Here is a 66,149-nt window from a genome sequence, read left to right on the forward strand (position 1 = left end):
AGATGATGATTCTTCTGATGATTCTGCTGATCTGTGGCATAAAAGGAGGAGCAGGAAAACATATTCAGACTCTGATTATGACGTCATTGTTTCAGATGATTCGCGAGTGGGTAGGGACAAGAAGCGGTATGAGAAGAAGAGAATGAAACATCGCCATGAATAGGACTAGCTTCTACAGTGGGGGATATGCCTTGTACTTTTAAGGTACCTCTAAACTGCTGCTAAGTGTGCCCTATTCAATCTTTAATCTGGTAGTTGATGAGCTTCTTGATGAAACCACTTTTGCTTAGTGGACAATGCATTAGTTTGGTGCAGGTGTTTTTTTTTCAGTTTGATGTAGTGTATGATTTTAATTATTTTGTTCTGATATTTACTGGTATACTATGTGTGATTTCGACTTGTGATCGATCCTGTTAGTAGAAATATTGCAGTATTGCTTTGGAATTTTTATTGAGAATAAAGTTGTTTTATTTGTTGGTTGCTATTCGATGCTTTAGGGAAACCTGCTTGTGGGATTCAAGAAGAGCTTAACTATTTCTGCTCTTTTAAACCCAGTTCCATTTTTGCAGCAAAGAAAGTTGCAACATTTCCCAGTGTGTTTTATATATGTAATTGTACTAGGGCAATCATTTAGTGATTAATATTATCCAATTTTTGGGTCAACATCTCTAAAAATCATGATCTGGTGTAGTAGGTTTCTGTTGAGATCATGATGTAAATGAATATATTTTTATATTTTCTAATGAGCTACTTCATTTTTTTTTCAATTTTATCGAAGATAAATTTGAGAAGTTTTGCTGAATGATAGCCGTATCCTTATTCCGGCATTTCCATTTCCTTGTCTGTGTATTTTTTTTGTGTGCATGTGTGTGTGTGTGAGTAGGGTGTGTATGTTTGTGTGTGCGCGCTTGTGGGGTGTGTGTGTGTGGTGTGTGTGTGTGTGTGTGTGAGGGGTGTGTAGGTGTGGAGTGTGTGTCAGTGTGGAGTGTGTGGGTGTGAGTGTGTGTGTGTGTGTGTGTGTGTATGCTTGTGGAGTGTGTGTGTGTGTGCATGTGAGTATATGTGTGTGTGTGTGTGTGAGTGGGGTGTGTGTGTGTGTGTGTGTGCGCGCGCGCTTGTGGTGTGTGTGTGTGGGTGTGTGTGGGGTTTGTGTGGGTGTGTGGGTGCGAGTGTGTGTCAGTGTGGGGTGTGTGGGTGTGGGGTGTGTGTGTGTGTGAGTGTGTGTGAGTGTGTGTGTGTGTTCGTGTGAGTATATATGTGTGTGTGTGTGTGAGTGGGGTGTGTGTGTGTGTGTGTGCACACTTGTGGGGTGTGTGTGTGTGTGTGTGTGGTGTGTGGGTGTGGTGTGTGTGTGTGTGAGTGTGTGTGGGGTTTGTGTGGGTGTGGGGTGTGTGTGTGTGAGTCAGTGTGGGGTGTGTGTGTGTGAGTGTGTGTGGGGTGTGTGTGTAGTGTGTGTGTGTGAGTGTGTGTGGGGTGTGTGTTTGTGTGGGGAGTGTATGTGTGTCAGGGTAGAACATATTTTACTTGTATTTTGAACATAAAACAAGTGAGATGTTGCTTTTATCTTCTGCGCCAACGAATGCCACCTGCATCTTTTTACATTTGTCGTTGTGCTTCAATTTCTAAGTCTTTAACTTTTTGGAAGAAAGGTAAGTTTATGAAGTAATCAAAATCCATTACAAGTTTTTATGCTAACTTTGTTAAAGGTTGAGGCGTCTTGTGTGATTTATGTTTCTTGTTGCTTTGGCTTTCGCTGAAATGCCTTAGTAAATACAAAGCTAACCTAGTGCTAATTGCTTTCTGTTAACCATCCCATTTATTCATACCATTTTGGATTTTGGTTTATTTTTTGATCTCATGTTGGTTTTTAGCAGTATGGGTAGTTGGATAATCTTGAAGGTAATTTTCTATTTCCTTTTTGTTTTTCTTTTTGAGCAATTGAAGACACTTTTGTGAATTGAAGGAATTAAAGCGCATGAGAAGAAAGAGGAAGAGTAGGAAGGAGAAGAGGAGGAGGAGGAGTCACCATCATTTAGATGATGATTCTTTTGATGATTCTGCTGACCTGTGGCATAAAAGGAGGAGCAGGAAGGCATATTCAGACTCTGATTATGACGTCATTGTTTCAGATGATTCGCGAGTGGGTAGGGACAAGAAGCGGTATGAGAAGAAGAGAATGAAGCATCGCCATGAATAGGACTAGCTTCTACAGTGGGGGATATGCCTTGTACTTTTAAGGTACCTCTAAACTGCTGCTAAGTGTGCCCTATTCAATCTTTAATCTGGTAGTTGATGAGCTTCTTGATGAAACCACTTTTGCTTAGTGGACAATGCATTAGTTTGGTGCAGTTGTTTTTTTTTTTTCAGTTTGATGTAGTGTATGATTTTAATTATTTTGTTATGATATTTACTGGTATACTATGTGTGATTTCGACTTGTGATCGATCCTGTTAGTTGAAATATTGCAGTATTGCTTTGGAATTTTTATTGAGAATAAAGTTGTTTTATTTGTTGGTTGCTATTCGATGCTTTAGGGAAACCTGCTTGTGGGATTCAAGAAGAGCTTAACTATTTCTGCTCTTTTAAACCCAGTTCCATTTTTGCAGCAAAGAAAGTTGCAACATTTCCTAGTGTGTTTTATATATGTAATTGTACTAGGGCAATCATTTAGTGATTAATATTATCCAGTTTTTGGGTCAACATCTCTAAAAATCATGATCTGGTGTAGTAGGTTTCTGTTGAGATCATGATGTAAATGAATACATTTTTATATTTTCTAATGAGCTACTTTATTTTTTTTTCAATTTTATCGAAGATAAATTTGAGAAGTTTTGCTGAATGATAGCCGTATCCTTATTCCGGCATTTCCATTTCCTTGTCTGTGTATTTTTTTTGTGTGCATGTGTGTGTGTGGTGTGTGGGTGTGTATGTGTGTGTGTGCGTGTGCGTGTGTGTGAGTTGGGGGTGTGTGTGTTTGTGGAGTGTGTGTGAGTGTGTGTGTGTGTGTGTGAGTAGGGTGTGTATGTTTGTGTGTGCGCGCTTGTGGGGTGTGTGTGTGTATGTGTGTGTGGTGTGTGTGTGTGTGTGTGTGAGGGGTGTGTAGGTGTGAGTGTGTGTCAGTGTGGAGTGTGTGGGTGTGAGTGTGTGTGTGTGTGTGTGTGTATGCTTGTGGAGTGTGTGTGTGTGTGCATGTGAGTATATGTGTGTGTGTGTGTGTGAGTGGGGTGTGTGTGTGTGTGTGTGTGCGCGCGCGCTTGTGGTGTGTGTGTGTGGGGTTTGTGTGGGTGTGTGGGTGCGAGTGTGTGTCAGTGTGGGGTGTGTGGGTGTGGGGTGTGTGTGTGTGTGAGTGTGTGTGAGTGTGTGTGTGTGTTCGTGTGAGTATATATGTGTGTGTGTGTGTGAGTGGGGGGTGTGTGTGTGTGTGTGCACACTTGTGGGGTGTGTGTGTGTGTGTGTGTGGTGTGTGGGTGTGGTGTGTGTGTGTGTGAGTGTGTGTGAGGTTTGTGTGGGTGTGGGGTGTGTGTGTGTGAGTCAGTGTGGGGTGTGTGTGTGTGTGAGTGTGTGTGGGGTGTGTGTGTAGTGTGTGTGTGTGAGTGTGTGTGGGGTTTGTGTTTGTGTGGGGAGTGTATGTGTGTCAGGGTAGAACATATTTTACTTGTATTTTGAACATAAAAGAAGTGAGATGTTGCTTTTATCTTCTGCGCCAACGAATGCCACCTGCATCTTTTTACATTTGTCGTTGTGCTTCAATTTCTAAGTCTTTAACTTTTTGGAAGAAAGGTAAGTTTATGAAGTAATCAAAATCCATTACAAGTTTTTATGCTAACTTTGTTAAAGGTTGAGGCGTCTTGTGTGATTTATGTTTCTTGTCGCTTTGGCTTTCGCTGAAATGCCTTAGTAAATACAAAGCTAACCTAGTGCTAATTGCTTTCTGTTAACCATCCCATATATTCATACCATTTTGGATTTTGGTTTATTTTTTGATCTCATGTTGGTTTTTAGCAGTATGGGTAGTTGGATAATCTTGAAGGTAATTTTCTATTTCCTTTTTGTTTTTCTTTTTGAGCAATTGAAGACACTTTTGTGAATTGAGGGAATTGAAGCGCATGAGAAGAAAGAGGAAGAGTAGGAAGGAGAAGAGGAGGAGGAGGAGTCACCATCATTTAGATGATGATTCTTCTGATGATTCTGCTGATCTGTGGCATAAAAGGAGGAGCAGGAAGGCATATTCAGACTCTGATTATGACGTCATTGTTTCAGATGATTCGCGAGTGGGTAGGGACAAGAAGCGGTATGAGAAGAAGAGAATGAAGCATCGCCATGAATAGGACTAGCTTCTACAGTGGGGGATATGCCTTGTACTTTTAAGGTACTTCTAAACTGCTGCTAAGTGTGCCCTATTCAATCTTTAATCTGGTAGTTGACGAGCTTCTTGATGAAACCACTTTTGCTTAGTGGACAATGCATTAGTTTGGTGCAGTTGTTTTTTTTTTCAGTTTGATGTAGTGTATGATTTTAATTATTTTGTTCTGATATTTACTGGTATACTATGTGTGATTTCGACTTGTGATCGATCCTGTTAGTTGAAATATTGCAGTATTGCTTTGGAATTTTTATTGAGAATAAAGTTGTTTTATTTGTTGGTTGCTATTCGATGCTTTAGGGAAACCTGCTTGTGGGATTCAAGAAGAACTTAACTATTTCTGCTCTTTTAAACCCAGTTCCATTTTTGCAGCAAAGAAAGTTGCAACATTTCCTAGTGTGTTTTATATATGTAATTGTACTAGGGCAATCATTTAGTGATTAATATTATCCAGTTTTTGGGTCAACATCTCTAAAAATCATGATCTGGTGTAGTAGGTTTCTGTTGAGATCATGATGTATATGAATATATTTTTATATTTTCTAATGAGCTACTTCATTTTTTTTTCAATTTTATCGAAGATAAATTTGAGAAGTTTTGCTGAATGATAGCCGCATCCTTATTCCGGCATTTCCATTTCCTTGTCTGTGTATTTTTTTTGTGTGCGTGTGTGTGTGTGGTGTGTGGGTGTGTATGTGTGTGTGTGCGTGTGCGTGTGTGTGAGTTGGGGGTGTGTGTGTTTGTGGAGTGTGTGTGAGTGTGTGTGTGTGTGTGAGTAGGGTGTGTATGTTTGTGTGTGCGCGCTTGTGGGGTGTGTGTGTGTGTGTGTGTGGTGTGTGTGTGTGTGTGTGTGTGAGGGGTGTGTACGTGTGAGTGTGTGTCAGTGTGGAGTGTGTGGGTGTGAGTGTGTGTGTGTGTGTGTGTGTATGCTTGTGGAGTGTGTGTGTGTGTGCATGTGAGTATATGTGTGTGTGTGTGTGTGAGTGGGGTGTGTGTGTGTGTGTGTGTGTGCGCGCGCGCTTGTGGTGTGTGTGTGTGAGTGTGTGTGGGGTTTGTGTGGGTGTGTGGGTGCGAGTGTGTGTCAGTGTGGGGTGTGTGGGTGTGGGGTGTGTGTGTGTGTGAGTGTGTGTGAGTGTGTGTGTGTGTTCGTGTGAGTATATATGTGTGTGTGTGTGTGAGTGGGGTGTGTGTGTGTGTGTGTGCACACTTGTGGGGTGTGTGTGTGTGAGTGTGTGTGGGGTGTGTGTTTGTGTGGGGAGTGTATGTGTGTCAGGGTAGAACATATTTAACTTGTATTTTGAACATAAAAGAAGTGAGATGTTGCTTTTATCTTCTGCGCCAACGAATGCCATCTGCATCATTTTACATTTGTCGTTGCGCTTCAATTTCTAAGTCTTTAACTTTTTGGAAGAAAGGTAAGTTTCATGAAGTAATCAAAATCCATTACAAGTTTTTATGCTAACTTTGTTAAAGGTTGAGGCGTCTTGTGTGATTTATGTTTCTTGTCGCTTTGGCTTTCGCTGAAATGCCTTAGTAAATACAAAGCTAACCTAGTGCTAATTGCTTTCTGTTAACCATCCCATATATTCATACCATTTTGGATTTTGGTTTATTTTTTGATCTCATGTTGGTTTTTAGCAGTATGGGTAGTTGGATAATCTTGAAGGTACTTTTCTATTCCTTTTTTGTTTTTCTTTTGAGCAATTGAAGACACTTTTGTGAATTAAAGGAATTGAAGCGCAGGCGAAGAAAGAGGAAGAGTAGGAAGGAGAAGAGGAGGAGGAGGAGTCACCATCATTTAGATGATGATTCTTCTGATGATTTTATTGATCTGTGGCATAAAAGGAGGAGCAGGAAGGCATATTCAGACTCTGATTTTGACGTCAATGTTTCAGATCATTCGCGAGTGGGTAGGGGCAAGAAGAGGTATGAGAAGAAGAGCATGAAGCATCACCATGAAGAGGACTAGCTTCTACAGTGGGGGATATGCCTTGTACATTTAAGGTTCCTCTAAACTGCTGCTAAGTGTGCCCTATTCAATCTTTAATCTGGTAGTTGATGAGCTTCTTGATGAAAACCACTTTTGCTTAGTGGACAATGCATTAGTTTGGTACAGTTGTTGTTTTTTCAGTTTGATGTAGTGTATGATTTTAATTATTTTGTTATGATATTTACTGGTATACTATGTGTGATTCCGACTTGTGATCGATCCTGTTAGTTGAAATATTGCAGTATTGCTTTGGAATTTTTATTGAGAATAAAGTTATTTTACTTGTTGGTTGCTATTCGATGCTTTAGGAAAAACCTGCTTGTGGAAATCAAGAAGAGCTTAACTATTTCTGCTCTTTTGAACCCAGTGCCATTTTTGCAGCAAAGAAAGTTGCAATATTTCCCAGTGTGTTTTATATATGTAATTGTACTAGGGCAATCATTTAGTGATTAATATTATCCAGTTTTTGGGTCAACATCTCTAAAAATCATGATCTGGTGTAGTAGGTTTCTGTTGAGATCATGATGTAAATGAATATATTTTTATATTTTCTAATGAGCTACTTCATTTCTTTTTCAATTTTATCGACGATAAATTTGAGAAGTTTTGCTGAATGATAGCCCCATCCTTATTCCGGCATTTCCATTTCCTTGTCTGTGTATTTTTTTTGTGTGCGTCTGTGTGTGTGGTGTGTGGGTGTGTATGTGTGTGTGTGCATGTGCGTGTGTGTGAGTTGGGGGTGTGTGTGTTTGTGGAGTGTGTGTGAGTGTGTGTGTGTGCGTGTGGGTATATGTGTGTGTGTGTGTGTGTGTGTGTGGGGTGTGTGTGGGTGTGTGGGTGTGAGTGTGTGTCAGTGTGAGTGTGTGTGTGTGTGTATGCTTGTGGAGTGTGTGTGTGTGCGTGTGAGTATATGTGTGTGTGTGTGTGTGAGTGGGGTGTGTGTGTGTGTGCGCTTGTGGGGTGTGTGTGTGTGTGCGCGCGCGCGCTTGTGGGGGGTGTGTGGGTGTGGGTGTGGTGTGTGTGTGTGAGTGTGTGTGGGGTTTGTGTGGGTGTGTGGGTGTGAGGGTGTGTCAGTGTGGGGTGTGTGGGTGTGGGGTGTGTGTGTGTGAGTGTGTGTGTGTGTTCGTGTGAGTATATGTGTGTGTGTGTGTGTGAGTGGGGTGTGTGTGTGTGTGTCCGCGCTTGTGGGGTGTGTGTGTGTGTGTGTTGTGTGTGGGTGTGGTGTGTGTGTGTGTGAGTGTGTGTGGGGTTTGTGTGGGTGTGGGGTGTGTGTGTGTGAGTCAGTGTGGGGTGTGTGTGTGGTGTGTGTGTGTGAGGGTGTGTGGGGTGTGTGTTTGTGTGGGGAGTGTATGTGTGTCAGGGTAGAACATATTTTACTTGTATTTTGAACATAGAAGAAGTGCGATGCTGCTTTTATCTTCTGTGCCAACGAATGCCATCTTCATATTTTTACATTTGTCGTTGTGCTTCAATTTCTAAGTCTTTAACTTTTTGGAAGAAAGGTAAGTTTAATGAAGTAATCAAAATCCATTACTAGTTTTTATGCTAACTTTGTTAAAGGTTGAGGCGTCTTGTGTGATTTATGTTTCTTGTCGCTTTGGCTTTCGCTGAAATGCCTTAGTAAATACAAAGCTAACCTAGTGCTAATTGCTTTCTGTTAACCATCCCATATATTCATACAATTTTGGATTTTGGTTTATTTTTTGATCTCATGTTGCTTTTTAGCAGTATGGGTAGTTGGATAATTTTGAAGGTACTTTTCTATTCCTTTTTTGTTTTTCTTTTTGAGCAATTGAAGACACTTTTGTGAATTAAAGGAATTGAAGCGCAGTCGAAGAAAGAGGAAGAGTAGGAAGGAGAAGAGGAGGAGGAGGAGTCACCATCATTTAGATGATGATTCTTCTGATGATTCTGTTGATCTGTGGCATAAAAGGAGGAACAGGAAGGCATATTCAGACTCTGATTTCGACGTCAGTGTTTCAGATGATTCGCGAGTGGGTAGGGGCAAGAAGAGGTATGAGAAGAAGAGCATGAAGCATCGCCATGTAGAGGACTAGCTTCTACAGTGGGGGATATGCCTTGTATATTTAAGGTTCCTCTAAACTGCTGCTAAGTGTGCCCTATTCAATTTTTAATCTGGTAGTTGATGAGCTTCTTGATGAAACCACTTTTGCTTAGTGGACAATGCATTAGTTTGGTGCAGTTGCTGTTTTTTCAGTTTGATGTAGTGTATGATTTTAATTATTTTGTTCTGATATTTACTGGTATACTATGTGTGATTCCGACCTGTGATCGATCCTGTTAGTTGAAATATTGCAGTAATGCTTTGGAATTTTTATTGATATTAAAGTTGTTTTACTTGTTGTTTGTTATTCGATGCTTTAGGGGAAACCTGTTTGTGGGTATCAAGAAGAGCTTAACTATTTCTGCTCTTTTGAACCCAGTGCTATTGTTGCAGCAAAGAAAGTTGCAACATTTCCCAGTGTGTTTTATATATGTAATTGTACTAGGGCAATGATTTTGTGATTAATATTATCCAGTTTTTGGATCAACATCTCTAAAAATCATGATCTGGTGTAACAGGTTTCTGTTGAGATTATGATGTAAATGAATATATTTTTATATTTTTTAATGAGCTACTGCATTTCTTTTTCATTTTATCGACAACAAACTTGAGAAATTTTGCTGAATGATGCCCGCTCATTGTTCTGGCTTTTTCATTTCCTTGTCTGTGCATTTTTATTTATGTGTGTGTGTGTGTGTGTGTGAGTGGGGTGTGTGTGTGTTTGTGTGTGTGTGGTGTGTGTGGGTGTGTGTGTGTGTGTGTGCGTGTGTGTGAGTGTGTGTGGGTGTGTGTTTGTGTGGGGAGTGTATATGTGTCATGATAGAACATGTTTTACTTTTATTTTGAACATAGAAGAATTGAGGTGTTGCTTTTATCTTCTGCGCCAATGAATGCCATCTGCGTCTTTTTACATTTGTCGTGCTTCAATTTCTAAGTCTTTAACTTTTGGAATAAAGGTATGTTTCATGAAACAATCAAAATCCATTACAAGTTTTTATGCTAACTTTGCTAAAGGTTGAGGCGTCTTGTGTGATTTGTGTTTCTTGTCGCTTGGGTTTTTGCTGAAATGACTTAGTAAATACAAAGCTAACCCAGTGCTAATTGCTTTCTGTTAACCAACCAATGTATTCATACCATTTTGGATTTTGGTTTACTTTCTGATCTCATGTTGCTTTTTAGCAGTATGGATAGTTGGATTACCTTGAAGGTACTTTTCCATTTCTTTTTTGTTTTTCTTTTTAAGCAATTGAAGACACTTTTGTGAATCAGGTAAATTGCAGGAATTGAATCACAGGCGAAGAAAGAGTAAGAGTAGGAAGGAGAAGAGGAGAAGGAGGAGTCACTATCATTCAGATGTTGATTCTTCTAATGATTCTGGTGATCTGCGGCACAGAAGGAGGATCAGGAAGGCATATTAAGACTCGGATTCCGACGTCAGTGTTTCAGATGATTCGCGAGTGGGTGGGGGCAAGAACCGGTCTAAGAAGAAGAGTAGGAAGCATCGCCATGAAGAGGACTTGCTTCTACAGTGGGTGATATGTCTTGTGCTTTTAAGGTTCATCTAAACTGCTGCAAAGTGTGCCCTATTCAATCTTTAATCTGGTGGTTGATGAGCTTTTTGATGAAAACTGCTTTTGCTTAGTGGAAATGCATTGGTTTAGTGCATATGTTGTTTTTCAGTTTTATGTAATGTATCATTTTAATTGTTTTGCTATGATATTTACTAAGTATGTTATGTGTGATTTTGACATGTGATCGGTTCTGTTAGTTGAAATATTGTCGTAATGCTTTGTAATTTTATTGAGTTTAAAGTTGTTTTACTTGTTGTTTGCTATTCGATGCTTTGGGGGAGACCTGCTTTTGGGCATCAAAAAGAGCTGAACTATTTATGCTCTTTTGAACCCAATACTATTATTGGAGCAAAGAAGGTTGCAGCATTTCCCTGTGTATTTTATAGATGTAGTTGTATTAGAGCAATGATTTTGTGTTTAATATTATCCAGTTTGTGGATCAACCTCTCTGAAAATCATGAATTGGTGTAGCAGGTTTCTCTTGAGATCATGATGTAAATGAATATATTTTATATTAGAACACTGTATTTTTTTTCAATTTTATCGACCACAAACTTGAGAAGTTTTGTTGATTGATCCCCTTTCCTTTTTCTGGCTTTTCCATTTCTTTGTCTGTGAGTTTTTTTTTTTGTGTGTGTGTGTGTGTGGTGTCCGTGTGTGTGTGTGTGATTGTGGGTGTGTGTGTGTTTGTGTAGTGTGTGTGGGGGGGGGGGGGCGAGGCTGTGTGTGTGTGTGGGGTTGTGTGTGTGTGTGTGTGTATGTGAGACTGTGTGTGGGGTGTGTGTGTGTGTGTGTGTCGTGTAGAACATGTTTTACATTAATTTTGAACATAGAAGAAGTGAGGTGTTGCTTTTATCTTCTGCGCCAATGAATGCCATCTGCGTCTTGTTAGATCTGCCGTTGTGCTTCAATTTCTAAGTCTTTAACTTTTTAGAAGAAAGGTAAGTTTAATGAAGTAATCAAAATCCAATACAAGTTTTTATCCTAACTTTGTTAAAGGTTGAGGCGTCTTGTTTGATTTATGTTTCTTGTCGCTTGGGCTTTTGCTGAAATGCCTTAGCAAATACAAAGCTAACCCAGTGCTAATAGCTTTCTGTTAATCATCCCATTTATTCATAACATGTTGGATTTTGGTTTACTTTCTGCTCTTATGTTGCTTTTTAGCAGTATGGGTAGTTGGATTACCTTGAAGGTACTTTTCTATTTCTTTTTTGTTTTTCTTTTAAAGCAATTGAAGGCACTTTTCTGAATCAGATAAATTGCAGGTATAAATTACAGGAATTGAAGCGCAGGCGAAGAAAGAGGAAGAGTAGGAAGGAGAAGAGGAGGAGGAGCAGGTTTTTTTGTGTGCGTGTGTGTGTGTGTGGTGTGTGGGTGTGTATGTGTGTGTGTGTGCGTGTAGGGTGCAGCGTATTGAATATATCGAATGTCTGGGAACTCCAAGGGTACACCCCCTGAAATCATGTCTTATTAAATTCGATTTTTTTAATTTATGAATTTTAATTATCATTTTCGATTCTGCATTCTCAGGCTGATCCAGTCGCTCGCTCCCTTCACGGGCTTGGGCCTTCATCTCCTTGAAAGCTTATATTAATTCAAAATAAATAAAACCTCACTTTTCTAACTACACTCATTACAATTAAAATTAGAATCCGCAATCAAAAGTTGGGGGGAGTATATAGAAAGGGAGAAACCAACCCTTATTATTTAAAAACTAAGAACGAAAGAAGGAATTAAAATAAAAAGGCATGCAGACCTTACTCAACATAAAACTAAACTATACATTCGGTCAATGGGTTTTGTGATCACCGCCATTGTTTATTGAATAAACAACAATGAACACATTTATATCAAATGCAAACATGCTAAGCAAATAAATATAATCTATGTATTTAACAATTGATATCCAATATCAGACTTGGTGAATATTGACATGAGCATTTAGGATCATGAATACTGTATAGGTATAGTCCTTCCATCATCCGTCTCCTGATCAAAGTCTAGGGGTCGGTTTCCATCCTAGACAAGAGATTATGCTTAATAACTCAAGATGTGTTTACTCTATTGGTTGACAGAGAAAACTATTGCCTACTCAACCAATCGTTCTGCAAATGCTTCTGTTTTGGATGGGTATTGAGAAGGAGCGGAAGGGTGGCCACAAACTGTAAGAGCTTGAACCATTTCAAAGGGAATAGGAGACTCGACTGTCATATACTGAAAGGTGATGGATTCTATTTTAGAATCCATCGTCCTTATTACATATTCTGACTGCACGGACAAGATTTATAATGACCACTCCAAGATATGGTCATCTTTCACCAATCTAAGATATAGCCATGATACGCATATGATTGCATTGTTCCTCAATTGCGAGGACTAATGCCATACTACAAGAGCCGAAAAGTTCAAGTATACCGTCCAAGCCTCCTAGGCTTCTATATAACGACTTTCCGCGAGTCAGTTTAGTTGGCTTGACAATCTTGCCAGCCACCCACTAAAATTTTATAGACGTCCAATGTTTGTTACCGATGAAACACGACACTCATCCAATAAATGCAATATGTAGTACAAGTCTCAATAAGACTCTTGATATCCAGTCACGAGGTCGTCGACTTGGAATGTTTCAAATCCAACCCTTAAAAGTTGGTCTTATAATAGCCATCAAATGCGTATCCCAACTACATAGGTTGTAAAATTTGGTTTGTGGGCTTTGTTGTGATATTAAGAATATAAATATAATTAGTAAGCACAATAAATACAATTGCCAAATAATAAATACTCACTTTATTCATAAATAATATTACAATTACATCAAAATTATCAAAATAGATTACAAAAAAGATCAATTCCAATTGACTTTTTGATCACCTATTCTACTACACTTGTGATTAGATAAAATCTCAAGGGAGGGATAACGTAATCATCCACTTTCATTTATTCCTTTGTTCTTTCAAATGTTCTTATACATAAGAGGAAATTAGCCTGGAAATAAGACCAATTCCTCAGTCCCAAGAACAAAACCAAAGACCAACAAATACAATGACCTGATGAGAGTGAATAAGAAATAAGACAATTCTGGTGCACAATAATTTTTAAAAGTTACTTTGATTTACCAAAGCTGGTGGCAATGGGGATGATAACAGTGACAATGAGCACAAGGAGAAGAATAATCCCAAAACACAAACACCTTCAACTGCTCTTCTGGTTGTCCTTAGCAATCTCAAGGTTTATGGTCCATCATTAGTGTATTAGGCCGCAGCTCAATTTAAAGATTAAATTAAGGAATGCAAGATATCACAATATCCTAATAGCCTAGCATAAAATATTTTCATGTAATGCTTTATTGATTAAACTACCACAATATTCTAACATTATCGAATCAAAACATAGTGATAGAACTACACAATAGCCCAGGTTGAATATAATAAACAAAAAGTGTATCAATACAATATTTGGAAAGCTAAACGACAAAATTACTGTAGAATAGCAGAAACAATTTCAATAACTCTTCCATCTATCTCTTTATCTATCTATCTATCTGTATATTTCTATATATACAATTACATGATTAGACAATCTCCCAACAGTAATGTACATGAAGCCAAGTTCTCAATTAACTATCATAAGTAATATATACATTTTATACAAAAAATCTAGAATACGATCCTCACAGTCCATTCTAAAGCAGTTGATTGGTCATCCAGGGCACAAATCTAGAACACCCATAATAAGTTGTTGGATTACGTGTGAATCGACATGAAACCTTACAACAAGAGAAGCTCTTCAATATATGTACAAATATGTATATTACACTGTCAACTTTGAGAAGTATTATACTTATGATTTTTCAAGAACTGGCTATGTGAGGACCCCTTGGGCGGCCACCCTCCTAATTGTATATCCTCAAAGGCTTGTTATGTGAGGTGCAATACTGAAAAGAAGAGGTTATTCCAGATCATAGTTAGAACTATTCTTACAGAAAACACAAACATATCGCTGCAACTGCAGATATAAAACAAATATATATCATGAATTCATAAACTCAGTACGCTGTATGCGTTATTTTTTTTTTTGGAGCAACTAAGGTATGTCTTGTGTTCTACAGCATGCCATATTAAGTTTTCTTTTTGCACGTAAAGGTCAGGGCTCATAATATAGCAATCAACTTATTTGCGCAGTAGATAATTAAAAGGACATGTAGCATGAGATGAAATTTTTAGGCTTTCTGCAAAACTTTCAGCAAGATTATCAACATCGAGCAACATAATCAAATTTATTAAACCAAAATGAAAATAGAATAATGTATAGAGTACCTGATTGGCTGCAGGAGGCCTTCTAGGGGTATTGTTACTGTGTTCCAGTCCAAGATATTGCTCCGAAGAAACACAAATACCGCTTCCCTGTAGAGTCAAAACATATTATGAAATTTAAGCGCATCTGTATATAAATATTCTCACAGTGTGTCTGTGTGAATAGAGTGAGTGAGACCTGGAAATGGTCGAACAAAATATCTGAATCCTCCAAGTATTTTGCTTGACTATGTGACACAAAAGCCAATCTCCACTGCATAAAATCGAGAAGATTTAAGCAGAAAGTAGAAGTTGTAGCATGCCTAACCACATAAGCATCATACCATCATTTTTATTTAAAGTGATTGTAACAATTAGGCTTGGGCTGTAATACCTTCAAAAATTCCTCATCTTGTACTTGCAACTTGTTTTGCACACGGACCTTGATACGAGACAAAGTTTCACCATCATTGATTACCAATAAAAATGGCTCGTCAAAGTTTTTAATTCGCTGCCAGAAGCAAAATGAATATATAATATTAAAAGTAAGAAAATGAAAGAGATGCACTTGCATGCTTATTATCTCAATTGAATTAGAGAGGTAGAACGAGTACAAATATCTAAGAAAAACTATGAAGTGATGAACTGAAAATACTACCGTCTGGTTTTGAGCGTCCTCATGCATGAAGTGACACACATGAATCAAACATTTACTTGAGCTAAGAAATTTCTCTTCCTCTGGAATCTGCAACGAGAAATTATAAAAATAGAGAAATTGTTGATATTAAAGATGAACATATGTGGAAGCCAATTTTAAAGAAAAAAGTGTCGTAGCCTATCAAAGGCACAGTACTAACATGGAAAGCAATTAGCAAGATATTTTTTGTTATGTGTATCACCTGAAAAAATGCAAGCATTTATATACATGCGTGCACCCACCCACCCCTAGAAGGGAAAGAAACATAGACACACATATATATAGAGATAGAAACAGACCTCTTCTGCTCGTAACGTCCAGCGGTTGTCATTTATTGCTGCGATCTTCTCACTATTAGGATATATCTGTAGGAACTTCGAGTTTCAGCAATTTACAAAAATAAGCATATAAGGCTAGATATAAGGAATTTCTAACATCCATTTGGAAACACATTATACAATTTACTAAGTCAGAGTGCATATCTCCGACGATTACGCAGGCATGCAGAGAGACGATCACAACATATTGTGTTATTTTCTAAGTTACGTACATATTATGATCACACAGCATGAGCTCTCACTGTATCTAAATTAGTAACAGAGAAGCACTTAGGTTAAGTGGAGGTACAAACAGGAGAACCACTTTAAGAGTGAAAAAATGACTAATTATCTCAAATGCCCCTCGAATTATGCCTCATTGTTCAACCATATCTAGTTAGTTGGTTTGATCATACTCTGTTTCGTCTTAACCCCGGTGGTTTGCCTACTTGTAAGCGTAAAATAAATTGAGTTTAACTATTTAAGTTGGATTATTTAGTAAAAATTTAGAAGAATATTCACCTATTATTTTGATATTAATGTTACAAAACTAATGAATGAACCAAAAAGAAGAATCAATAATTCAGGACCTTATAGATCTTGTGAGAGAATACTTGCAGCAACCTGAGTTCTGCATTTGGATGAGAAAGTTTCACCTGTTTAACATAAACATTGCAATAGTTAAAAATCATATTGTTATGCGACAAATTTTAGAATTTTAGAAACACACACAAGCACACTCCCCATAATAACTTGTCAGCTATATTACCTTCTCCTTGAGATGCTCAAGCACATCACCAACAGTGCTTTCTTTTGGCAGCCTGATACTATGAGTTTCCAGCTATATATGGAAAACAAATAAGATATTTAGTGTTTGCTAAATATATAATAAATTTGTAAGTCTGTGCATATGTATGCACTTGTATAGGAGCATAAAGTCCAATTATGAATGAATTCTCACTTTAGATCTTGCCGCATAGCTGAAAGCTAGTTTGAGGATTCTCAACTCTTGCAATTCTGGCAAAGGTATATCCAATACTTCGAAGTACAGAATATCAGAAAGCTGAACAAGAAAGTAATGGTTTGTTAGTTTCACACCCTCTCGAATGAACCCCGACCTAGAGTTGTATGAATGCATACTTCATCGTGATGCAACAGGATCTCCAACAAGTTTTCTACTCCTCGATATCTTATAGGATGAGCTTTTGGTCGCTGAGAGTAGATATTGTGTGATGTAAGCCGTAGTTTGGACGGATCATCGACTCTGAGTTGGTTCGCTACTCTCTTAACAACTTCATCATATGAATCAAACTTTGACCTTCACAATTAGTTAAATTTGAATAGCAGCGTTAAGTAGATCAATGTTACCAATCATAACATATGAAATTACACTATAGAATTAAAAGTCTGTCTTCTATTGAACTTACAGTTGTAAACAAAACTCATCCTTTTCAGGCCTTTCCAAGGAGCGAAAGTGGATAACCTGCAAACGACAAACCAAAAAAGTCAGCATATATTTGAGGAACAGAAGCAGTACCCTTAACATGGTGAGGATAGTTAAATGTTGTAGGAACAAACTTTAAACCAATTTCCTTGATTGTACAAGTTTCCCAAAAACATCACCAAAAAACCTACTAATAGTGAAGTCAAACCATGTAGCCGATGAAAAGCCAAGAAAATTGTCTCAAGTCAAAAGTAACAAAGAGTATGATTGCTTATTATACTAATAGTTCAACAAATTAGATGTTGGGAACCTAGGCTCTATCAACTACCATAGGAACCGCATTACTTTTTAATTTCATGTTCATTTGCTTCTAGAGTCATTTTCTGGAGAAATAGCTCAGCAATCTTTAACTGATCAGACATCTCTTTGTACCAATTAGGCACCCAATGAAGCTTGAAGCTAGTCTCTGTGGAATGCCCTGATCGTTGGCAATGATCACAAAACTGCTGCCTTTTGTCCGCTGGAAATTTCTTCTTGAAGTTCTACATTTCCCCTTGAAATGCTGCTCACTATTCATTTCCACACCACTCAAATTCATTTGCATCTGTTTTTCCATTCTAAGAAGCATAGAATATGCTTTAGTCATGGAAGGTAAAGGTTCCAATAGAAGTATTTGACTGCGTGCCTAATCGTAAACTGTGTTTAATCCTACAAGAAATTGAATCAACTGGTTTGAGGCTGTCATCCCAGCCATGGCTTTGTTGATTCTATAAGTGCAGCCTATGCATATACACTTCGGCTGGGAGCTAGGCACAAGAGTTCATCCCAAAGACGCTTTAGTTTTGTATAGTATTATGTGATGGACATGTTTCCTTGCACAACTTGTCCAATTTCTCGCTGCAGTTGGTACATCATAGGACTGTTGCTTTCGCCAAATCGAGCTTCCAACTCCAACCAAAGTTCACGTGAAGAACTAACATACATAAAGGACCTAGCTAATTCCTTGACATACAATTAAATATCCAAGTGGTAACCATGGAGTCAATACGATTCCATCTCTTAAAGTCATCTGTGTTTCCAAGCGGCCTGATTGCAGTGCCGTCAATAAAGTCCAGTTTCATTTTTGCTGTGAGAGCTCGTTTGAGAGCTCTACTCCAGGCGGAGTAATTAATTTCGAGTCAATAACGCAGAAACCATGACCATACCAAGGTGATCAGATGATTCTAACTGCAACAGCTCCTACTCTAGAGTAATGTGCATCGATGCACCACTGCCTCTCATCGCCATATTCGATTTATTGTACAAGTTCTATCTGAGATGATTGATGTTTAGAGTCCTTCGTTATGAAGGCTTTGATACCATGTTGAGAAGGAGAAAAATAGCGCAGTGATTTATGGAATCCATGTAAGAATGTATATTCATTTCTGTAACAAAAAACAAAAGAATGTACAGTGCTTTGTTCTTAAATACTGAGAGATGCGGAGGATGACGAACAGAAAGAAAAAATCATTAACTAATTAACTGCCTAGCTACACATCAGCAACACGTGGCATACACCTCATGCCTCGTCACTCAACTTATACAAATCGCATTTTTATTAACTAAAACAAAAGAAAACGTATGTCGTCAAATGCGCGTCTTCCCCCTGCTGCTTCCTCTGTATCAACATCAACCACAGTGTATCATCCTGGATCCTAGTTAGCATTTGCAACACCTATTCACATCTTAGGACCGTTGGCTGCCTATGCTTCGCCATCAGACCTAAACCTCATAGGTTTAAGTTCGACAATAGAGCATCCAAGTGTGTTCTCCTGGGCTATCTACCTCGGCAGATAGCTTACAGATTATATGACTTACATTCCCACAACATCTTTATCTCCAGAAATGTTCAATTTCACGAGGACATTTTTCCTTTTGCTCAAATTCCTCCCTCTGCCACCTCAGTTCCACTTCCTCATATTCCCTTGACTACTTACATTGATGAGGATGCTCCCTCATCTGTTGCCTCTACCCCTTCTCCTCCTCTTGTTTCCCAGTTTTCTTCTCTCTCTCCTTCTCGCCAGTGGAACAAAGAATTTACTCGTAGCCTGGCTGCTTATGGCTTCCAACAATCTACACATGATCATTGATTATTCTTCAAACGGTTGGATTCTGGATTTATTGGTCTTTTGGTTTATGTTGATGATGTGCTCATCATGGCGCCTTCTGCCTCTTTAATCTCACATGTGAAATCCTATCTTCATGCTCTGTTCACCATCAAGGATCTGGGTACTGCTCATTTTTTTTCTTTGGACTACAAATTGCTCGATTAGATACTGGGACTTCTGTTTCCCAAACTAAGTATACTCTGGACATCATTGCTGATTGTGGCTTACTCCATGCCAAACCTGCAGCCACTCCTCTACCTCCTGGCTCCCTGAACCTTATCATCGCCTAGTGGGTCACTTGGTGTATCTTACCTTCACTCGTCCTGATATCTCCCATGGTGTGCAACAACTTAGCCAATTCCTTCAGTGCCCCAGCACCTGTCACTGGCAAGCTGCTTTACAATTTGTCCGTTTTGGAAGGGCACTTCTGCGAAGGTTTGTTTCTATCCTCCTCTAATTCCCTCCATGTTCGGGCTTTCTGTGATGCTGATTGGGCTGCTTGCCCTGACACTAGACATTCCCTCACTGGCTTTTGTGTCTTCCTTGGTCCTGCTCTTATCTCTTGGAAAACCAAGAAGCAATGCACTATCTCTCATTCCTCTGTCGAGGCTCAGTATCGCAGCATGTCGCAGCATGGCTGCCACCAATTGCGAACTCAAGTGGATTTCCTTCCTTCTTCGCGATTTTGGCATTGCCATTAATGGTCCTATCCTTTTCCGCTGTGATAGCCAGGCAGCTCTGCATATCATGGCGAATCCTGTGTTTAATGAGCGCATTAAACATTTGGATACGGATTGTCATGTCGTCCGGGATGCTTACAAGGGTGGGTTCCTTGCTCCTATTTTCATTCGGAGCAAAGATCAGCTTGCTGATCTTTTCACGAAGTCACTCTCTATTGCTCTCTTTTCTGACCTAGTGTACAAGTTGGGCTTGTTTCTTGGCTCCCCAAGTCCAACTTGTGGGGGTTTGTTGCGAATGCTAACTAGGATCCAGGCTATTACCCAGTGGTTGATGTTGATACAGAGGAAGCAACACGCGGAAGACGCGCATTTGACCGCATACGTTTTCTTTTGTTTTAGTTTATAAAAATGCGATTTGTATAAGTTGAGTGATGAGGCATGAGGTGTTTGCCACGTGTTGCTGATGTGTATCTAGGCAGTTAATTAGTGAAAGATTTTTCCTTTTGTTCGTCATTTTCCCCGTCTCTCTGTATTTAATAATAGAGCACTATACTTCCTTTAATTTTTTGTTATAGAAATGAATATACATTCTTCCATGGCTTCCGTAAATCACTGCGCTATTTTTCTCCGTCTGAACATGGTATGAGAGCCTTCATAACGAAGGACTATGGACATCAATCATCTCAGATAGAACTTGTGCAATTAATCGAATATGGCGACGATAGGCAGTGGTGCATCGATGCACATTAAATAGGTTTTTCATCTTAAGAGATTTGCAACATAGGGTGCTTGCAATAGCAAGCTCCAATATGGCAAATATGAGTCTCATCTATGTTAGCCCTCTTATTGCTATTTTAAGTAAAAAATTTAATTAAAAACATAACGATTCATTTTCTAGGCGCGAGATATTGGATAAGCCCTAAACTCGAGACAGCTAGAGATATGGTTTTCAGTCAAATCCAGAGCTACTATATGTAGTCTAAAATTATAAATAAATATTGTTATTACACTATGAAAGGAACCTATACAACAGAATTTGAGTGAGAAGGAACTATTTGAAGAATAACACGGAAAACATCTAGTAGAGATACACTCTCATTAAAATAACTAAAAGTTGAAAGTTAGAAAGGAGTGAGCACATGCATGCTCATCTTCACCTAGGTCCGGAGGGAGGAACGTGTAAAGTGAGTTTGACATAAATGCACATCCCCATCTACGGCCGGAGAGAGGAAGACTGAAGTGAGCTTGATGTAGATGCTTATCCACGTCTAGGTCTGGAGGGAGGAACCTGAGCTTGACGTAAATGCTATCCGTATCTAGTTTTGGAGGGAGGAAGGCATGGAAGGAGTGTGACGTGCATGCTCATCCTCATCTAAGTTCAAGGGGAGGAAGGTGAGAACGAAGTGAGCTTGTCTTGCACGGTAATCCGCATCTAGGTCAAAATGGTGGAAATTAAAAAACACATATGTGTGACATACATGTTCATTCGCGTCTAACTCCGGAGGGAGGAAACTGAAAAAGTAGTGAGCATGATGTGCATGCTCTTCCATGTTTAGGTCTGGAGGGAGGAAGGTTGAGAAAGAAGTCAGGTTGACTTGCATGCTCATCCATGTCTAGGCACGGAGGGAGGAAGGCACGAGAGGTTTCATATTTTTCTAAATTTGAACAACCAAAAAATTGCAAGAAAGTTGAATTTTGTACATGATTTTCAGTCTCATCAAATGAAACCTCCTCCCAAAGATTTTTGGGTTCAAGGTCAGAGAATAACTAGGAAACACCTAATATAGAAAAAATATTCCTACAAAACAAGCAACCAGGGGGAACAGAAGAAGAGGATTGGACTTCTTCAGAGTGATGTGTTTACATTAAAGAAAAGCTCATAAATGAAGAACAGCAAGTTGTGAAAGAGGCAATTTCAAAAAATATTAATGAGCAACCGAAGTGAACTATATGCCTAAAAGGTCCAAGTTAGACTAATATGGATTATGTTTGATACTTTAGGAAAAGATATTCACACAATCCAGCAACACTGAACATAAGAATGAAATATGACACGTGAACTAGCGAAACTTATATCTTGTAACTACAATATAGTGATTCTACCTAAGATGCAGATGCATACAGATAAATATTACTAATTAATATGAACACAATAATTATGAAAATGTACTTGAAGGCTATGCTGGTATTCAAGGAAAGATGGAATATCCGGGCAATGAAATAGCCTCCTTGTTTGAGCAGGCAGTGGCTTTTGATACCAGACAATGTCCCCATCCTCTAGCTGCAATAAAAGAAAGCGGAAAGTTATCAAAATACAATCTTTGTCCAGACAAGATACTAGTGCTCGTGATTTTCATATACCTGGTTAGAAGTAAATGTAAGTCTTGTGTCAATGTATGTACACATGAGTGTGGGGTCAAACCTTATCTCCTGAGAAGCAAAAATCACAAGATATCTTCACCATTTAAAATATATTTGGGCATTTTGTGAAAGATATCTTCAACATTTAAACTGTATATGTGCATTTTGTGAAAGATATCTTCACCATTTAAAATGAATATGTGCATTATATTCCATATGCATAGCAATTTTTAAGTCCTTATAAAGAAATTGCATGTAGCATGAGTTATGTTCATCTCCATGACATTTGATAGATGCAAAAATAGCTCCATTTAATGAAAACAGTTGCATGTGGCTTTCATTTTAAGTTGCAGCTAACAATAATCTATTAAGATTCTTACCAGGATGTAGAAATAAGCAAATACTGTCTCTTCCATTCATATATTGAAACAAACCTCAAAGAGTTCTATCTTTTCATCTGGAGCATAGCCTGCAAGTTGATTTAACTTCTCTAGAATATCTGATGGCTTGTAATAACTCTTGACAAAAAGTCTTCCAGCATATCTGTTATGAAATGAGAATAGATTAAAGGCCAATACCATTCTTTTATCTTTACTTTTCAAGGAATTACTTGTGCCTATCCTTTCTATAGATATTTACTCCACATAGACCTCATGGGAAACAAGGGAATAAGAAAAATACCTTGACTCCCCTTTCTCAGGCTCATAAAGCTTAAAGAACAGTAAAATGTCATCACTTTCTTTATCAGGGAGAGGGCCGGCGCGCAAATTCTTAATCATAGTATAAAAATTTAATAAGACCACTGTTGTAAAGAAAGGCCTTCGAAGCTCATTTACTACATACATTTGGATTTATCATGAATTACCTGTGCACGCTCTACTTCTAAAAACAACTGCAGGTCGTCATTGGGATCCTTACTTGATAATCTCTTTAAATGGCTCACCTGCAATCATATAACAATCTGAAATGAGGGCGACCATGGCTGACATTCAAAATGTTAAGTGTCTTCAATTTGGTACCCAAGTAAGGAACTCCGAAGTGGAAATGGTCTCGATCAAGATCAAAAGCAGAGCCAATCAACAAACCCTAATCACGCCTTCCACAAATGTTTCTCTCTGCAAGTTTTCTCTTTTTTTTTTAATACTTATATATTTTTAGTTTTATAGACATTTTATATAAATGGGATGATTATATAATCCTTCATTGTAATTTAATGTAATTACACATAAATTTTATGTAGTTGGAAAAATTACATTTAGTAACACTATCATTTATTTTCGTCCAATAATTTAATCCCTCTATTAGTCAATATTCATAAAATTTGCTTATATTTAGTAAAAATTATTGAAATGAAAAACTATATTTATCCACGACTGACTTACTACTTATTGCTAATTGAAGTGAACTATTTGTTAGATAAATATAAAATCAGGAGTACTGGATGAAATTTTTCAAATGACATAGGGTCTATGTATAATTATACTAAACTTAAAGGAAAAGCAGTCTAATTATCCCTACATAAATACATACTTAATACTATAATGTAAAATATATTAGAATTGTGTTCAACGAATATCTCATTTTTTGAATTCTATATAATAATCTGATAATTTAACTTATATATTTACTAAAGTTATGATTAATAAATGATTTAGTATTTTTTATGTTGTTGTATACATTGAGATATAATACTACTTGTTCTTCTACTTTATTTTACATAATTAACAAAGTAATCATTTAAATTGCTATAGCAGTATCTTAATTATTTCATAATCAGTTTGGTTTTATTTTTAGAAAATTATCTTTTCAATTACATATATACATATATATATTATTAAACAATTTCATTATATAATTAATTCAGAACAAAAAAAACATTTTTAAGATAATCTTCTTTATAGTAATGAAAAAATTCCAAGAAATACTGAATATTGTTGTATGTTTTATACTTTATTAATTAAATATATAAATTAGCAAGTTATGTATAAATATTTTACATAATTTAATTTGTATCTTTACACATCTTTGCTAACTAAACTAATCTATTTTGTATATTTAGCATAAGTAAGAAGTTTCTAAAATTTTATATTTTGTTATAATCGACTATTAAGAATATTTAATTATTATTATACATTCAATTTCATATTAATTGCCATTATACTTTCATAATTTATTAATTAGTTTGGATTAAAATATATATATATAAACATATTTTTCTGATTAAACATAAGGTAAATCTTTCCTTTGTTTGTGTAATATGTTTAATAAATATTCATAAATACATTAATTTTTTTAAGTTATCTTCCGAATCAAAATTTTAAATTATTAAAATAACCTTGAGTTCGAACTTAGTTTTTCCTTTTCAAGTTATGTTGAGCTGCACTTGAGCTCGAATTTTAAAATTTTGTCGAACTCATACCCTTACAGTTACCCAAAAGAAAATAGAAAATAAGAAGCGAATGCAATATATTACCCAACACAACTCAAACTATATTTTCTACCATAATTCTTGTTGCATTTTCTATTTTGTTTCACATATACATATCACATGTATAAAGATTATGTCATTAATTTTATCTAAGAAAAATATTTTATACACGTCAAAATTAATAACATAATCTTTATAGACGTGATATGTATATGTGAAACTAAATACAAGATGCAACAGGAGTAGAAAATCCAATGTGAACACAATACCAGGAAAAACCGCATAATAATGTGGGAAAAGTGATACAAAAATGTAAGTAAGAAGCATAAGATGTTTACGGTGTAGGACTCCTCTAGGAGTGTCAATGGTCGATTAGGACGATGAGTTTTGTTTTGACGCTTTCCCCATAGCCAGAAACGTTGGAAGTACACTGGTGCAAGAAATTCTCTCGCAATCTCTTCCTGTCAATCATCTTTAATTTCAGCTGATACAAACATAGTACAAGTATGGAAAAATAACATTTTTCTTCTCATAAAATAAAGCCTTCCGCTTTTGGTCCCATTGGTTATGTGACTATCACTTTCGGTCACTAACTTTCAAAACGTTAGCACTTTTAGTCTTATGACACCTTTTATTAGATAATTAATATAAAAAAACATACGTAATAGTTAAGTGCATGGGAATAAAACTGTTGTATTTCTAAGTTCGAACTAAAGTGAGAGTCATGTAACCAAGGGACCAAACTTGTAAAGGCCCAACGACACGTGTTTTCTTAAAATATCAAACAGAAAGGTGTAATGAGACCAAAAGTGTTACTTTTCCTTAGTTACAGGGACAAAAGTGAGAATCACATAACCAATGGGACAAAAGGCAGAAAGACCCTAAACTAAGATACAAAAAATATTATTTTCAACATAGTACAAGTGACAAAAGAGTCAAAAGAACTACAACTTTAATTACATTATGGATACTTAAGGAATAGTAGAATGTTAAATGGTTAAATTACTATCTTACTTGACGAGACATGCTATTTTTCCGACACAGTACAAGTAACAACAAGAATAACAACAACAACAACTAAAACGTTAAATGGTTAAAATTACTAAAAAGAACATGCTTCACAAGAAGAACAAAAGTGTACTCCCACAAGAGTAAATGATATTGGACACAAGACTAATCATGTGCGGTTGGGAAAAAAAATACAATTACATACATAAACAAGCAGATTTTACAATAAAAAAAGTTCCAACTGATAGCTTAGTGAACTAATAAGGTTGAGTTTTGTTATTGGTTCTTCTCTGACATAGAGGGAAATTAAATTTCCTATTGCAGTTGTTAGTTACAAATTCTATTACATTGAAGTATACACGACATGTGTATAAAATCCTTCCTTAGATGAAATTAATCACGTAATCTTTATATTAAGGTGTGTATGTATGTAATGGAATAAAAACTACAACATGAATTGTAATAAAAAATTCAATCTGCATAAAAGGACACAACAACTATTAAGATTATGAGAACCTAACTTCTATCAATTGCAAATACTTGTATACCTTATAAGTGTGAAATGGTTTAAGCTTCTGAACATAAAAACTTCTAACTTTGGCATGATCCACTAAATCAAAACATATATCCTTTCCAATCTGCCTTGCAAAATCTTCATCAGTCACAACCTAAAGACATCACCATACTTCTCTAATTAAAAATCTGCTTAGAATGGAGACAATGAAATAGGAAAACTGTTACTATGTAGAAGAACTGTCAATATGATTTACCTTTACAGTCATGTACTTATCAGCTTCTGCTTTTTGTTTCTTCTTTAGTTCTTTCTCTTTTTGCTCCCTCTTCAACCTCTCCTACACGAACAAAAACTTTATTAATGCCAAATATAATGAAAAAGAATAACAGGGTGTTTGGCTAAGCTTATAAGCATGTTATTGAAACATTTTATAAGATGTTTAGAACCCTATAAGCTCTTGAGAACCATTTAGCAATATTTTTTTTTTTTGAAGAGCTCATAAGATCCTAAGTAAGATGTTTTGGATCTTATAAGCTCTTTAAGAAAAGGTTAACTTAACCTTTCTTTTCTTTAAAAAATCTTATAAGTTCTTCAATCTTAACGTCCAAAAAACAAAAACACACACATAATTTTGTTAGTGTTTCAGATATAGCCTTCATACAATTTACACCCCCTCAAAACAAAATTATCTATTTGTATAATTTTAATTCTAAGAGTTTGATGACTTTTTTTGGTTATTATTACAGTATAAAAAGCTTAGGATAAATTACATTTTCCTATCCGAACTACGCCCATTTTTACCCTTCGCTATAGAAATTTTTTTTGTGTCAACTTACCATATCAACTTTGCCATATAAGATCGTCCTTTTATTGATTTTCTGCAGGAAGAACATCGCATATTGTGCATATGTGAAAAATATCACATCACATAACCCTTAAACATCACATGCGCACTGCATGTGATGTTTTTTCAATAAAAACTTAGTTGAAAAATAGTTATAAATGGCAAACTGTAAAATTTTGTAAAGTTGAGATGATAAGTTGACACAAAAAAATTCAGATATCAATGTGTAAAAACGGCCATAGTGCGGATGACAAAATGTAATTAATCCAAAAGCTTATTTTGTCTAACACTCTAATGTCATACAAGCTCAAGCATCATATTTATCCAAACAATTTAAGAACTTAATTTTGAAATAAGAATAAGTATCTTTAAAATCCTATAATATCTTATAAGATTTAGAAGCATACGATGTTTCAATTAAACTTAGCCAGATAACCTCTAAATTTCTTTGGTAAAAGCAAAAATGACTTGAGCTGATTTTTTATCAAACCTTAAGATGGTGAGAGATATCTCTGTCATGAATGTCGCACAGTATTTTACCCTTGTCGCTTTCACGTATGTACACTAGCATATAGGCATTTGACTGCCTTGTAAACTTGAAGGGGGCATTATCTGGATTTGTCGTCATTACATGCTGACAAGACATAAATGAAAAGGTAAGAAAGTATCAACAAGTTTTAACAAAACTAGAAAAAATGAAAGGAAAACTTACTTCTTCTTCACCTCCATAAAGCTCGTCTAAAGCCTTTATTATGTCTTCTTTTGTCACTCGTTCATCATCGAATTTATACCTGAAACCATTCAGAATGATTTTCTTTATGTAGTTTGCAACGAGAGATCTACATGTAATGTATTGCTAAAAGCAAAAAACTTGCATTTTTACGTCACGAGAAAATAACGTTTTTGGTCGCATATGTTTGGGTCTTTTCCAAATTGCCGCATTTGTTGTGATTCTTTCACATTGCATCCCATAAGTTCAAAATTTTCTCATTTTGAGACCTCACCACACTTTTTCGTCCAATAATTAATGGAGTTGTTAAAAGGTTTTTAAGGGGGGATTGTGAGGGTTCCATTATTATTGTACGAAACATGTACTTAAAGACTAAAATTGAGAAAATTTTCAACTTATGGGATAAAATGTGAGAAAATCATAATAAATGGGACTAAAGTGAAAAAGGCCCTAACATATGGGACCAAAAATGTAATTTTTCATTACGTCTCACAAGTTAGCCTTTGGCAATGTTTGGTCCCATTGTTTTCGAACTTACCATATTGCATTCCATAACTCCAAAAAATTTGTAATTTGCATGCCGAGCCTTAATTCCATTAAATTTATTTCACAAAAAAGATTACTAGTGTTAGGGCTTGGAACTAATTGTAATTTTTTTAGAGTCGTAGGACAATATGGTGAATTAAAATACAATAACACGAAAATCGCAAAGAGGCTAACTTGCAGGACGTAAAATCAATTTTTTCCTAAAAAGCATTAGTTAATGGCCTAATAATAAAATAGTGTGTCAAATGAAGCTTGTTAAGTTTACGCTTCTCAGACAATACAAGCTAAGGAACATTTACAAATATAGATATGCAATTTTTTATGGACTAAATTCAATAACTAACTCAATACCATTGGTTGGATAGAGTTGGCCTTATGAAAGCATAATAGTGTCCGCCTTGCACACCACCGCTATGGACCAAAACACTGCAAAGAATGAAAAAATTGTCGGAATGAAAATGTAACCTAAAGTTACGCAAGTGTGAAGAATAAGAAAATTTACAAATGTTGCAATTTGAATAAGAAAATAATCCCAATGATCAATTTTCTCTGGAACAAAATTTCTATCCTATATTTTTTGAATTTTGGCATTTTAGTGCTTTATCTTTCTAGGCTTGCCAAAATAGGTCCTATAGCTTTTAATTTTTTTACAATTTTGGTCCATACCAATGGGAGCCAAAGTCCGAATTAAAGAAGAAGCATGTGTGAGGAATATGTTTTACTCGGGAAATATTTACAAACTCCAATGATTGAAGGACCAGAATTGCAAAATTTACAAGTTTACATGACATATTTGCTACACTGGAAAAATAAATGGCTAAACCGTTAAAATGCAAAAGATACAGGATGAAAATTGCATTTAAGCGAAATAAAGTATACAGAAAGGATTTGCCATTACAAAAATTGCAGGTGTTAAAGCCAAAACCAAAAAGAAAAACTTCTACTTGCTGAACAAATCAAAATGGGGTGGTGGAAACATCTATTTACTAACCTGTGAAGTGTATAGAGGTTGCGTACTCTTCTATTAGCCTCAGGTGACAAGTATCTTCCATTATCTCTATCCAGATCAAGTTCAAGAGGAAACTCATAGCGGTCATTTATCTACATGCCATCAACATCAAATAAAAAATCATTCATATTACAAGAAACACAACTTGGACATGACTATTAATGCACCAATTAGTCAAAGCTTAAATAGGTAGCCAGAATTTCCTTTGTGGCACATAATTTATTTTATTTTATTTAGTTAGACAAATTCCCTTTTCGAAAACCCGAAAAGACATCCGCTTAGCATATTCCGACCAAATTTGGAGACTCTGATTGCTAGAGTCCTGAATTGCATAAATAATAATAATTTAATGTCACTAAATTAAAATCTCCATATTTGGGTGTCCTAAAAGTGCCATCCTCTAACATGTTGGACAAAAAATTTCAATTTAGCCTATGGGATGTTAATCATTAGTCTTGGTAGGACATACTCAAGCAATAAATTTAACTATTATAAGAAGACTATTTTTTATTGTATTTGCTTCTAGTAAGACAAAATTTGTCTAACTTGCAATCTTGATTGTAATATTTGTTATAGAACAAGATCAAAGCTATTACTAACCAGTCTTCTTAAGCTGCACACAGAAAGAGGTAAGACTTAGCCAATTTGTACACTTTTTGCTCTAGTCTTTACATTGTATTCAACCGTACAGTTTGATAACAAAAATTTGCAAATCATGCATCTCATAAGTTAGAAGAGAAGTTTAACTACTAACCTTTACCATGCCATCCCGAACAAACTGATATTCAAACCGTTTTAAGTGAAGCTGGAGCACTGGTGGGAAGTTAGTAAACAAGACCCCTTTCTTAGCATCCTGAAACACGAAATCATCAATCTTAAGGTGGTCCTTTGACAAGACTCTAATAATATGCTAAGGAATATAAGTCTAAAGAAAACAAGCATGTCCTCCTGACAAAAGAGTCATCTAACTAACTCTCAAACATAAATACACTAGTGAGAGATAAGGTTAAAATGATCATTATATTTAGGATAAATTACAATGACCTCTTAAGGATTATCATAATCCTAAATACCATTGTTGTTTGAAAAATTACTAGTATCCATGATGTTTGATGAATTTATGTAATATTTGGATGAAGGCCTGAAAAAAATCTACTTTTTCCTTGCTTTTTTTCTTTTTAACAAATAATAAAATAAGTTGACATGGTTAAATGTTCTTCTTGCCCTTCAAGATTATAAAATTTTTTTCAATATTTTAAAAAATAACTTAAAAAATTTCATAGACCATAAGAGTATTTGGATCTAAGCACCATAAGAAAACTGATGGAAATCTAATGAGGTCTTACGAAATAGGTTAATTATTTGGTGGACATTAAAATCAGGTGGTATTCATAAATTTTCAAATAACAAAGAGGTAGTTTTAATTTTGTCAAACTTGAGGAGAGCTCTTTATAATTATTTACTTTTATATATTTAACTAAACCAGCAAGTAAATTAACTTAGCCTACTCACCTGCAAACCATATTGCCCCGCATGATATTTGTTATCACCATCTAAATGTTCAACTGCAACATACTTATCAAACGAAGCATAGACATCATGACATCCCTTGACATCAAGCTGAAGATCTACCGCATAGAGGACACAAAAATTTATAAAATGAAACTAAAGAGTCTAAAGGCTAAATAGATCAACTACAAGTACCATAGAATGACTCCTGTCTACTAGACTTGTAATCAACATTGATGCATTCAAGGTAGTTCTTGTGGTGCCCTTCAAATAAGTGTTGTATAGCACCTTCCACAGCAGTTCTCTAATAATGGTAAGAGGATAACAATTAGTTAAGAAGAATTCAAAAGTTTGTAATCAAATTGACAGTAGTAGTATTCTATTTCTAGTGGACCTTCATTTTTTCTTCAAGCTTCTCACACAGGACTCTGTTGAGTTCGTGTACATCATGTTGCAGGAAAGCATGATGTGTATCCCACCCAAAGGATCTTGTCAAATCTTTTGTTCCAACACTGCTTTCACTGTGTTGAAGCTTGTAAAATAAGCTCTGTAGGGCCATAGGTATACTTGTCGATGGCTCATCATTAACACTAGTTGTCATGTGGTATACAACCTGAATAAGAATCAAATATATCATCACTTCCCTAAGAAACTTCCATACATGAAAATAAATCATGATACACAACTAGATAGTCCCTGAAATGAGATCCTTAACCTTTCTGAAATAGGAAATATGGAACAACATCTGGAGAAGAGAGTTCATATAACAGGTGGCTCCTTGGTTCTTAAGTCCAACATAACTAGTTTCCCTTTTTGAATTATATAAATATTGGTCTGTAGCTCTGTAGACAGTAATCTCAGCTTCGATCACACAAATGTCATTGACTATAAAACCTCGGCTTGTATCATAAAGGTCATTAAGTGGCATGAAGGATGTGAAACCCCAATCACTTTCCCCAGCATTAAGTTGGTGTTTTGCTTCTGCATGGTCAAAATGTAAGTGCAGATGAGCAGATAAAATAAAATGAGCATTCAAAGGAAAAACATAAACATGGAAGAACAAATGCGTGTTAGAGAATTATACATATACTATGAGATCCAAAAAATGAAATAAAATCTTAGTATATATAAAGGGTACTTCAATACCTTTTCTAATTGAATTGCTGCTATGAAATTGATTAACAATAGTCAAACTGAAGTGTGCATATCTGCTCCAACCATATGGTAAATTAGCTGTGTCAATAAATCCCATATACATGGATAGAAAATCAACATTGTTCCCCTTCGGAAAAATGAGCAGCCTCCTGACATGTATATAGCAAAATATTAATTTCTAATACTACTACAAGTGTCGAAAGTTGTACAAACCATCAATTATATATTAACGTCTCAATTCATATATCAGATAGAAAATTACCATGTAACATCACCAAGTTCATATGTACTGGAATAGAGTTTCGTCATACTCAATCTTGAAAAGTCTTTAATCCTCCAAGTAATCTTAACCGATTGAGCATCCTCCACTGGTTGATTTTTCATGGAATTACTTGTTCCTTCATGTACTACAAAAAAAGTTTCATTAAATACTAAATTATAAGTAAGGTTTTAACATTAAAACAAAATTTGCTCACATTGATTGTTTCATTAAATACTGCATAATAAGTAAGGTTTTAATATTAAAATTACATGTAAGAATTTAACATTAAAGCAACATTTTTCACTTATTGTTTCATTAAATACTACATGATTTTAAAATTAAAATAGCATTTGTTCCTATTTATTGTTTCATTAAATACTGCAAAAGAACATATAACGAAGATATTCAGAACAATATCATCAGCTGCAGTCCAACTCGTCAAGAACATCTATGATATAAGATTTATTAACATTCATTCTTTTTTTCTTTTTGGAACATTTTGCAGAGATGAAATATACATGGCACCGAATAATTAACAATGTAGCTGATCATGTAGGCCAACAGAGTGACTACTGGAAAATTCTTATTCCTTAAAATTGGATGAACTCATGAATTTTAAAAAAGACGTTTCCCAATTAAAAATCAATAAGAAATATTTTGGTCTATAAATTTACACAAAAAAATCATGCACCAAGACAAAACCTATATATGTTATTGAAGTTTCTTATGCTCATTGAAGAAAAATAGCCAAATCAAGAAATAAACAACAAAATAAAATACAAAAATTAGGAAACAAAACAAAATCTTATAGGCGAGTGCAGAAAAATATGCACAAGCATTCACAAAACATATAAACTACTCTTTATTAATTTACCTTCCATGGATATAGGCACTTCCATTTCCATCACTTCCGGAACAAAAATATTCATGTGCTCGTGCTGCAATTAAACAAAAAAAAATCACAAATCAAAACCTTCTCACATGAAACTAATTAAACACCTCACGGAACTAAAAAATAAAAATGGAAAAAAAAAACACGCGTGGTAGACAACAAAAACAAGATTCCACAACTCTTGATTAGCAACACGCGTGGTAAGCTATACGCACCTCGTTGTGGCTCTGTGAAGAAGGCATAGGAGGCATTGAGAAGAATGTAGGTATAGTTCTGTATTGAATTTAACTAAAATGAAGTGAATTTGATGGAGCTCGTTGCCTGTGCGTAGGAAAAATAGAGAGAGGATTTGGGTGGAGAACGATGGTGTGTATGCTGGGGAGTTTGGCCAACTTAGATTTTCAAGATTTTTTGAAAATTTCATGTGAAACGGAAATGAGGCATGAAAAGACAAAATCTTGACTCGGATTAGGAGGAATTTATTACAATAAAAATCTTGTACAAATTCATCAAACTTTCACATAGCACCCCATCATTTTACCCAAATTATTATTGCCTCCCCAAGGTTTTGTATTGTTTATAAAATTAGTCATTTTATTTTTAAAATGAGAAAAAGAAAATTCTTGAATTTTGATGAGTGAAAAAATCTTTTGTATGTTTAATTGAGGTGCGTTGAATAATTGATAATTATTTTATAGATATAGTGATTTTATTTTTATTTGTTTATATCAATTACAAAGGCTCTTTTTCTCAAGCGGCAAAATGATTTCATGAAATACTTGTTTTTTAATAAAATTAACTATTTTATTAAATACTTCTTTCTAAATATAATTATAATTTTATATTTTTGAGATTGTGAGAATGCCACAGTCTCGACTTTGGCAGAATTCGTCAATGCCAGCAAACCTCATAAAGTCCTAACTGTAGCGATAAAAAGATGCATAAAAAAGTAGGTGGAGAAGGACATATCTGAGGCAATATATTCTCCAACTTTACTGTTGCATCAACCCAACTCTCTTAATATTGTGTGCGGTCTTAGTTACGAATGATGAATGTTTCTTTTTATTTATGAATATGATTCACAAAAATAATAAAAGTAAACTAGACCATTTCAAGTAAAAATCTTATCACTCTCGAGGAGATAGATCTGAATAATTATTACAACCGATTATAGGTAATTCAAGATGATTTTTTTCTTTTTGTGGATAGAACAAAATTGTGTGTTCTAATAATCTAAAAGAAGAAAAAACTATAGTCAGTAACTTAGTCAATTCAAAATAAATATATTTAATTTAATTTCTTATTGCCATTCTTCTTTCAATTTCCCATTTCTATATTTGCATACAAAATTAGAAATGAAAATTCATTAATTAGAATTATCAAACGCAATCTTATTATGAATTTATATTGGCAATGCAAGAAATGCAAATACTTAATACATTTGTATTCTTGGCCAATCTTTTTAATCATTGTCATCGAATTCTAGTAAGCACATTGGATAAGAACAATGAAAAAGTTCTCATACACCGAGCAACACGTAATGAAATGAATCTTTGAACCCATCCCACCCTTTTTCATTGGAAACAACAAATTCAACACGAAACCTACAAACCAACGGGGAAGAAGAAAAAAAGAAACAAATTAACATCCACCAGATAATGAAATTACAGTATATCCCTAGTAATAAATGTAAAGATTTTTTAAAGAAGATGCTAGCTACATTAATCATTGTTCACATTCTAGTTAATGGTTATTTCCATTTTTCTATTTTCTTGGTAGGCATGCATCTGTACAAACATTTTAGGGCAATAATGTATCGTCCATTTGTTCTCCGTCTTCATTTTCTAAAATTTATCCCCCGTCCCACAAGAAAGTGAAGAAGGTTGTCATGACTATAAAATAAAATTAAGACAATACTACCTTGTTCACAAACATAAATAGTTTTTTGAATAAGATGCCACACTGTAATTACTCACCTCCTACTTTAATTACTCTTTCCCCAAGAAAGGAAAAGAAATAAATTGCCACTAATTATAAAATAAAATTAATACAATCTTGTAATAAAAGTAGTATTGTGAACAAGATGCCACCCCATGATGACTCACCTCCTACTTAAATTGTTATTTCACATAGTCCACTTTTTTTATGAAAAGTAAACATCCACTCGAATATTTATGACAACAATATATAATATTTTTTCCCCCATCTTTTTTTAAGATACTTGTGAGAGCCTCTCTCCTGAAAAAAAAAAAAAATTGCTCCTAATAAATGTGAGGACTTTTCAAGTAAGACAATACATTTATCACGACTCACCTCCTATTTAAATTGCTCTTCACATTTTCCTATTCTATTGACAAGTATGCTTCAACTCATCAAATATTTTAACGCAATAATGTGTTATATATTTTTCTCCTCTCCTTTTCTATAATATTCCTTCTGAGCCCCCCCCCCCCCCCCACCCCACACCACCATCACACACAAAAGATAAAAAATATAATTGTCACCAACTAGAGAATGAAATTATAACATTATCCATCGTAATAAATGTTAAAAATTTCCAAACAAGATATCATGTTAATCAGAACTCACATTGTCATATCCTGGATCGAGGGTCATGACATGGCCATGCCATCAAGCCCATAGCCTTAGTACCATGAAGCGCTCACTACGAACCATAGATCCAAACTCAATAGTATAACACCTAAGCAATAAAATCTCAATACATATATGCAGCGGAAAAACATAAATCTTAAAATCTAAAATCTAGTACAAAGTCCAAACAACTAAATAGAAGTAGAAGTAATTTCAATAAATAAAATTATCTACGGAACTTATTAATAGATGCCACTTGCATCCCTTGATTAGCTACCAACCCTAGGATAGCTCCTCCTCACAATCCCCATACACCTTATCTGCAAGATATGGTAAGTGAAATGAATGACCAATCGCCGAGTAAGCGATCCCTATGTCTTATCAGATGGGAGTATAATATGTTGATAATGGATAACTATCATTTGCCAAGATGTTCAAAACCAAATGAAATAAATGAGGAAAATGTAACGCTTCAAAATCTTTGACAACAGAACGAGAATTCTAAACTTTTCAATCCAAAATAAAGGTTCATAAAATAGTCTTGTGTGACAACCAAAATCTTGTTTGATTAGCGCAAGTGTTTTCGTAAATCAACCATTTCAGTTATATTTATGCACATAGAGCATTCATAATCCAATCATTCTTATGCTTGATTATCGCTCTACCTTACACTTATCTTAGTCAATTTTAATTTTTTATAATTGTTTACGGACTTGGGTATCAAAGTGTTAATGCATTTTTTGCAGGTTCCCATCTTAAGACTTGTAAAAAATCAAAGGCAAATATCTCAAATTGAGCATATATACCCAAATGAGCGATTTTTGCTCACAACAATCTTGATAAATATATATTTTTTAATTTTAGTTGACAAAATATAATTGTGAAATTCAAAAAGATATTGATGCATGCCAAAAAAATTGTACGAGTCAGATCTTTGATAGACTTGAGCTCCTTAGTCAATCGAATTTTCTGCAAGCTTAGGGATGGGGATTTGCAAAAACAAGAACTGGAAAGAGATAATATGAGCAAGAAATTATAAATTATGATGAGAATTCATGAATAAGAATGAATTTGTATGATAAAAATCACTTGTGAATACTTAGTCTCTTGCATGAGTGGGTTGAACCTAATTTTATAGCCAAAATCCCCCAATTGGCGAGGGAGTCTGGTCTCTGAGAGGGTTGAGGAGGCGGTTGCCAATGGATAAGGATCATTGGATCCTTGTTTTGTTGGTTGGAGATATCTATGGGGGTGTATCCTAGTCAAGAGTTTTCAACTGAAGGAGAGTCCTATGTCTTCAGAGGTCTGTCCTCCTAAGCCTTCTCGTCATATCCCTCTTCCTATGGTGTTCAACCTGGACAATGTGATGTCCACAATATTTTATACATAATTGAGAAATTAATTTGTAATTATAAAGAAAATTTAAATTTAATTATAAGTAAATTATAGATTGAAATTGGAATATATTGGGGGCAAATTGTTATAATAAACAGAAAATTAAGTAGGATATAATGAAACATTTTGAAAACTTTAAATAAAACAAAAATAATTTAAAAAAGGATAAGAATTGGTGGGTCGGCACATCACGTGCCGCCTCATCCGATTTATAAAACATGCATACGCAAGTCACAAACACCATTTTGTGTTATTGCAACTGTTAGAGTGTCATTTTCAATTAATTTAGAAAATGCTTTAAGATTTATTTCTATTCCATTTGAATTGATTTTGAAAGGTTGTTGAGGGGGGAAAATATTATTCTCCTAGCTTTTTTATTTATGCGTCTATTTGTAAGATGGTCTGCTTCTCCACAAATATAGCATCCCCATATTTTCTTTGTGGTACTATTTTTAACTTTCTATTCATATTTTGTAGCTAAGTCTTTTTCTTTATTTATTTTTTTTCTTAATTTTTTCCTCTTTTCTTATTTTCTGAAGTTCTATTTTTAGGAAGTTTTGGTCTATTCGATGGTTTCATTTCCATCCCAAACTGAGCATAAAATTGTCCTAATTAGTAAAATTGACAATAATGGTAAAGCCTCAACATTTGATCCAGCCCAACTTGTGATAAAATTATTAATAAACCGGTTGAACTGTATACAATTACCGAAGTCAAGAAGTTGCTCAATGAAAGATTAAAAATAATCCCTCTACTCTAGAAGATCTAAAGATAGAAGTAGAAAAATTAAAAGAAGAAATAAAAAATATTAAAAAATATAATTAGTCTCTTAATACTAGAGTTGAAATGTTATAAATTAGCAAGAATACTAAATTAGGTAAAGAAAAATATGAGGATGATTCTCTATCCACTTTGAAAATTATCACTAGTTAAAAATGGATTGTCAAAGTCGATCTATTAGTAAATAATAATTTTAGAAAAATATTTACTGCTCTTATAAACAGTGGAGCGGATATTAATTACATTAAAGAAGTTCTTATACCAACTAGATTTTTTGAAAAGACGACCCACTCTTTATCCTCTGCTAATGGATAAAAGTTGAATATAAGCTTTAAAATTCCAAAAGCTTACATATGTAATAATAAAAAATATATTCCAACAAGCCTCCTATTAATAAAAGATTTAACTAATGAAATTATTTTTGAAATAACTTCTTTAAGAAAATCTTTCCAAATAAGAAATTTTATTGAGGAAGGTATAATATGAACCTTTGAAGATGAAATAATAAAATTTGAATTCATCACCGACACAATAGACAAAGTTATTAATGAAATAAGGGATTTAATAATATCTAAGACTAACCAAATCTACTTTACAAAGAAAGAAATTAATCCATTACGAATAAATGAACTACATAAAAATCCCAAAATACAAGAAAAAATTTAAATGGTTCAAAATAAATTTGAACTTGAAATATGTGATGAACATCCCAATGCATTTCGGCATAGAAAAAAATATTTTGAGAAGATTCCTTACAAAAGTGAATTTTTAGAAGCGAATATCCCCACTAAGGCAAGACTTTGCCAAATGAATTCTAAATATATAGAATTATGTTAAAATGAGATTAAATCCCTAATAAGAGGAAAAACTGATTAGATCCTCAAATCACCTTGGTCATGACAATGTATATTGTATCATATGTGTCTTTTTCTACCGACTTCTTTTCTACATTTTTTTTATGGAAATAGTTAGGACTTCATGAGTGTGGTGGTACTGAAGAACATTGCAAAAGTCAAGATATTGGTGTTATCACCAGCTCAAGAATGTGAAATCCCAATTTTTTGTAAAAAGAAAAAGAACCTCTATATTTGATATAAAGCAATTAAAAATAAAATAACTATATCTATAAAACAATAATCAATACACATCGTGCCTCAATTAAAAATACAAGAGGAATTATCACTCATCAAAATTAAGAATTTTTTTTCCTCATTCGAAACTAATAACATTACTAGTTTTGTTATAAATATGGCCCAATGACCAATAAATGGCAGGTCCATTTGGCAAAGCCCAGAAGACCCGCCCACTTGGCAAGACCCACATGAACTTACCCAACCCACACCTAGTATCCGACCCAACACTTTACCTATTTCTCTGACCTAACCCTAGCAGCCCTCATTCTCTCCCTCTCCTTCTCACTTGCGCCGTCTAGCGATTCTCTCTTCTCTCTGCCTAAATCCGCCATGGAATCTCCTTGATTCTTCCTTCCTCTTTCACCACCATCGTAGGTGGTGGCTTTCCAAAGCAATCTAATGGCTTTTGGAAAGCCACCTAACCTTCCCACCACATGACTCCTTCTCACCCCTTTATAAGGGGTCTTCTCCCTCGGCCAATAAATACAGAATATTGTATTAATCTTCTATCTTCTATAAAGGTTCTAAGTGAACGGTGTTGTGGGTCTTTGTGACTATAAGATCTCTGTGATCTCTTGGAAAGGTTTTCTGGTGGAGTAGCCGTGGGTGTGGCGATCTGTGGAGACTGAGTCTCTGTGACCTTGCTCTGTGCAACATCTATTTTGGATCTGGTTCTATCTGAGCCTATTATCATTATCGTATTCATATTTCTCAGATCTTATTCATTTATGTTTTTTTTAATTCCTTTCTTGGGTCTGTAATTATTAAGGAGTTTCGTACTCCATATTTATTGTAATAGTTGATTAGGTTTTTACTGTATGTAAAGAAAATAGCACGGGGGTTTTCCACCCTACTAGTTTGATAAACAACATAAACCCAAGCGAGAAAATAATAATTTGGGAAGAATGGTGAGGTGTCATATGAAAATTAGTGAATTTTGTTCAAATTTATTTTTGTAATATATTCCTCCGATTGCATGAGTTATTTGCACGTACGGAAGTTTCCTAAATTCTATATTCAGGTTGTTAATGATGAGCCATATATAAGTATGCCTATGGCTCTACAAAGCTTGTTTCCAAACTTCAGAACAATGAAAATTCGAAAAGATCCTTTGGAGGACACCCATGATTCTTTCCTGCAACATGAAGTATAGGAACTCAATAAAGTCCTGTTTGAGAAGCTTGAAAAAAAATGAAGGTCTTCCAAAAAAAGAATACTACTACCACTGTGATAGAAAAACTTTGTGTAAGGTGTTATACAACACTTATGAAAGATAACACAAAAACTAAAATGAATGGAATGTTGATATAGGTCTAGTAGACAGGGTCATTCTATGGTAGTTGTAGTTGATCTATTTAACCCTTAGGCTCTTTGTATCACTTTATAACTTTTTTGTGTCCTCTATATGTCATATCTTCAACTTGATAAATATGTTGTAATTGAACATCTAAATTGTGATATAAAAAATATCATGTTGGATAGTAGGTTTGCAACCGAGTAGGAAAACTTAATTTACTTAAATATATTTGATTATTTTCACCTTTTCCATCCATAGCAGATCCGTCGAGTGTCATTACTTGGTATTTTGGTCAGGATGACTTGCTTTTTTTTCTTTGGACTTTTATTTCATAACACATTATTTGGATTTTGTCAAACGACCATCTTGGATTGATGTTTTTCACTCTTCAGGATGCTAAGAAAGGTGTATTCTCTATTGACTTCCAACTTATGAGATGCATGATTTGCATTCTTTTGTCATCATACATTACTAATGAATACAGTGCGAAGATTAGAGAAAAAAGTGCACAAATAGCTAAGTAGTACCTCTTTCGGTGTGCATGATCTGCTTAGGATGAATAGTTAGGTAATTGCGTTGTTGTAGTTCTACAATGAGTAATAGTATAAGAATGCACGTTAGGTAGAAGCTTTCTCTTACTAGAAGCAAATACAATATGAATTAGCCTTCTATTGATAGCCAAATTTATTGCATGGGTATGTCCTCCCAAGATTAATGATTGAAAACCCATGGGCTAATTTAAATTTTGATCCTACATGTGAGAGGGGGTGGCACTTTCAGGATACCCAAATATGATGGTGGCAATTTACTAACACTGAAATTTAAATTTACTTGGGTAGAGTCTCTAAATTTGTTTGGACTGTGCCGAGGGAACTTTTTAAACTTTTCAAAAGGGGGATATGTCTGACTAAACAAAAAAAAGAAACAATTGTGCCACAAAGGGAATTTTGTGTAGTTGTTAAAGCTTTGACTATCTGGTGCATTTGTAGTCATACCCAAGTTGTTCTTGTAATAAGAGTGATTCTTATTTGATGCTGATGACATGAAGATAAATGACCGCTATGAGTTTTCACTTCAACTTGATATAGATATAGATAGTGGAAGATACTTGTCACCTGAGGTTGATAGATGAGTACGCAATGTTTCCACCATCCCGTTTAATTTGTTTGGCAAGTAGAAGTTCTGTTTAGTTTTTACTTCAACACGAAGTATTTCTCAATGGTAGATCCTCTTTGCATGATTCAGATTGTTTCATCAATGAATTTCACCTTTTTACAACTTGGTATTGAATGAAAAATTAATTTACTAAATGGATACAAATGCCTTTCTATTTCAAGCTTCAATTTATCTGAGTTATCTTTGTTTCTCTAGACCTTATATTGTGCATTTTCATTGTTTGCAATGTTTTGGTCCACAGTCCTAGTGTGCATGGAGGACACTATTATGCTTTTATAAGGCCAACTCCATCCGACCAGTGATATTAAGTTAATTATGGAATTTAGTGCATACAAAGTTTCATATCTGTTTTTGTAAATGTTTTTTAGTTTGTATGTTTGAGAAGATTAAACTTCACTAACTTCATTTGACACTCTGTGTTTTTGTTAGGCCATTAACTAATATTTTCTTCTTTGTGTTTCACCATTCTAGTCTATCCTAAAGAATCTTTTACCAAAGTCATACTTTTTAGGAAAAAATTGTATTTTATGTCCTACAAGTTAGTTTTTTTTAATTTCGGTCACATCATTTTTTAATTTACCACATTGCTTCCAAGAACTTCAAAAAAAATTCAAATTTAGCCTCAAGGCTTAACTTTGTTAATTTTTTTATGGAAACGACCTTAATTCCCTCAAGACTTAACTGAGCTCATACCATGCACATATGTTGTTTCCATCTGAAATTCAACGGAATCTTTGGAGTTGTGGGATGCAATATAGCGAGCTAAAAAATAATGGGATAGAAATTGCAAAATGTCTAACTTGTGAGATGTAAAGTGCAATTTTTCTACATTTTAGAAATTGCATAAGTATAGATCTCTCATTGCAACCTCCATAAAAAATTATTCTGAATGGTTTCAAGTAAATTTTATGATAAACGAGTGACAAAAGAATTCATGACAAAGGCTTCGAACGAGCTTTACGAAGGTGAAGAAGAAGTAATTTTCCTTTCATTTTCCATGCTTATCTTGAACTGGTTGACACTATCTTACATTTTCATTAATGTCTTATCAGTATGTAATGCAGACAAATTAAGAAATTAATACACGAAAAATGTACGATAATGCACATGAGACTGCTAATGGCCCCATTAATTATTAGACAAAAAATGTATGTGAGTAAGCCTGAGAAAATTTTCAACTTATGAGATACAATGTAAGAAAATCATAACAAATAGGACAAAAAGGCCCTAACATGCAGGACCAAAGATGCAATTTTTCCTATTTTCTTGTACCCTTTCTTTCCCACGAGGTTTTATATGGTGTTAATATCTTCAGAAAGGATCGACACAAGTGATTCAGTGAATAGTTAAGATAAAAGAATGGCATTGGCCTTTAATCTATTCGCATATCATACCATATGTGCTGGTAGAACTTTCATCAAGAGTTATGACAAGCCAACAGATATTCTGAGAAAGCTAAAATGAACTTATAGGCTATGCTCCTAATGAAAAGATAGAACTCTTCTAGGTTTGTCTCAATATATGAGTGGAAGAGATAGTATTTGCATCTTGTTTCTCTATACCTTGGTAATAATCCTAATAGGTTGATGTTAGCAACAACTTAAAATTAAATCCACATGCAATTGTTTTCATTAGATGGAGCTATTTTTGCATCTGTTCAAATGCCATAGAGATGAAAAAAGCTCATGTTACGCGTAATTTCTTTACTATGGTACTTAAAACATTGCTTTGCATATGCAATATTATGCTCTGTGTATGAAAGAAAATGGACATATACATTTTAAATAGTGAAGATATTTTGTATTTTCTGCTTCTTAGGAGATAAGTTTCAATCCAATAGTCATATATGAGTACACTGACAAGAGATTTACATTTACATCTAATCAGGTATATGAAAATCATAAGCTCAAGTATCTTGAGAGGACAATGTTGTATTTTGATGAGTTTCCTTTTCTTTCTATTACAGCCAGATTATGGGGACATTGTTTGCTATCAAAAGTCCCTCCCTGCTCAAACTAGGCAGCAACTTCGTTGCCCTGATGTTCCATCATTTATAGAATATCACCATAGCCTCCAAGTACTTTTCTTTAAATATTAGGCTCATGTTACTTAGTAATGTTTATCTATATGCCTCTTAGGTAGATTCATTATATTATAGTTACAAGATATAAGTTCCACTAGTTCACATGTCAAATTTAATTCTTATTGTGATTGTGTTTGATTGTGTGAATATCTATTCCTAAAGTATCGAATATGATGCATGATGGGACTGAAAACCATCTATAAATTTAAGCATGTTTCCAAATTACACCAATTTGCATCACGCTCCATACTTTAGCAAAAGATATTCACAGAATTCAGCAACACGATCAACACAAGAATGAAGCTTGACCTGTGAAGTACCGAAACTTATATCTTGTAATTACAAGATAATGAATCTATGTAAGATGCATACAGATAAAGATTATTAAGTAATACGAACCAAATATTTAAAGAAAATTACTTGGAGCCTATTCTCGTATTCTAGAAACGATGGAACATTAGAGCAACAAAGTTGCTGCCTAGTTTGACCAAGAAGGGACTTTTGATAGCAACAATGTTCGCATTCTCTAGTTGCGATACAAGGAAAAGGAAAGTCATCGAAGTGCAATATTTATCCTCACAAGATATTTGTGTTTGAGATTTCCATAAACCTGGTTAGATCTAAATGTAAGTCTCTTGTTAATGTACCCATACATGACCAATGGCTCAAACTTTATCTCTTGAAAAGCAGAAAACACAACATATCCTCACCATTTAAAACGTATATGTGCATTTTATTTCATACAAAGCATTATATTCCATATGATTAAGTACCATTATAAAGAAATTGCATGTAACATGAGTTCTGCTTATCTCTATGGCATTTGACAGATGCAAACATAGCTCCATCTAATGAAACCAGTTCTATATGAGTTTAATTTTAAGTTGCAGCTACTATCAATCTATTAGGATTATTACCAAGTGTAAGGAAACAACAAGCCAATCTATATCTTCCGCTCATATATAGAAACAAACCTCAAAGACCAGTTCTATCTCATCATCAGGAGCATAGCCTGAAAGTTCATTTAGTTTCTCCAGAAGATCTCCTGGCTTGCCATAGCTCTTGATGAAATTTTTTTCAGAATATCTATTCTGAAATGTAAATAGATTAGAGATTAATGCCATTCTTTTATCTTAACTTTTTGAGGAGTCACTTGTCTATCCTTTCTGAAGAAATACTCCACATAGAACCTCATGGGAATGAAAAAGAACAAGAAAAACACTTTAACTCCCCCTCCTCAGGCTCAAAAAGGTTGAAGAACAGTAAAATGTCACCACTTTCTTTATCAAGGAGAGGGCCGGTGCGCAAATCCTAAATCATAGTACAGAAATTTAATAAAACTAATGATGTAATGAAAGGTCTTAGAAACTTGTTTACTGCTTATATTTGAAATTATCCAATTACCTGTCCACACTCTAGTTCTAAAAACAATTGCAGCTCATCATTGGGATTCTTACTTGCTAACCTCCTTTAAATGGCCGACCTACAACTATATAACAATCTGAAATGAGGGTGACGACCAATCATATAATCATATCACTGACATTGAAAATGCTAAATTTCTTCAATTTGGTACGTATGTTAGTAACTCCGTGATGGGAATGGCGTCAATCAAGATCAAGAGCAAGAGCAGTGTTGATCAACAAACCCTAATTAAGCTTTTCCACAAATGTTTTTTTGTCTGCAAGATGTTCTCTATTTTTTAATATTTACATATTATAGTTTTGTAGGCATTTTATATATTCAAAAATAAACATTTAATACTATAGTATAAAATAGGGAAAAAGATTAATTTTAGTTTGTACAGAGTGCGATTTTAGGCTATTGAAATAATTTGTAATTTGGTTCAATCATTAAAAAAAGATGCAATTTTAAGAAATCCATGACAATTTCATCGAAAAATCGCATGTGACCAGCACATGGTCCAAATTCCGACGAGATTGTTATGAAGAACTATGCTAAATTTGCAAAACATTTTCAATTAAAGAACGAAATTGCTAAATATTATTTGAACTTGTTTAGATAATCTTCTTTATAATAACAACAAACTCCAAGAATTACTAAATTTGTTTTATATGTGTTGCCACTTTATGAATTAAATATTCAGATTACCAAGTTATGTATAAATGTTTACAGAATTTAATCTGTGTCTTACACATCTTTGCTAATTTAGTTATAACTAATTTATCATATATTATTAGCATAATTAAGAAGTTTTAACACTTTACCTTTTGTAAATAACCAGTTAGCAAAAATACTTAAATTATTATTATCCATTTAATTTTGTACTAATTTTGATTATACTTTTAGAATTTATCTTACTAGTTTTGATTAAAAAGTTAGAAATAAATATTTTTATGATTAAATATAAGGTAAATCATTCTTTTGTTTATAAATATGCTGAATAAATATTATGAAAGATAGCATTTTTTTCCATTTATTTCATGTTACAAATTAAAAAAATTAGATTTTCTTATTAAATAAGTTGAGCTCGAACTTAGTTTGTTCTTTTTAAGTTATGTCGAGCCCAAACTTGAGTACAGGCCTTAAAATTGTGCTGAACTCACACCCCTACAATTATCCAAAAAAAATATATAGAGAGAGAACAAGGAGCCAATGGCTATGTGTTACCCAACTCGAATTAGATTTTCGATTGCAATTCTTAGGGATGGCAATGAATACAGATTGGACCTGGATCTAGAGCTTCCTAGGTTGGGGTAGGTTTTGAAATGTTAAACGGGTTTCAGAGTTGGTCTGCATCTTAGTGTTTGAACCTAGACCCACCTTAAACCCCTTTTAATTTTTTTTATTTATATTTTATGTATACTTATATAAAATATATTTTTACATATACAAAAAATATGCACAATTCATTTATCCTTACATGTAATACATATATTTAATATTTTTATAAATTAAAATAATAATATAAATAGTTTATAAATATTTTAGATTTAATGCTTATACAAGTACCACATATCCAAAATTTTTAATATTTTAATGCCTAAAATATGCACATACAACTTACAAAAAAGTATAAACCTTTCAATAATATTATAGTCACATATGTATAATGTTATGATTGTATTATTTTTCAAAAAAAGTATCCGTTTTAATATTTTAAAAATATTAACCAAGTCTTGGGGAACCTGGCGGGTCTCGAGCTGGGCGGATCCGGGTTCAAGTAAGGGGAGATAGCATTTTTCATTCAATATCATAGGCCCTTTCACTTTTGGTCCTATTTGTTACATGATTATCACTTTTGGTTCGTAATTTTTAAAAAGTAATTAATTCCAATAGATAATTAATGAAAAAGACTATGTGGCCATTAAGTGCATGAGACCATGAGTGCTACTTTTTGAAAGTTATGAAACCAAAGTAAAAATCACCTAACCAAGGGACTAAAAGTGTAAGGCACTAATGGCCATGTGATTCTGTTAAATATCTTGGGAAATGTGGCATAGAACCAAAATTGTTTTTTCTTTTTAAAAAGTTAGGAGACAAAAAATGAGAATCTCATAACAAGGATTATAGTTATTCATTATGGGATATTCAAGGAACTAGAAAGCCCACATTCTCGAACTTTCTTGCCCTCATTGAAAGAAAAATAGCCAAAATCAAGAAACAAATAAAAAATCAAATGTGCGGACACACACACAAAAAAAAACATATGAAATACTCCGTAGTAGTCCCTTACTAAGTTACCTTCCATGGATATAGGCAGTTCCAATTCCATAGCTTCCGAATAAAAAATATCACTTTCTCTTTCTGCCATTAAGAAAAAGAATAATTTCACAAATCAAAATATTTTCACATGAAATCAATTGAACACTTGATTGACGAACTAACCAACGACAAAGAAAAAATAAAATTAGAAACTAGCCAACAAAAATAAGATTCTACAATTCTTGATTGGTGAAACATAAAAATATATATATATATATATATGGGAGGACCATTGTGTCTTGCTTACAAACCAAAAAGAACTCAATTGCATGGCAAGGGAGGAGGGGGTCTATATGCACCTCGTTGTGGTTCAGTGAAGAAGGCGTTAGAAGCATTGAGAAAGATGCAGGTAAAATTTTGAATTGAATTTCACTTAAATAAAATGAATTTGATGGAGCTTTCTATGTGTGTGTAGGAATAATAGAGAGAGGATTTGGGGGGAGAATGATGGTATGTATGGTGGAGAGTTTGGTCAACATGGTGTTTTTAGGTTTTTCAAAATTTTCATATGAAATGGAAAGGAGTCAAGAAAAGATAAAATCTTGACTAGGATACGCGGAATTTATTACAATAAAAATTTTGTATAAAAGTCACCAATATTCACACAGTACCCCATCATTCTACCAAAACTATTACAACCTTCCCTAGATTTTTTACTATTTATAAAATCAGATATTTTATTATTCTCAAATGAGAAAAGAAAAATCTTGAATTTTGATGTGTGAAAAAACCTTTTGTATGTTTAATTGAAGCGTGATTTGTAATTGATTATTATTTTATAAATATAGTTTTATTATTTTTTTTTTATATCAACTACAAATGCTCTTTTTGTCAAGTGGCAAAATAATTTTATTAAATATTTATATTTAAATAAAATCGAGACTTCACATTCTTGACATTATGATAATAGCACAAAACTCATAAAATCCTAATTATTGCCATAAAAAATGCATCAAAGAAGTAGGTGGAAAAAGACACATCTGATGCCAAACCACAACCGAACTCTCTAAATATTATGTTCGGTCTTAGTTACAACTAATGAACAAATATCTTTATCTATAAATGTGGTTCACGGAAATAATCGAAGTAAATTGGACCATTTCAAGTAAAAACACTATCAGTCTCGAGGAGATAGTATGAATAATAATCACAATTGATTAATGGGTATTTGATTTTTCTTTTTTATGGATAGAACAAAATTGTGTGTTTTAATAATCTTAAAAAAAAAAAGAAAAAACTATAGTTACTAATTTAATCAATTTGAGATCAACATATTTAATTTGATTTTCTAATTGTCATTCTACTTCCAATTTTTCATTTCCATAATTGCATACCAAATCAAAAATGGAAATGCATTAATTAGAATTATCAAATGCAATCTTGTCATGAATTCATATTGCCATTACAAGAAATGCAAGCGCTTAATACAATATCTCTATTTTTGGCCAATATTTTGAATCATTGTTACTGAGTTCTAGTAAGTAAATTCAATAGGGAACAATGAAAATGTTCTAGCACATCGAACAACAGTTAATGAAATGATTTTCATGTGCCCGTCCCATCTTTTTCCACTGAAAACAACAAATTCTACACAAACCTATAAACCAAATGGAAAAAAAGAAAAAAACAAACAATTTGGCACCACCAAATAAGAAAATTACAATATAATCTCGAATAAGCGAAGATTTTTTAAACAAGATGTTGCATCAAGCATGCTCACATCCTACTTAACGGTTGTTTCTGTTTTCCTATTTTCTTGATAGGTATGCATCTGCTCAAATATTTAGTGTAATAGTGTCTCATACAATTTTTTCTCGCTTTTATTCTCATGCGGCAAAATAATTTGATTAAATATTTCTTTTTAAATAAAATTGGGATTTACATACTTGAGATTGTGATAACACCACAGTCTCAACTTTCGCACCGTTCTGCAATACCACCAAACTCATAAAGTCCTAACTATTTCTATAGAAAGATGCATAAAAGAAGTAGGCGGAAAAAGACATATCTGATGCAATGTATTATCCAACTTTACAGTATTAACATGGTGGACCATTTCATGTAAAAATATTATCACGGTCGAGGAGATAGACATGAATAATATCACAATTGATTAATGGGTATTTAATTTTCTTTTTTGTGGACAGAATAAATTGTGTGTTTTAATAATCTTTAAAAAAGGAAAAACTATAGTCATTAACTTAATTAATTTGAAATGAATATATTTAATTCGATTTTCTAATTGTCATTCTACTCTCAATTTTTTATTTCCATATTTGCATACAAAATCAGAAATAAAAATACATTAATTAGAATTATCAAATTCAATCTTACTATGAATTTATATTTCCATTATAAGAAATGCAAGTACTTAGTACATCTCTATTTTTGACTAATTTTTTGAATCATTGTTACTGAATTCTAGAAAGTACATTGGATAGGAACAATGAAAAGGTTCAAAACACATCGAGCTGCATTTAATTAAATAATTCTCTTGTGCTCATCCCATCATTTTTCACTTAAAACAACAAATGAAACACCAAATATGCAAGCCAACTGGGAAAAAGCAAAAAAAACAAAAAAAAATCAAATTGGCACCACCAAATTTTGAATTACAGTATAATCCTTAATAATAAATGTGAAGATTTTCTGAACAACATCCTGCATCAGGCATGAGTCACATCCTACCTAACGATTATTTCCATTTCCCTATTTTCCTGATAGGTATGCATCTGTTCAAATATTTAGGGTAATAATATCTCATACATTTTTTCTCGCTTTTTTTCTCACACGGCAAAATAATTTGATTAAATATTTCTTTTTAAATAAAATTGGGATTTTACATACATGAGATTATGATAACCCCACAGTCTACACTTTCGCATCGTTCTGCAATACCACGAAACTCATAAAGTCCTAACTATTTCTATAGAAAGATGCATAAAAGAAGTAAGTGGAAAAAGACATATCTAATGCAATGTATTATCCAACTTCTCTGTATAAATATGGTGGACCATTTCAAGTAAAAATATTATCGCTGTCGAAGAGATAGACATGAATGATAATCACAATTGATTAATGGGTATTTAATTTTTTGTTTTTTGGAATGAACAAATTATGTGTTTTAATAATCTTTAAAAAAGGAAAAACTATAGTCGTTAACTTAGTTGTAGTCATTAACTAAGTTGATTTGAAATGAACTATTTAATTTGATTTTCTAATTGTCATTCTACTCTCAATTTTTCATTTCCATGTTTGCATACAAAATCAGAAATAAAAAGACATTAATTAGAATGATCAAATTCAATCTTACTACATCACCATTACAAGTTCACACCGGAGCTTGAGGATGGGGTTAAAACTTTCACAGAATGAGCCATGTGTCAGCATGGACATATGGATGGAGACAAAACTAGGTGCCCAAAGTGCAAATTATAAAGTTCAGAACACCCAACGATGTCAGTTATTACTTGTGTATGCGAGACTTAAGTGGTTTTCATGGACTGATGAGTAGCTTAGAAAGATGTTGGACATCCCTTATGTCTTTTGTGGTTGACAATATGGGTATGTGGTCCAATACACTAGGCTGAATATTGTGTGTGTTTTGAGCATAAAAATGGATATTGGGAGTGTATCGTGAGGGCACTGAATAGCAGTCAAGATTACTCTTTAGTACTAAAATAAGGATTAAAGAAGTGTTCATGATGCAAGTTAATGGAGAGTTGATTTTGAAAGGCTATGGCGATACTAGCATCCAGTTATATGTGAATGGTAACTAGTCTCAATTTGAATCTACATTCAGACTTAATGGTGATGTGTGGCTCAAGCGGGGTGCCACAGTGGTTTTACCATGGAAGTCAAATGTATAACTATAACAGTCGCTCAGGAAGTATTTTGGATGAAAATCTACATCCAATGGTTGAATGTGGAATCCAGCACGGCGAAGCCAGTAGTTACCTGGAGAATAACAACTAGGCGATGGTACTAGCAAAAGAGCCAAGATCTTATCACAAATCCAAGGAATATTCTTAGATGCCTCCATCAGTTTGGAACGATGGTAGGAAGAGGCGACGTGCGGTTGGACCGCATCATTTTGGCAAAAAGTATGATAGACCAGTGAGACCGAGTAGGTATCGCAGATTGCTCACTCAGATAGGTGGTGAGGGACATGGGCGATTTGCTTTAAGTCAAGTGGAAGATTGTTAGAAATGATGACCAGAAAGCCAATTGGATTGACAGTTTTGGGTACCATTTAGTAATCTTTATGAATGTGATATTATCTTGATGAATATAATGAGCATTCATCTATGGCATTATGTGTTTGTTGTGCTTACTATTAACGTTGAACAGTGTTTTAATGTCACAACAAATGCCCACAGACCAATTGAATAACCCATATAGTTGGACTACACATTGGATGGTAGCTACGAAACCAACTTTTGAGGGTTGGTTTGAAATATTCCAAGTCGAGGATCTCAAGACTGGGCATCGAAAGTCCTATACAAACTTGCACTAAGTATTGCATTAATTGGATGAGTGTCGTGTTTCACCGGACCGACATGGAATGTCTACGCAATTTTAGTGGATTAGTTGACAAGGTTGTTAATTGATTGAACTAACTCGCGGGAGTCGTCATAGGGAAGCCTTGGAGGCTTGATCGGTATGACTTGAATTTCTGGGTCCAATAGTTTATGATTAGTCATTGGACTTGATGAATCATAGTAGTCGCATGCATATGATGGCTATATCTTAGATCTGGTGAGAGATGATTGTATCTTTAATGTGGTCAATATAAGTCTTGTTCAGTAGAGTCAGATTATGTAGTGAGGATGGTAGATTTCAAGATAGAACCCATCCCCTATCAGTATCTGTGGATATATCTCCTATACATTTTGAGATGGTTTAGACTCTTTAAGTCTATGGCCATAACGATTGATCAAATAGGAAATAATTTTCTTTATAGATAATAGAGTAAACACATTTCAAGTACTCAGCATAGTTGTTTGGTCCAGAATGAGAACCGACGCAGAATTTCATTCCCTAGACTAACGCCCGGAGATCGTCGACGGAAGGATCGTACCTGTATGGAACTCGAGAGCCTAAATGTTCATGCCAACAGTCACCTAGTCTCTAGTGGACCGTTGCTAGACGACCACCCATGGTGACGGGTATTTTTGATTAATGGTTAATTAGAAATAATTAATTAAATTAGATTCAAGTAATATTATTTTGTGTTGGATACAATGCCCAAGTCTAGCTGATGGTAAACTTAAAGAGTCACACACAAATTACTATGGATTGTTGGAATTAATTTGAAAATAATTCAATAAGAAACGAATTAATTTAATTGGATTAAATTAATTGAAGGAGAATATATAAATGATTGAATCGTTTATTTAATAATTCATTTGATGGATGGCTCAAGAATTAATTAATTGGATTAATTAATTTTGGTCTCAACACCTTTAACTTAATAAGATTTATTTATTAAGTTTGGCTTAATTAATTGATTGGATCAATTAATTAGTGTTCGGGCTTAAATTTATTTAATTATATTAAATGAGTCTTTGGACTTAGTTGAGCTAAAATTAATTTAATTAATTACTGTCCAATGGACATTGGTGGGACTTCATTTAATTTGATTAAATCATGCCCGGTCCATACTTGAAGTCCAAGCCCATTCGAGAGAGGTTGGAGCAAGGTAAGGAGTTGAAACTCCTAACCAAAATGAAGATAATGGAATGGTTATTTTATCATGGTTGAAGTTTATATGCATGTGTGTGTATATAAGTTGCCTTGGAGGCAAATTTAGTAGTTATTGAATTTTGAATTCAATTGTATGTAATATACAAAACTACACACATATCCAACATAATCATAACATAAGCCATGAAATTTGCTCTCTTTTCTCTCCAAAAATATTCTCCTTTTTGTTCTATATTGAATTGGAGTCAAGTTAGAATATAAAACATTCTGAAAGCACTAATCAATAGTGTTAGTTTGGGGTTGTTCTTCTTCTTCTTGTTCTTTATTCTATCTAGCAATAGAAAAAGAACTATATCTATTCCTTAGTGTGGTGTGGACAAATTAGAGGGGTTCTAATCTGTATCTGAAAGTGAAAGGAAGAACGTACAGGGAACAACGTACATTGCTGCTCAACTATAGAAACAAAAGGTAAAGTTTCATATTTTGTTTTTATGTTTTTTGTTTCATCATCTATCCACTTGTCTAGCATGTTTATTTGTTTATTATTATGCTTTTGACAGATACCGAACGCCTGAAAATTTCAAAGGGAACACCTTTTGGAACCGTTTTAATAACTTTTTATTTCACGCTTCCACTATGTTTCTGAGTCATACTGATTTCACCAGTGCCGACGGAGCAAACTCTAGCTGCTCATGAGTAGGGTAATTATTCACACTGGGGTGATAGAACAATAGATGGATTGGGCATAGAGGATGGTTTTTTATGCAGTCAGACCGAGTTATTTTTCTTCTTCTCATCATGGTGTGCCTAATGATGGTACGAGTTCCTGTCCTTCTGATATCAATCCTAGTTCATATTATTACAGCGGTGGCCCCTATGATTATGTGTCAGGGTTGATAGATTGATTTTATGATGTAAAGAAAACTCTGAATTGTGTATTGCCTTCAAAGGTAGAACAAAAGTTACAGAAGAAATGAAGCAGAAACTCTGTTAAATATCAAAGTGAAGAAGACGAACAGAAAAAATAGAAAAATTAACTAAATAACTAACTAAGCCACATCACTGGCAGATGGCGCACACATCAGCTCCACAAACTAACTAATACAAGCGTGAATCCTAACTAATAAAATCGCATTTCATGAAACCCACGTCTTCCTTGGAGGGACTGAACTGCAACAACAAATTCAACCAGGGTCCCAAGCATCATCCTCTGTTGGGCTAGCATCAGAACTCTTAATCTCAACACAGGCTGCTATTCACATTGTTGGCAATCCAGTTCCATGAGCGGACTAAACACTTGGACACAGATTGTCATCTAGTTAGAAGTATGTACAAAGAAGGTTTTTTGGCTACCTTCTTTCATTCCTAGCAAATCTCAGTTGGCCAACATCTTTACCAAGGCTTTATTTGGTCCTGTATCTCTAATGTCCAAGTTGGCCCTTGTGGTTCTTTCACCAGGTCCAATTTCTAGGGAGATGCAGAAAAGTGAAGGTGATGGAAGGAAAGCTTTACACTTTACACTTTGCTCCAGCGCAATACAACATATTTTTTCAACAAAATTAATCTATATTATTTTCATGGAGTTTTCTCTCATGGCTTCCGCAAAATTTTTCTTTGATTTAGCAAACATCTTCCATTCCAAATTTTGTTAGTTTGTAATATCAAGAAAATCCAGCTCAGACCACAGCCACAGAGGTTAGAACTAGCAAAAATGCTATCAGTTGACTTGTAATTTAGGGTGGCAATTTTGGTTTTATGCGAATTGATTTTTACAATTTAATCTTGTAACTTTAAAAGTTTGATATTTTTCATCTATTTGCACAATTGCATATGCTTGCACATGATCCAATTAAATTATAATTTTAATCCTATAACTTATGATGAATTAACATTTTTATTCATGTAACTTAATGAAGTTAGCATTTTGTTCTGCACGAATTGATTTATAAAATTAAAATTATAACTTAATTAGGTCATTTACAACCTACATGCAATTTTTCGGTAAGAACCAGTGTGGACTAGTGAAAATGGGTATACTCGATAATGAGTAAAAATCGGGTTTGACCTAAAAAAGAATGAAAAGCCACAAACATAAAATTGACGAAGGGGGTATAATTAGCCTAATATTTATAGAGTAAAGTGCTTAAATTTAAATTACATATTTTTTAATGTGGGATAATGTACCACTTCTAACTATCAATAGGGTTCTTCTCTTTTTTGCATTTATTCTTTCTCCTTTTCTCCAAATTTTTCTGAAGAAAAATATATGGAGACAGCAGTTGCAACCTCATTACTTTGATTCAAAAGGGGAAGCAATAATAAATAAAGCATTCAAGTTTCAAGAGTGAATTTCGATTTAATTTGTTGCCTCCAAGATGTTTGCTGATTTTTTATTGTTAAATTGTTATAATTTTGTATTCATTATAAATTACTAATTATATATTGTCCCACCGGTCACCCGAGTATATAAAAAGAATTATAGTATGAGATTAAGAAAAAAAAATTGTGAAAAGATATAAATGTAGTTTAAGGTGAAAAGGAAGAAAGAAGTATGTGATAAGAAATAAATGTAGGGGAAGGTGAGAGACAAAAAAATAAATTATAACTTATGGATTTATTAAAAATATAAAAGATTGTGAGCGAAAAAGAAATATGAACAAGGTGAGAGAAAACATGAGGTAGTGGGTTGAGAGATACGGAGCAGTGGTTGAAAGAAAAAAGAAATTACTATAAAATGATTAAAAAAATTTAAATTACTATTTGTGGACAAATGTTTTTTGGAAAGAATAGGATTAATTGAAGGATAAATTGGGACAATAAAAAAATTGGTACCATCAAAGGATTTTCTTTTATAATACTATAGATATTATTTTTATAATTAAATTGTATCTATTTCAATCATCGATTAAGATATAAGGTATTGATATGCTCCAAAAATATAGACATGTATATAGTATGTCTCGGGTCAATGGACTTTTTCAATTCGACCGACTAGATCAGTAACTCAATAATTTATTTGATTCAATCACGGGTCCGACTTTAAAAGCATTGGTTTTGGACAGTGAAATGTCTCCAACTAATTGTCTTGTTTATCTTGGAGGATTTATTACTCTTAAACACAAAGAACAAGGTTCAGTACTGAGTCCACCATGTCCATTTCGTTGCACATAATTGTTGCATAGCTCTCAGCCGGCCAACTATAATGTCAGTAATCTCTTGCCGTCCTCATCCTTTTTACTACATATACTTACTTTTCCTCAGCACAAACAAGTAGAGGAAAAGCAGAACGGGAGAGACTAATCATCGACGATGGACAGTTGCTCTGGTAAGAATCTCATGCAGTAGTCGGAATATTTAACCTTTTTCTCGCTCTTTTCTTGACTTTTAATTATTACGATTTTGATACTCGGACGTACGTGTAGGCAAGAAGTCATGGCCGGAACTAGTGGGCGTGTACGGGCAGGCTGCAGCAGCCGTCATTGAGAGTGAGAACAAGAATGTGAATGCCGTCGTAGTCGAAGAAGGAAGTTCTGTGAGTGGCGATTTTCGATGCGACAGAGTTCGAGTTTGGGTTGATGGCAGTGGAGTTGTGACTGAGGTGCCTAAGGTTGGATGAAATGTGTATAGGGGATATGGACTGTTTTCACACTATTTCAAGGTTTATCTCTTTGCATTTTGATATTTTATGATCTGTTGTTCAAGTAGTGGTTTTCAGGTGTACTATGTTTTATTACAGGGTGTTTAGCCCTTTGTTTTATGTGTACTAGCTGTTGTGGTATGTACTTTCTATGTGTATATAATAGATAATTTTTTTAAAATTTTAAAATATATTATAAATAAGAATAAAATATATATAAATCGGTACATTACATTAATAGAAAGAAAAAAAATAATAATAATTTATCAATTAATATAAATTTTAAAAAGTTGAATAAGTTAGATATTTTATCATGAAGGGCATTTTTTACTTCACAAAATAATTAGTGAGGCAATGTCATTGATCGCCGTTTATAAATGTGAAAAGACTTTTCTTTTTATATTAATGTAGATGAATGCTTCTAAGTCGCCCCACACCCACCAAACAAAATTTTCTTTTTTTTTTCCTGAGTATGGAGTGTTTTTAGGTGAATATTTCCCAAAATGAGGATTGAAACGTGTTTGATTTTACTTCCCATTAAAAAATAAGAAATTTTACTTTTTTACAAATTTTTGAAGGGGTTAAAGAAAACTTTAGTCCCCTATCTTTGTCACGGATTAATTTTGATCTTATAACTTTGACAATATTAATTTTAGTCCTTTATCTTTTGAATTTTGCATAAATCTGGTCCTTCAGCCTAATTTACGATCACATTGCCTTTCTAGTGAATAATTCACCCTAGTTCACTACATGCTCCAAGTTAGTCCCAACTTGCTTCGGGAATAAATTAAGTCTCCATAAATTCGTACCTTTTTTAGACCGCCTTGTTTTTTGGTATTCGAAATCCTCGATTTTACGGACTCCCTCCAACCATATTACCGCAGCAGACGGTCCGCAGGTACTTGGCTCGTTCACCAACAAATAGCACATCCCTATTTTGTTTCCTATCTTATGGCGTAGAAAACATTCCGATACAGGGACTCAATAAAATTTTGGATAACAAATTGAACAAAAGCCTTACTTTTATTGAAGAAATATAGGAAATATTACATAGATATTATATCCTCCATTGGAAGAGACAACTATTTAGCCTCTCATATAGTAGATGACTCGACTCGTTGGTGGAACCCCCATAAACTGAAAGATTAAAACACTACAAAAGATTGAAGACTCAGAATTCTAATGCTCTGAAGAGTAAGAGAAGTTTTCTGACGATCCCCATCTGCTTCATTCTGTTCGTCATTGTCTTGTCTCTTTCGGATGATGTCATTGCTTTCATCATTAGTGCGTCCTTTCCAGTTGTTGGCCATGTGATTGCTAGTTGGCTTTCCTGCTTTGCTGACTGTTGGCCTTTGTCATTTTCAGTCGACAATCTTATCCTTGATTTTTTATATTCTTTAATTTTTACTTATTTTTGTAAGAATTTTTCTTTTTCCCTTTTACTGGTTTGGTTCTGATTTATTTTGTGTGACCCGAATATTTGTCTCGAATAGGGGCTCTCTTGTTTTTCACAGCAAGGGCATAAATGGTTATGCTATTGCCCCCACATGCAACATGTTGCACGTTTTCATCCTCATAGTTTCGGTCGTTAGTAGCTTATTTACCCAAATTAACATCCTCTTCTTCTGGATCAAGGCCCAGAGCATTAGATCTGGAATTTCATCATTGTCTTTTACGCGCCTTGGATATTCCTATACAGAACAAGATGGCAGGTGTATAATGGGTTAGTAATAAAATTATCCTAAGTTCAGGATTCTTAGGCTTGATTTAAATTTCTCTATGGGAAGACACTTAATCCTCATCTCAGCAAGATTATCTTCTGATTTTATTTTCTCAAGGTTGATTTATTTTCCAACCATATCTCTAATAAATGGTGTCTTACATCTATATGTTTTGTTCTATCATGGAACACAGGATTTTTTTCAAAGTTGAATAAATGATTGGCTATAAAAAAAAACAGTGATCTTTTGTTTTAAGAAACCAATTTCTTTAATTAACCCTTCAAGCCAGATTGATTCTTTAAAGGCTTCAGTGGCTACAATATACTCAGCCTCAGAGGTTGATAGTGCAACAATGTGCTGAAGTTGAGACTTCCAATTTATGCGCACACCTCATAAAGTGAAAATGTAGGAAGTTATAGATTTTCTACTATCTCTATCATTTGCATAGTTTGAATCAACAAAGCCAACAAGATTAGCACCTTCAGAGCAGTCGGGATGTTGTTGGCAAGTTGGATCTGGTACTTCGATTAATATGTGGACTGACCCTTGGTTGCCTAGGTCAATCTCCTTTATACCTATTACTCCAGTCCAGGACCATCTCGCCACACTCAGACTTTCAGACTCGATTGATGATAACACACATGAATGGAATAGTGACCTTGTCTCCTCAGTTTTTTGGTCAGAAGATTGTTGCATTGTCTTTGGAATCCCAATTAGTCGATTGGGTTACTGTGATACCATGTTCGGCACTACTTGAAAAATGGTTTATTCACTGTTAAAAGTGCTTATCACCTTGCTTGTTCTCTTGATAACAGTTTTAGCTCAGGTTCCTCGACAGGTGATGAGAAGCATTGGTGGAAAGCTCTTTGGCAAACCCAGGTTTCTGACAAAGTGAAAGTCTTCTGTTAGCCTGCACACTCGAATTCATTGCCTACATCAGGCAGCCTCAGCTCAGATTAAGGGAGTCATCCTTCTCATGCCCTCTATGTTCTGGTACAGAGGAGGATACGGCACACAACTTGTTCATTGTACCTATTCTCGACAGGTTTGGGGCATGTCAAACCTCCCTTGCCGTCTAATTTTTAACGTGCAAGGCGATATTATTGCTTGGATAAACAGGGTGAAAACTGAACTATCTACCGAGGAGTTGCAACTTTTTCTAGTGATTTGCTGGGTTATTTTGTGTACTCACAACTCTAAACGTGTAGGCGACACTCATCTGAACCCTGATGAAGCTGCTATCTATGCCCGTCGCCTGGAAGCTTTTATTCGTCAGACAGGACACCCTCACTGCCTCCCACCACACGAGTTCCCACACGTTGGTTATACCCAGAAGCTGGCAGAGTTGAACTTAACTTCGACGGCACAGTACTTGATTAGGGCCAGGCTATTGTTATTGGGTTGATTGCTCGTTCCTCCAATGGACAGTGTTGCGCTAGGGTAGCTCCTCTGAAGCTTTGGCCGCCCGCGACGCTGTGTTTCTTGCTCGAAACAGGGGACGGACATTAGTTACAATTGAAGGTGATTGCGTCGTCCTGATTGAAAAAATCAATGCTCCCGCCGCTTAATGGGATCGATTATCCTGATATAAACTCTCTTGTTAGTTGTTTTCAATCTATTTCCTTTTCTTTTATTAGGTGCAATTCTGTTGCTCATTCCCTTGCTAAGTTTGCTCGTGGTTTGGGAAGGCACCTCTAACCTTCCTCCAACTGCTAGACCTTATTTCATGTCTTATTTTTATGAGTAATAATATCGCTCGTTTTTCTTCTCAAAATAAAACAAAAAAAGAATATTTATGTGATCTGCAAATCATTTGATACATGAGTAAACGAATAAATTCTATTACATGACTTCCAATTAGCTGAAATTCATACCACATATATATATATCTTTATGCAATAATTTACTGCAAATAATAATCCTAGTAACAAATATTTCCAGGCATATCTATATGCAAAATCCAAAGTAGACTATATAAATTAATTCACAATATTTTAAAAATGAAAAAAATAAACAAATAAATTAATAAAGGTATAGCTTTGCAGCTTTCGCTGCTTAATAAATTTCATGCTACTCATTTGAATATTAATTTCAAGGTTTTTTCTTCTCAGTCACTCTGGAACGGTGGTATGGCTGCACCGCCATGACCACGACCACAAAAACCACAGGACATTTCACCACTTGCAAAGTGCAGTACCTTTATCGGACAGCCACCTCCAACACCACCACGGCCACGGCCAGGGATGTTGGTGCAACGCGACGGGCCAGAAGGAGGGAAAGGACCCCTTGGAAGTGAATGAATGTAAACGCCATTTAACTTTAGGGTTTCACCTTCATGATCATGCAATAATCTGCTACGGCTTTTGCCTAATTGGATACATAAAAAGACACTAATTACCATAACAATTATGCTAAGACTCTTCATTTTCTTGCAACATAGGTAGTTTGTACGTACGTATATACTATAACAACACTGTGTTGTTTCACATATATATGGAGAAGGGGCCATCACAAAATTTCCCATGTAATTTCTATTTCTTGATTGGAATTTTGACCTTTGCCATCCAACCACAAAAAAAAAAGAAAAAAGGAAATCTTGGGTTTTTATTATTTCGGTGACTTGTAAGAGAAGTTGGAAGATTTCTCCCAAGTATTTCGATACTTCACGGATATGCATATTGACTATTTTATGTCTTTAATACTATTATTTTAAAGGGATAATTACACTCTCCTTCTCTAAAATTTATTATAATTATACGTAGATTTTCTATAATTTAAAAAATTATATTTAATACCTTTTAAGTTTGTTTCTGTATAATAAATAAAATCCTGTATTAATTAAAATCTACTGAATTTGTTGACATTGATAAAAAAAATTATATTTATCTGTAATATCATCATGGGTCTTCACTCGTTAATGTATATGAATAGGTATATCTTCACCGTTACAAGTATAGTTTAGTTGGAATTTCTTTTCACCTATAATAAGTCAATCGAGTGTAAACATTAATTTTCATTCAAATTTTTTTATTAATATCAGTAAATTCGATAAATTTGATTAACATGGGGACTTATTTGTTAGACGAAAACAAATGTTAAGAGTGCTAGATATAATTTTTCAAACTATAAGAGGTTTACGCGTAATTATATCAAACCACATGAGAGGAGTGTAATTATTTCTATTTAAATTATGATGTACAGGTACTTTTAAACATGATTTCGTGCAGTATTGCATGTTTTTTAAATATGAATACGGCGCTGATACAAGGTGGATACATACGTATCGGAGACGTAGGATTATCAAAAATTAAAGAAAAAGCTGAATACAGTATCAGATGAGGCTAGAGGAGTATTCAATACGTTTTGAATGCGTTTTGGATATGTCTTGATATTTTATTTTATTTTTCATGAGTTTGAAGACAAATTTATAAAAATAATAATCAAAAATTTATTTTTGATGTTTTGTATAATTTATTTAATTTTCGTCATCCATACCATATTTGTTTTTGTACTATTTCATATTTAATTAAAAGATTACCAAATCTTTAAAAAAGTAAGAAATATGGTTAAGAAATTAATTAAAAACTATATGTAATATATATTATATTCCTATCCTAATAATTATAATCAATTTCATTTATTACGATAATATCATTTACAAAGTTAGAGTTTTTAGTGAATAAATAAAATAATACGATAGAGTAACAGAAGTATAAAGTTTAGATATGATACAAAAAAAAAATAGTTAAAATATGAATATTTAAAAAAAAAAAAAAGGTCTAATTCTAAGCTCTGATACTGTTTATCTAATTACCTTGGGACTATGAAATTTTATTAATTTAGAGAGATATTAATATATCGATAAATTAATATTTTATTAATTAAAAGAGAGATTTTTTAAATTCAACAAATTTAGTACATATGTATTGAAAATAAATGAATTCATATATGTCATTGATCATATTCATACATCAATCAATTTTTTGTAATTAATTAAATATATTCATGTATAACATCAATTCATTTTGTATACAATTAACTATTATATTCATATTTTAGCAAATTACCATAATATTTATAATTGTAATATTTACGAACTATTAATTTAGAGTTTTAATGGGACCTAATATTTATAAAGGGATTTTTCGAAAAATTATTATCTTATTATCTTATCGAATTTGATGATTTTTTACAAGGCCCAAGTCGAGACCGAAAGATTTTATTGTTTTAGAGAGTTTATTAATTTATAAAGGTTTTAATGTAGTAGTAATTTTTGTTTTCAATTCTCTTAAAATTTTAAACTAACCAATTCGAATTGAAATATTTATTCTAATTCATTCATTAAATCGCAGTTTTAAATATATAGTAAAATCATACAACACTTTCTGGGCTGATGTTGGTTTAGGATTAAAAATCAAAAATGCTGAAAAATCAAACCGCCAGACATATATAAAGATTATTTGATTTTTAAATGAAACATATAATTAATTTGACAAAATTAATTCATTGTTTAGAAGATTTTGACATCCAAACTGTAAAAGCTCAATCTGTAATAAAGTATATATCGTATGGTCCATAAATTATTGGAACAAATACAAGTAACCTACTTGTGATATTGCAAATGAGCAAATTATCCTCTTTTAAAAAATAAATAGCGATCTATCTTCCTATATTTTTTAAAATACAATAATTTACCTCCCTATGTTTTTAAAATGAAGTTATTTATCTCCCAGTATAAGGAGGTAAATTGCTTCATTTTAAAAAGTATATGAAGTAAATTACTATATTTTTTTTCATAGGAGGGTAATGTACTCATTTTTAATATCACAAGGGGATAAATTACTATTCACCCATAAATTATATGCACTAGTACCATCGGCATTTTGATGTGTGCGTGCAAAATTTTAAATTTAAAAGTATAAATATTTATTAAAATATATTATTATCTAAGTATTTTGTTGATTTATGATAAGTGAAATAAAGAATAAATACAAATAAAATAAAACCTTCAATAAGAATAATGGGATGAGAGATAAGTGATGCCAAAAAAAAAAAAAAACAGATAAGATGTTAGTGGAAAGTGGAGAAGGGAAAAAAGAGAGAGAGAGAGAGAGAGAGAAACGAATTCGATATTGTCTTTATAAAGGGTAATTTTGATAATGCATAAAAGGAACACATTAATAGACCTTTAAGGCTTTATTAATAGTATAGGTAAGTTGCAAAAGGCATTACGTGAAAGCCCATTTAAAAGAAAAAGTTTGGAATTTGCGTCTTAAATCCCTCAGGCCTCGTTTTACTTACCATGATAGAATTTGCTTAGTATAGATGAAAGGGTGATAAAATTAAGGATTATGATTTTATTTACTTTTTTATTACTAGATTGGATAAGCAGCTTCTTGTAATAAGATGTTTATTTTGCGTTATGAGATTTGATATTTATTCTCAAGTCTAGTATAAATCACTTTTCCACTTAAATAACGCAATTCATGCAAATAGGTGCGTTCCAAAGGGAATAATAAATAAAATAAAATCACACAAGATCCTCTAGCGCTAGAAAAATATGATTTTTCGTTACGGTTAATAATTATAGTGTAAAGAAGAAAATTATGGTAAATGCAAATTAACTACGGCTTTGCAACGACCATTAGCAGTTACTTCTGAAAAATTGAATTTCATTGGATAACTAACGTGAGGAGTAGCCCCTTTTGGAATCAAGTGGCGAGACACCTCAACCAAATATAGCAAACATCATTTGTAATTGAATTCTTCCACTAACTCACTATATTCCAGCCTCCTGAGGGATGACTAGTACACCTTAGTTACCTAATAGGTACAGGTTTCTGAGTCTGATCAATCAATTGGATTATGATCCAAAAACATAAAGAGAAGCGATGTAGGACATCGGGTTGGATGAATGGCTTGGAGCCATGAGATCCGACATGGAGTACAAAGTAGGTTTGAAACTTCCTATATCTAGAATATTCGTACAGACAAGATCATGCAGGGTACGACCCAGATCAAGAATGAGTTAGAAGGTCAGTGGGAGCTTAGTTGTGTTCCTAGTGTTTTAGATGTGAACGTCTTACTCATTTGGAATGATGTGAAAATGTTAGAAGACATTGAAGCACAAACATTATTCATGCAATTATCCATGAAGGAATTGGATTCATTTCCTTATCATAGGGTTAAGCCATCCAAAACTCAGTCTCCGAGGACTGATGAGGAGCTTAGAAAGATGCTTGACATCCCCTATGTCTTTTGTCGTTGACAACATGGATATGTGGTCCAATACACTAGGTCAAATGTTGTGTGTGCTTTGAGCACAATATTGAATATCGAAAGTATATCGAGAAGACATTGCATAGGAGTCAAGATTACTCTTTAGTACTTGAATAAGGATTAAAGAAGTGTTCTTGATTCAAGTCAATGAAGAGTTGATTTTGGAAGGCTATGATGATACTAGCTTCTAGTTATATGTGAACGGTGGCTAGTCTCAATTTGAATGTACATTCAGACTTAATAGTGATGTGGTGGCTAGGAATGGTTTCAACCGGGATGCCACAATAGTTTTCACCATGGAAGTCAAATGTATAGTGACTTTAAAAGTTGCTCAGGAAGTGTTTTGGATGAAAATCCACATCCAATGGTTGAATGTGGAGCCTAGCACGGTCAAGTCAGTAGTTGCCTGAAGGATAACAACTAGATAGATCCAATGAATATTCTTAGACGCCACCATCAGTTTGGAATGATGTTAGGAAGAGGTAACATGTGGTTGGACCACGTCATTTCGGCAGAAAATATGGTAGACCCATGAGATCGGGCAGGTATCGCAAATTGCTCACTCAGATAGGTCTGAGGGATATTAACGATTGGCTTTAGGTCAAGTGGGAGATTGATAGAAATAGTGACCAAAAAGCCAATTAGATTGGCGGTTGTGGAACCATTTAGCATTCTTTATTAATGTTATATTATTTTGACGAATGTAGTAAGCATTCATCTGTGGCACAATGTGTTTGTTGTGCTTACTATTTATGCTGCACGGAGTTTTAACGTTACAACAAATGGCCACAGACCAATTAAACCCATGTACTTGGGTTGCGTATTGGATGGCAGCTATGAAACCAACTTCTGAGGGTTGGTTTGAAACGTTCCAAGTCGAGGACCTCGAAACTGGGCATCAACAGTCCTATAGATACTTGCACTAAATATTGCATTCATTAGATGAGCGTCGTGTTTCATCGGCAACAAATATGAGATGTTTATGCAATTTTAGTGGATTAGTTGACAAGGTTGTTAGCTGATTGAACTGACTCACCGGAATCGTCAGATAGAAGCCTTGGAGACTTGGTCCGTATGACTTGAATTCCCGACTCCGATAATACAGGATTAGTCCTTGGACTTGAGAAATCATGGTAGTCGCATGCACATGATGGCTATATCTTGGATCTGGCGAGAGATGATTGTGTCTTCCATATGATCATTATAAGCCTTGTCCAATGTAGTCAGATTATTATTTGAGAACGGTAGATTTCAAGATAGAATTTGTCCCCTATCAATATATGATGGATACTTCTCCTATGCGCTTTGATATGGTTTAGACTCTCTAAGTCTATGGCCATATTTATTGGTCGAATAGGAAATGGTTTTCTTTGTCGATCAATAGAGTAAACACATCTCAAATATTCAGCAAAGTTGTTTGGTCCAGGATGGGAACCGATACCCAATTTCATGCCCTATACTAAAGCCGAACTCGAGAGCCTAAATGTTCATGCCAACATTCACCTAGTCTCTAGTGCCATGGACGTTGCTAGATGACCACCCATGGTGACGGCATTTCTGATTAATGGTTAACAAAAAATAATTAATTAAATTATATTTAATTAATTATTTGTGTGGAATACAATAGTCAAGTCTAGCTGAGGGTGAACCTAAAGAATCACACATAAATCACTATGGAATTGGTGGAATTAATTTGAAATTAATCGAGAATAAATGAATTAATTTAATTGCATTAAATTAATTTAAGGAGAATATATAAATGATTTGATTATTTATTTAATATTCCATTTGATGGATGGCTCA

General features: G+C 34.2%; 1 protein-coding gene across 1 annotated transcript; it reads right to left on the reverse strand.

Annotated features, from left to right (window-relative positions):
* Nucleotides 1–12,077: 12,077 nt before the first annotated feature.
* LOC105158534 (ubiquitin C-terminal hydrolase 13-like) lies at nucleotides 12,078–33,239 on the reverse strand. Its single transcript, XM_088878142.1, has 32 exons — nucleotides 33,037–33,239; nucleotides 32,804–32,867; nucleotides 31,930–32,074; nucleotides 31,659–31,816; nucleotides 31,228–31,493; nucleotides 30,907–31,125; nucleotides 30,708–30,816; nucleotides 30,516–30,631; nucleotides 29,758–29,856; nucleotides 28,986–29,095; nucleotides 28,346–28,420; nucleotides 27,431–27,509; nucleotides 27,209–27,352; nucleotides 26,131–26,211; nucleotides 25,909–26,028; nucleotides 24,691–24,813; nucleotides 22,790–22,867; nucleotides 22,606–22,694; nucleotides 22,359–22,467; nucleotides 21,925–21,993; nucleotides 21,734–21,844; nucleotides 16,720–16,775; nucleotides 16,433–16,610; nucleotides 16,254–16,355; nucleotides 16,062–16,133; nucleotides 15,883–15,948; nucleotides 15,275–15,340; nucleotides 14,937–15,023; nucleotides 14,673–14,789; nucleotides 14,478–14,552; nucleotides 14,303–14,389; nucleotides 12,078–12,257 (listed from the first exon to the last, which is right to left on the reverse strand). Exons 1-32 carry the CDS (start codon nucleotides 33,070–33,072, stop codon nucleotides 12,078–12,080), a joined length of 3,486 nt encoding a protein of 1,161 aa, XP_088734268.1. The 5' UTR covers nucleotides 33,073–33,239.
* Nucleotides 33,240–66,149: the final 32,910 nt, after the last annotated feature.

The sequence above is a fragment of the Sesamum indicum genome, linkage group LG3 (assembly GCF_026168435.1).
Source record: "Sesamum indicum cultivar Baizhima isolate 11 linkage group LG3, ASM2616843v1, whole genome shotgun sequence".
Taxonomy (NCBI): domain Eukaryota; kingdom Viridiplantae; phylum Streptophyta; class Magnoliopsida; order Lamiales; family Pedaliaceae; genus Sesamum; species Sesamum indicum.

Bases quoted from the DNA above. Each gene is read 5' to 3' on its own strand.
- LOC105158534 (XM_088878142.1), bottom strand. From the start codon at position 33,072: ATGCCTCCTATGCCTTCTTCACAGAGCCACAACGAG. The intron at 26,212-27,208 runs GTTTGATAAAAA...TTGTTCGTGTAG, and splicing joins ATATCTCTCACCATCTTAAG to GAGAGGTTGAAGAGGGAGCA. The intron at 14,790-14,936 runs GTAGTATTTTCA...TGCTTCTGGCAG, and splicing joins AGGACGCTCAAAACCAGACG to CGAATTAAAAACTTTGACGA.